Source organism: Misgurnus anguillicaudatus, chromosome 3, assembly GCF_027580225.2.
Source record: "Misgurnus anguillicaudatus chromosome 3, ASM2758022v2, whole genome shotgun sequence".
Classification (NCBI taxonomy): Eukaryota; Metazoa; Chordata; class Actinopteri; order Cypriniformes; family Cobitidae; genus Misgurnus; species Misgurnus anguillicaudatus.
Window position 1 is genome coordinate 36,854,271 of NC_073339.2, and position 72,089 is coordinate 36,926,359.

Here is a 72,089-nt window from a genome sequence, read left to right on the forward strand (position 1 = left end):
CAACATGGTCTATGTGCTGATACTAGAGAGTGTACAGGAAAACTGCCGACACAGTATGCGTCTCAAATGCACCACAAACGGACCACATAAACAAGCTAACTAACTAACACCGTCACACATTTCATGTCTGTTTCAGTCTCATACATTATGTGCTGAAGTTGAGTGGAAACATTTGCGGTTAAGATTATCTATATGACGGAGACCCTTCCTCCAAAAAGATTTTTTTTACACAATGCTTGATTGTATCAATTGTTTTTGTTATTTTGGTCCATCTACTGTAACATTAATCTGACATGTAAAAATGCGTACATCTCTTAAAAAAATTCCCAGACCTTTATTTAAGAGAAATGTAAATACATATCTATAAACCACTTCACACAGGAAACCCAAACATCCTGTTATTTTCAGACCATCACTGTGGTTTAACAAAAGGCCTGAGACACATACAAAACAACATTATTTGTTCCTAAGAATTTTATTCTCATTCTTGACCATATTTTATCTTTGTATTTAGATAGGGCCAGATGCCACGTCCCACCACACTAAAAAGCAGTAAAAGCCAATGAACATCAAAGAGAGCCGAAAGTGCAATATATTGGAACAGAATTATGTAGAGATAAAGTTGACCACATAAGTGAATTTTTGCGTTGGATATACTTTAAATTGCAATGATTTTTCAAATGTAGACATAAAATAATTTGTCAAAATGTTACAGTGATAACAACACCTGGATTTTTCAGAAAGTTCATCAGTATCCTCCAGTGGCGGTTCTACACAGAGGCCTAGGGAGGCCTGTGCCTATGTAGACATGTCCCTGGCCCCCCGTGCTGACTACATTAAAAAAGTATGAATTTATTATGATTTTATATGCAAGCGTCAAAAGCAGAACTAATGCGATGCAATTACGCGAACAAATTAGAGCGGCGCAACCAATCACTGTAGCCGCCTGCGGCTGCTGCTCGGTGAGTGTCTCCATTCAGTCGCTATCTCCCGAGGTTGTGAATCAGTATATCGTGTATGCAGGTTTGGGCACTGGTAAGGACTCTAGCTCACTTCACATGGCTGTTGCTCAATTCCAAGAACGCAAAGAACGGACTAACATTCTCATGGAGATCGGTCTTGGGCAACCTTGAAGGAACGAACTCAGAAGGTCGCAAGAGCACAGAACGCACTTGTGAGAATTGAGATGTGCGATCTTCCTGTTGGTCACCTGACCTCCGCCATTGTTTTGCCGCAATGACTTCTGGGGTGTAAAGTGATTTCAGTGTGCAAGTTTGGACTCGATGTATCCTCGATTTTAAGAACACTTATGCGTCCTCTGTACTTGCGTTCCTCGAGATTCGGAATTGAACTTCGATGGTTAATGATGATGTAGAGCGAGAACACAAGGACGCAAGATCGCTGAAGAACGCATATTTAGAAACAGCCACTGTTCACTTATTATCCTGTGACGTGGCTGCTTTAGCACATTGTGATCACATACATTTGGTGAATAGAGCAATGAAAAACAACATAATGTTTTTATGTGGAGCGGCTGTTTATCTTGCGCCGTTTGGATTTCGGCCTCCATCTGTGTGTGCGCGAGCGCGTTTAAGTGCACTCAGTAGTGCATACAGGCAGAGACGCGTTTCAAAAAGCAAACGAACATAAAATCTTTCTGTTCTTGACAGGGCACATACAAACTATATGATCTTCACAGTATTATTTTTCTAATAAAAACATTTGTTTATGTGTATATATAGATTACAGTCAGAAACCAGTCTGTGCTTATTTGGTCTTAAAGAGACAGTAACCTCAATTAACCTACTTAAGTCTGTGTCATTAATGTTAATCAAACAACACAAGACAAAGAGAAAATCACTTCTGTAGCTCTAAAAAATAATTATTATATTTAATTTATACATAAAGACTGTGTGTTATGATTCATTTAATTCGATTTCCGAAAAAATAATCAGATTCGTGCCTCAAAAACTGTAATGTGATCTGAACCGTGAGTATTGTGACCCGTCACACCACTAGTAAAGTTAGTACACAGTCATAGCCATAAATGCAATGGTACTAATATTTGGAATAATTTATTTTGGTGTTTCGGTTTTCGGACTTGGTTTCCTCCTTTTCGGTTTCAGCCAAAACTTTTAATTTCTGTGCATCCTTCATAAAAACCTTCCTGCGCTTAATCAAATTCAATTGATCCAGCTTTGTTGTGCCAATTCAAATACTTAAGTGTGTACTCAACTGTCAACATTAGATGGGCTTCCATATAGGAAATGACACGTTGTTGTACCCAATACTGTAATTTTTTATGGCTCTACCTCTTTTGCACCTGCACTCACTCTTAATCAAAATAAACATCAAAATAAATGTTTATATGATTTTAAAGTAAAATAAACTTTATAATAAACTTTGTAATCTTTAAATATTGTTTGTTGCCCTTTTTTAATGTGCCCCTCTGGTTAAACACTGGCCCCTCATTGGCCCCCCTGGTAAAATTTGTCTAGAACCGCCACTGGTATCCTCATTAGACTGTGTCTGTTCTGACCGGAGCATAAATACTGAAGTCTGAACTCTGCTGTTGTTTCTTCTTCAGTTGTTTCTGTCTTCTGGTTGTCACATCCAAGGAAGCATAACACACCTCTTCACCCTCTTCACACAAATCACCCTGAAAAATACACAGACTTTTAGACACATATTATCATTCTAAATCAACTCTGTTAAGTGTTTTGTTTATAAAATAAGGTTTTTGCGAACTTTCATTAACAAATCAGTGCCTTCTGTGTCTGTAATGTTCAGTGAGGTAGGAAAACATGAGCCTGTTTGTGTTGTTCATACCTCAAAAGTATTTCTACTTTTTATCTTTTCCTTGTGATCAGTTCCATCATCTGCAATGAGTTGTTAAAATCAGAACACCAACTCTTTCGAAACATTTGGTTTATTCAAATACAAGCATGATATCAAATTTGCCAAAGGCTATTAGTCCACATAATAAAGTAAAAATGATAACAATGAAAGAAAAAGTATGAAAAACTACCTGTAGTTTTCCTCTGACAGAGGCAGTAGACACAGATGAAGCAGAGGAGAAAACACACAACACAAACACTGACCAGCAGCATCCAGCAGAGGAAACAGTCTGATACAGGAGGAGGAGGAGAGACGGTGGTGAAGGGTCCAGAAGACACTTCTTCAAAACAAAAACCAAACATCATGATAAAATAAATAAATATTGTCTACAATATTTTTTCCCTGAGAAAGGTAAACTTTACAAGACTAGCACATGCAAAATTACAAGTAAGATTTACCAAGAATATCAGAAAATCCATCAAAATTGCTTTCTTACCAGCAAGAGAAAGACGTGTTGTTTGGTTTCCATAATAGTACACATCAGATGGGTATATCCGTTTTTCATCTTCATTTACCTTTCTCTTATGTTCAGCACAGCAATACAGTCCCTGATCAGAGACTGTAATGTTAGTAATATGTAGATCAAAAGAGTTAATGTTGGGGTTTTTAGGAAAACTGAAACGTTGGGAAGCATCTTTGTAAAAATTTGTATAATCAATTATGAGAGGGGATTGATGTTCATGAGAGCAGTTTCTTATCCATACAATGTAACCATGAGTTAAAGGACGGTCACAGTGAAGAGTGATGTTGTCTCCTGGTCTGACCTTCATCTCAACTTCTGCTCCATAGATTATTGTCTGACCGAATAATAAAACATCTACAAAAGCAGATAAATAAAAGGTAAAAAGTGAACTTTTGTCATAGGAAAACAAAAACCTTATTTCTGTTAAGACAATAGCTTTCTTACAATATAAAAATAAATAACAAAATAAAAAATATAAATGGTCTTACATATAAGTGCGCTAACAGTAACTCTTGATGTCTCCATCTCAGTGAGTGAATGTGAATAACTGACTCTGGTGATGCAGATATCAGCTCTCATCTGATTGGTTCACGCCAATGGAAAATTAAATTGAGTTTAACATTTGAAGTGTGAGAGGTTTATCAGCCAATCAGCATTGTCCGTTCTGTTTTGCAGTGTTTTGCTTTTTATTGGTTCACAAAATTGGACATCACTTAGTCTTAAAACCTTTGACCAGCAGACACACGAAAGACAAAATGTAACTTTTGTTTATGACTGATATATTTAACATCTCAGAAAAATGTACAAAAGCTGTCACTGAACCCTTTCAAAAAGTTCATGTTTGTATCTAAAGGGTGCATATTAGTACCTCAAAAGTACATATTGGTGCCTCACAGCTAAATATCTATACCTAAATGGTACATATCCATATAATTTTTTAAGGTAACCATCCCAGTGTCAGCTTTTTCTGACAGTGTACCAATACAAATTTTTATGAAACTGCAAAGCTGCACTGCAACAAAATCTAAGCATGCAAAACAGGAAACCCACAAGCCTTTCATTCAGACCACTTACAAAGCTCAACACATTTAGTGTTGTATTACGTCATTATTTTCTCACCTCATATTTCTTAGTCGATCAGAGGCCACCAAGAACAAATGTTTCCATTAGCATTTGTGGGTTTGGTTGTAAGTTTGAGACAATGTATTACACTAGGGTAGTGTTAAATTCTTAAAATAGTTTTGCGGTTATATTCTTTTGTTCTTTTATTTCTTTGACTCTTTGTTTATTGTATATATTTTATATTAAATTAAATTTGCGTATATAGTAATATAATTAGATTAAGGCTCTTTGTTTGAAACATGTAAAAATTATAATAAACATGATATTATAGCACAACTAGTTGACATTAACATTTTTTCAAGGGTTAAAAGAACCTCAACACCCATTTACAACTAACATCAGTAGGCCTACACATCATAGTCAAACCTATTACTAGGTCTATTACTCAGACTAAACAAACATGCTCTATACAGATTATGATTAAGATCTGATATCATATTTAATATTATTTAGAATAGTACTTTATATTGTATACTCTGTCAACATAGAAGGCATAGAAAGAGAGTTTGTAAACCATAACAGTATATTTTAACATTGCTGAAGTGAAGGCCAATAAATCATAAAGTGATCAACAATAATTGTGGACAGAAGTGTGCAAGTGTGTAAGTTTGTGCGTGTGATTCTACGATAAATCAGCAACAGCAGGTCATATACCCCTATACCATACACCTAGCACTACTGAGACTAAAAATCCCTTCATTTAAACAGTTGTGATGTGGGGCACAGCAGAGCAGATTTTTGGTGTAGTTTCATCTCAGGGAAGCTCAGAATATAAGAGCAGAGACAAAAATGCGACTTGCGGTTGCCGAGTTTCTATGAGGCTGTGTTAGTTTGTGGCTGTACAAAAGTGCTTAACTCTGATGTTTAATGGCTTTTGTTGTCAAATTTGGCAATTATGAAAGTAGGCTAATTTACTACATTTCTATACACCCCTTACAATGTACCTGAATACACAAGCAGCTGCTTAAAGGCGCTCTAAGCGAATCCATGTGACGTCACTTTTTGTTGATGTTTGAATTGTTTTCAAACAAACGGAGCATAGCTAACTCCTCCCCCTCCCTTCTGTGCTTTTATGAACGCGTTCAAACCCCACCCCAAAGTCCTTCTTGTCGTTTATTGGCTGGAACATTTTGTTATGGTTTCTGGTGCTAGGTTTGGCCACTTTGTTTTTATTGCAATTTGTGGAGCCTGGGCTCTCTACAGAGATCCCGTTTTTTTTTTATTTGATCAGCGGACAGGCAGCTAGCAGATAGGATAAATGCTGTATGTAACAAAAAAACGTTATGGTCTAAAACGCGTGAATTTGCTTAGAGCACCTTTAACCTTTTGGTTAACAAGACGTGCTATGTAGAAATCCTCATATATTTACAAATTTAGGGTAATGTATTTCAGCTATATAATCATTTAAATGTACATGTTCATTTATATTTTAAATGTATATATTCAGTGTGCTTAGGTGTCATTCAGGAAGTTAACCACTTAAAATTTGTGTGCTTGTATTTAACATTGGGGACTGTCCAGTGTACTGAATTTATACTGATCCAGGATCCTACACACAAAAGTTTCCAGTAGAGGTCGCCAAAATTCTTTTAAGTGTCACCAAGCCTATGTGATTTTAGGTGTTAACAGATTATGATTTTACTCATCTATGCCAAAAGATAAATAACTGTAGGTAAATAAGCAGAAGAGGCCTTAAGTCTTATAATTGTCTGTGTCCACATTTGTGTAAACTTGCAAAATAATATTTTTTTAATAGTACATTAGCTAAAACATATTTTACTTAAAAATTGCAGGAAAAGTTTCTGGTAAATATTTAATGGACTTTACTTTGGCGTGGTAAAAGTGATAAATATTTCTTAATGTTTTCTTTTTTTCTTTTTTTATATTAGCCTTACTTAAGAATCAAATTGCTTTCCTTAAACCTTGTGTTTATTTCTGCTCTAAAGTATACAACAATGTGTACTGTATGAGAAATGTGTTGCTCTGAGTCTGGGTGTAAACCTATTGCTTATAACCACAAAATCTTTCATTGCATTTGTGTCCACTAAACAAGCACTTGGTAACAGCTAGTGCACAAGAAAAAACACAGGTTGTGGTTTCCTGTTTCAAGATGTCTAAATTGTCTCTTAGAGCCACAACTTGTTCGATGTTACAGGCAGGGCCGGCCCAGGCTTTGTTGGTGCCCTAGGCAAGTTTTGAAATAAATTGAAAACTGTATTTGAATATTACGCTGTAAATATTAATGTACACTGTAAATTCTAATGTAAAGACTAATTGTAATACACTGTAAATTCTTTAATTCTATAAGCCTATTTCAAATTAATACATAAACATCAATTACCTGTATATGTTTCTGTTGCTACCTGACTTATACGCCATATAATTATAAGTTTTAATTATTTTTTTTTTGTTTATATATATATATATATATATATATATATATATATATATATATATATATATATATATATATATATATATGAAAAGGATCCTAATATGCTTAGTGTGAACTGACAAATGCCACATTAATATTGTCTAAAATGACACGTTGTCAACTCTTAAGTTTATAATGTCACATTTGTTGTAACCAAATATTGCATTAGCCAAACGCATCAAATCATGGATCGGTGCCAATGATTAGATATATGTACACTTTTCGAAAGGGGCGCCCTTCAGTCATTGTGTGCCCTAGGTAACCGCCTATCTAGCCTATGCTTTGGGTCGGGTAGGTAGATGTATGCCCTAGAGGTCGAGTTGCTCTAGGACAACTCGGAGGTATCGTACACCGAAAGTGCACATTAAATAGCGCTAGCTTAGTCAGATAGTGTCTACTTCAAAATGCAAAATATACGTTAGTAGCCAATGTTAATTGTTAATGATTTGAGACGAATATGATGTTATTTAAAGTGGCGCTCACATAGTTGTGATCAACGTCGTGATCAACTTTACTTCCGTGTTGTGTTGTTTTTCAAATTGAAACGGAATATCACACAAGGAATATTGTGCCCGTGGCTTGTGTTTTCCACTGTGAACTGATAGGATATAGAAAAGTAAACATTTCATAAGGGACTCGCAGCAGATTGATTTCTGATTGACCTCATCAGAGAATGATCGCCACAAGACAGCAGATTTTTATTATAGTTTATGAGGGCACATTAATAAAAAATAAAATAATGACACGGATCAATTGTTTATAATAAACACTGCAATATTCCATTAAAAAATAAGAATTGTTTTTATTTCATTGGGACTTTAAAACTGCAACAAAAGTCGTCTGTCCAAGGTAAAGACACAAATTCTAATAACAACAGTTTGTTAATTTAATACACACACACCAGCACTCAGTCAATACAGATAAGAGATTTCAGATACAGGTAAGTGTCATACAAAAGTCACACTTTTGTAAGAGAGTCACATTATTATTATTAGCTTATTTGTGTTTTTTAATCTCTGTTAATCTCCACTATTACATGAACAATAATGACAAAGTAAAAACAAACGGTGCTATATAGCACCAAAAGTGGTTCTTTGCTCGTAATCATAGAAGAACCGTTTTTAGTGCCATATAGCACCGGTGAAGCACCAGTGAAGCACCAGTGAAGCACCAGTGAAGCACCTGTGTAGAACCATATAGTGCTATGTAGAACCATATTTGGTGCTATAGTGGTTCTATATGGCCCCTATATGGTTCTACACAGGTGCTTCACTGGTGCTTCACCGGTGCTATATGGCACTAAAAACGGTTCTTCTATGATTACGATCCAAAGCAACAGTTTGGGTTCTACTATATAGCACCGTTTGTTTTTTTAAAGTGATATACAACTTGATGTTATCTGGCATTTAGGTTCTGAATGACACTGAACTGTGGTGGGCACCATGTCTATTATGTGTATGCTTATCCTAAAACATCTAAGCATATTGAGAATAAAAATACAACACACATCACCCTGTTTTTCAGAAAGTTTATTCAAACAGCTTAGTCTTCATCTCGTCAAATATTAATTCTAATTTTATTAAAATATAATGTATAACCTGAAAATAGCTTTGGATAACCTTAAGACTCAAATGGACTTTTATGGAAATACTCTGCAAGTAATGACTTTTTTAAACTCCCAAAATAAATTGATACATGCAGTTCTTTAATGATATTTGTGGTCATTTACAAAATATGCAAATAAGCTGTGTACTGTATATAGCTTGTGTATTCGGTAGTGTATATACAGTATTTGTACCTACATGCGGTTAATATAATTGATTGAACAACTGAGATAGCTGAGTACAAATATGTGCAGTAAGCAGTTTCTACTGGCCCAAGCTGAGTTTACACGAACTGATCAGAGAGATTCACATCTTTTCATAGTGATGTACAGATGGCAGGAGTCTATAAGTGATTTCAGAATGATGGCAGAACTTTCCAGTCTTACTCATCTCACATTGATGTTTCTCTGTCTGATCCATCTGAAGTAAATAAAAGATGTTTTACTGATAAATAACATTTGTTTAACCATACCTGACATTTTTGACATGATAAAGTTTTAGGGTTAACGGTTATGATTGAAATACCTTCATAATATTTACTGTGAGCATCGTTGCACTCTCATAACCTAAAACAACCACAAAGTGTGAAAATACGGTGCAGTGAGAAAATGTAAAATGCAAATCTGAAACAGAAACTTAAAGCACAAGTTTGCTTTGTGTTAAATGTGTTACTCTTTTATGTCTACATACATTTAAAACATTTAAAATGTGCATGATAAATTCTGTGTGCAGTCTCTGGTATACATTCTGCTCTTTAACAAAGACAAATAATCATAGTAAAAATGAAGCCAACAAAAGAAAGAGTAAATATATACCTGTAGTTTTCTTCTGACAGAGGCAGTAGACACAGATGAAGCAGAAGAGAAAACACACAACACAAACACTGACCAGCAGCATCCAGGGGAGGAAACAGTCTGATACAGGAGGAGGGATGGTGGTGAAGGGTCCAGAAGATACTTGTTCAAAACAAAGACAAACCTCATTATAAATATTAATAAAAAATATTTTATTTTGTCAAACAACATTTCTTTTTTTGAGAAATGTACAGTAAACTTTACAAGAATAACACAAGCAAAATTACAAGTAAAAATGACAAAGAACATCAGAAAATCTGTCAAAAGTGCAATCTTACCAGCGAGAGAAAGACGTGTTGTTTGGTTTCCATAATAGTACACATCAGATGAGTATGAAGTGCCACCATTTATCTTTGTCTCGTGTTCAGCACAGTAGTACAGTCCCAGATCATAGACTGTAATGTTAGTAATATGTAGATCTAAACAATTAATGTTGGGGTTTTTAGGAAGGGTAAAACGTTGAAAGGTATCTTTGAAAATCATGTTATAATCTATTATGAGAGAGGGTTGATGTTCATGAGAGCAGTTTCTTATCCATGCAGTATAGTAACCATGAATTATAGGGCAGTCACAGTGAAGAGTGATGTTGTCTCCTGGTCTGACCTTCATCTCAACTTCTTCTCCATAAATTATTGTCTGGCTGAACAATAAAACATCTACAAAAGAAAGTTAAAAGTGACCTTTTGTCATACCAATAAAAAAAATTATTTATTTACCTCATATTTATAATTTTGTTAAACAATAGCTTTCCTATAATATAAATAATAAATTTAAAAAGTGTCTTACATATAAGTGCGCTAAGAGTAACTCTTGATCTCTCCATCTCAGCGAGTGAGTGTGAATAACTGACTCTGATGATGCAGATATCAGCTCTCATCTGATTGGTTCAAGCCGATGGAAAATTGAGTTGGACATTTGAAGTGTGAGAGGTTTATCAGCCAATCACCAGTGTCCTTCTGAACACGGTCGTTCTGTTTGGCTGTGTTCTGCTATTTTTTGGTTTACAGGAAACCCACAAACATTTTATTCAGACCACTTACAAAGCTCTTCACATTTAGTGTTGTATCACGTCATCAAATTCTCACCACATATCTTAGCATCAAGAAAAAAGAATTTCACTAACCACTGTGGGTTAAGGTGTGTAGATTGTGTTTGTATTTCACTATAGGCAGTGTAAAATGCTCAAAAAAAAAAGGTTGCTCTGTTGTTTATTTTATTCAGTTTTTCTTCATGTTATATAATGCATTGAAATGTATTTAAGCAATATAATTACATTAAGGCTAGTCTTTGTTTGGAATATGTCATTTATTTATATCTTTTGAATTTCATAACTAGCAGATAATAACTTTACCAAGAGTTTAAAGAATTCACATCAACATCCATTCACTTCAGCATCAGATTTGTTTGAAATTTACATCTGTACCCAGCATACTCATGTGATGAAATTCACTAACATAAACTGTATGTGGCATAGTTAGAGAGTTTTGTAAGCAGTTACAGTATGTTTTGTGAATCAGTGCTTTTCAAATGACATGAGACAACCATAAGGAGGCAGTGTGTGCAACCTTGTAGGTGTGTGTGGGTTTGTGTGTGGATTGAGCACCATGAAAAGCGAGATGGGTCTGTCTGCGGACCGCAAGAGAGGGGCGTGCCGTTAAGGGGCGTAACTTTTAGCAGGGGGCGTAACTTTAAGTTGTCCAAGTTACACAGAACCACGCGAGACGTCAGGACGAGATGTTGTCATTCTGTCTTCTCTTCTGCCCGCATAGAGATACGGCGGCTAAAGGCGTTATTAAAGTTGCTCATCCAAGCGCCCTCATGTTTGTTCGTACTAATTTTAATGGACGGGAAGCCGACTGACGAACATCCTTTTCCCGAGAAATGGTTCGGCTACGACACATGTTGAGAAGTCACGCCAGGGGCTGAATTAAGGTCGACCGTTTCAGGTAAGCTCGCTAACGTTAGCTATGTGTTGTTAGCCTAATGTTAGATTTGTGAAGTCCGTTCTATGATGACACTTATGATCAGTAACGAGTAGTTAACAAAATCCAACAAATCTTGCATGAGTTTCATTGCTCACCTATATATTTTCCTGTTTACGATAGTAACGTTAGATATTACTACATTAGAATCTTACAGTTATTCCTGTAAGTTGTCGACATTTCAAATGACAGTTAATTAATTAATGACCTACTAAACGTCATAATAACACTGGAGTTAAAGGATGTGTGTACTACTGTCTCGTTTTTAATATATCTCTCTCAAACCCTATTCTGTTTAAGTATGGGTGCCATTGTATATTCTCATAATGTAAGCTTATTTTAAGTACAAATGTAAAATATGTTTGTTTATGGTTATTATTTTCACAGCTGCATTGATGTGAAGTGATGCAGTGGACAACTTGTGAGGGTGATACCATCCACATGCACCTTAACTGTGATGCAGAAATACCCATCTGTCTACACTTCAAAATCACAACTCAACCTTAAACATCCCATATCTGTTATGGTAAAACAATGTGGCGGTTTTCCAGACAGGGCTTATACTGTTCCCGGGCTAAAATGCATGTTTGAGCTACTGTAATTAAGAAAACACCTTGTACTGACACATCTCAACATATATCATTGCCATTGTTTTGTTTCAAGATGCACACCAGTCTTGTTTTGTAAGGTTTGTTTGTAAAAACTAAAATGTCCTAATATAAGTGCCCAGTCCTGGTTTAATCTAAACCATTGGTGACCAAACCTGTGTCTTGAGATCTACTGTCCTGCAGAGTTCAGCTCCAACCCCAATCAAACACACCTGAACCTGCCAATCAAGCATTTCAGGGCAACCTTAAAATTATAGTCAGGTGTGTTTAAAGCTGGGTTGGAGCTGAAATATGCAGGAGGGTAGATCTCCAGGAACAGGGTTGGTCACCCCTGATCTAAACAAAGGGTTTCCAAACTGTGTCCTGCAAAGTTTAGCTCTAACCCTAATCAAACACACCTGAAGCAGCCAATTAAGGTCTTACTAAGCATACTAGAAACTTACTGGCAGGTGCTCTGATGCAAGTAAGAGCTAAACTCTGCAGGACACCGGCCCTCCAGGACTGAGTTTGGGTACCCCTGACTAAGCCCTGCCTGGGAAACTGCACCAATGTGTTGAGCTGGCACCATTGGACATTACTGCTGCTGAGAAACAACCACTTTCTCAGCTCTACACAGGGTTGACATTGGATGCATTATTATTATAAAATGCATTCATGTGCACTTTACCAATACTGTACATACATCAACAGCTTCCAGCTATACACTTGAGATCAGCTCCTGATGCCTCTCATAATGCTGTGTTATAATTTATTGCAGGGTGATCTTGCTGAAAGGATATTTTTATAAACCTTTACAATGTCACCAGATGTTACATGTTGTGGATAGTTATTTTTATAAACCTTTACAATGTCACCAGATGTTACCTGTTGAGAATAATTATTTTATAAACCTTTACAATCTCACCAGTTGTTACATGTTGTGGATAGTTATTTTTATAAACCTTTACAATGTCACCAGATGTTACATGTTGTGAATGGTTATTTTTATAAACCTTTACAATGTCACCAGATGTTACATGTCGTGCATAGTTATTTTTATAAACCTTTACAATGTCACCAGATGTTACCTGTTGTGAAAAGTTATTTTTATAAACCGTTACAATGTCACCAGATGTTACCTGTTGTGAATAGTTATTTTTATACACCTTTACAATGTTACCTGTTGTGAATGGTTATTTTTATACACCTTTACAATGTTACCTGTTGTGAATAGTTATTTTTATAAACCTTTACAATATCCCCAGGGCCCGGTTTTTCAAAAGTAATCCACTAGGATTTTGGATAACGGATTGGATCAAATCTTGAAAATGGGTTTTTCAAAAGAAAAAACGGATAACATAATCGGATTAGATCACGTAATCCAATCTTGGTTTTGATCCGGATCAAACCTTTAGTTTGGGTTTTTCAAAACTTTTTTGTAGGATTTGGATCACTTTGATCCAAAAATGTGGATTAAACTGATCCCATCAGAAGGGTGGATTTAGCGTGGATTTCATGCCCAAAATGTAATGAAAACTTAAAAAATGTATCAAATGATACTATATTTGGATCATGCAGTATCTTACAAGATATTCTATTTATTCATAAGGTTTTAATTTTATTTGATCATCAGTCATGCTACAGTAATTAGGTAGGCTTTAACGTATTCAGCCTTTCAGTATAGACCTACAGCAAAGTAGAAAGAGTTTGGCATCATAAAATAATCCCCCAAACAGCTGTCAAAATTGACCAAAAACAATACATTTTATTCTGTCACTGATTGATATATATATATATCAATAAATTTTATTCTGTCACTAATTGATATATATATAAATAAAATTCAGTGTTTGTGTTGTAGGTCTCAGATGAGCAGACTGGAAGAGGATGGGATGTTTTTTTTTTTTTAAATGTGTGTGTTTTCATTTTAAATAAAAATAAACTTATATTGACCCCACATTGGCTATTCTACTTATTGCTCTTTAAATATCTATAGTTCTACATTGTGATTTCCTATCCTGATTGAGCACTGGTTATCCAGATTTGGTGATCCTGAAAAGTTCCTATCCGGATCAGATTGATCCAATCCGATGTTGCTTTGAAAAACTGTCTCAACAGTAAACTGGATTACGTGATCACGGATCGCAAAAAAAAGGATTACTAAATCCAGATAAATTTTATCCGGATTAAACCTTTTGAAAAACCGGGCCCTGATGTTATCTGTTAGCCATTTCTTATAAAACCACGTGAGCTCTGTAGATTCCTCTTAAAACTTAAAAAGAATTAAGTCTGCAAGTTTGCAAATGAATTTCATCTTGGTTTAATATTAAACTGTCTAAGGTGCACATTTACCTAAAAAAAGACAAAATCACCCTCACTGTGTAACAGTTCACGATTTAAATATTGGTATGCCTCGGTACTTTAATAATTTTAGGTTGGTAAATATGTCCATATATGCCGTATGTGGCCATATTGTCTACCCACGTTAACAATGACGATGGATGAGACAATATAAGACCATCTGAGCGTCTTATGAAGCTTCCTCCGTGCCCTCAATTTAAAACATTTACGGCAGTAACGTTATTTGTGAAAAAGTGAAAAAGGCATTATGTCCCCCTTATGTTGTAATTGTCTGTGACAAGCAAGCACTATTATAGTTATGTTACAGTCGAGCTTAACTATGATGCCTTATTACTCTCAAAGTCAAATTTGACAGGGAATGATGACAGTTCTTGATATCTTACATTGCATTTCTGCTCATTTCTTAAAGTTTACTTGAATACACAAACAGCTGTTTACCAAATCTGTTGGTTAGTATGATGGTTTGTTCATAAATCCACATATATTTACAAATAACTGTAAGAAAAGGAAGTACAACTACATTTATTCTGTATCTCTCAGAAATGATACACTGACTACAAATGTTTGCTTGTATTTAATATTGGGCGCTGTCCAATGTGCTGAATTTCTACTGATCCTCTACTACACAACAGTTTCCACCAGGGGTCGCCAAAACTCTATAGGGGTCACCAAGTGTTCTTGATTTAGGCATTTATTGATTATAATTTCACTCTTCAGACGAAAAATTACTTCATGAAGAATCACAAAAAGCATTATGTCTGCCTTCGTACTTGTACAAATTTGTGTAATCTTGCAAAAGAATACATTTTTCTCTTATTATATATATATATTATTAAGATATGGTTTTCTTTTTAGATTTGCAATATGATCATCTATTAAGCCATTTAAAATAGATTTTATTGCACTTTTGTAAATCGGCAACTTTAAACAATACATTGTCTTATTAGTCTTCAAAAAAGCTTTTATAGTTTGGTTGCATTTAAAAGCAAGATTCTTCTGTATTACTGTTAGATTATTCAACAATCATTGAAATCATTGCTTCACGCTCAGGTCTGCTGAGATGAAGTGACTCAGATTGAAAGATCCTACTGACCTCTGTCTCTATCAGTCTTTTCTTGCCTCTTTCTCCATGGATGTATCCTCTGCTAAAACTCACTACTACCACTCAAATATCAACAGCTCACCTGACTCTCATGCTCTCTTTAAAACCTTCTCTGCTCTTCTTTGTGCGCCTGCCCCCCACCTTCATCTAACTTAACACTAACAGCTGATCTACTGGATCTATCTACCGCTTTTGACACTATCAGTCACCACATCCTCCTGTCAACCTTCAGGGCTATGGGTGTTTCTGGAAGGGTGCTATATGGTTCAAGTCTTGCCTCCCAGGCAGATAATTTTTTTTGTGTTAAAAATGTCAAGCTTACTGAAAACAAAAGAACAGATCAATTGAGATTTTGGGGGTCAATAAAATATATTTTTTGTACCAGTGAGACACCATAGACACATGTAGCTATAAAATATTTTGTTTGGCTGTTCAAGAATAGTTTGCCATATAGTTTTGTGCGGTTTGGTACGTATTACGTAATCAACGGGATATCATTATTGTGCAATTCCCTGCCGTTTAATTTCATCAAAACACAAAAAACTAAAACATACAAATGCATTTTTATTATAAATTGATCCGTTTGCGAGGCAATACCATACCTGGTAAGTAACCTCGACGAAGTGCGATCCAGAAGATATGTGCTCTTGGCACCTAAAAAACATGGAAATAATTCCTAATTGATGTCAAAATTAGTGTATGCTGACAAGTCTGAACATCATTTATTAATTCTGTCGCTTTTATAAACTTTATTAACATGCATCTAAAATTGGAGAAAATGTATACACCATAGCGCCTCTAGTGGAAGTTTTACCCGAAAAGTACAGGGAAATGTACTTTCAGGTACGTATTTCAGGTTTTTCAAAAATGTAGGTAGAGTAACGTATTTTCCAATGAGCCTGGGTTGATATCTTCTTTTGTATTCATCTTTTGTCCAAGAACATAGTCTATGTGCTGAGAGTGTAGCGGAAAACTGCCGACACAATATGTGTCTCAAATGCACCACAAACTGACCACATAAACAAGCACTAACACATTCACACATTTCATGTCTGTTTTAGTCTCATACAGTATGTGCTGAAGTTAAGTGGAAACATTTGTGGTTAAGATTATGATGGAGACTGAAAGACCATTCCACCAAAAAAAAAAAAAAAGTTTCTGAAGAAAAACACACTTCATTTTGAGGATGTACACTTTTATCTGTACTAAAGAACCAAATGCACGAGTTTTAACAATTGTTATTGTTATTTGGTCCATCTGTAACGTAAATCTACTTATATTTGAGCTATACTAAGCAGGCCCAAAATGCTTACATCTCTTAAAATGCCCTGTCCTTTATTTAAGAGAAATGTAAATACATAACTTTAAACCACTACACAGGAAACCCAAACATCCTGTTATTTTTATGCCATCATTGTGCTTGGTTAGCTTTAACAAAAGGCCTGAGACACATACAAAACAACATTATGTAATTATAATCATTTTATTCTCATTCTTGACCACATTTTATCTATGTATTAAGAGAGGGCCAGATGCTCTGGCGCACCACACCAAATATTCAGTGAAACAAATTAAAACATCAAAGAGAGCAAAAAATGCTAAATATTTAGCAGAATTATCTAGAGACATGCAGCTGGACCAAAAAAGTAACTTTTTGAGTTGGACATTCTTTAAATGGCAATGCTTTTTAAATGTATACATACATAATTAGTGAAAAAGTTACAATGATAACGGCACCTGAACTTTTGTAACCATCAGAAAGTTCATCAGAATCCTCATCAGAAGTTTTGTACCGTGTCTGTTCTGACCGGAGCATAAATACTGAAGTCTGAACTCTGCTGTTGTTTCTTCTTGGGTCGTTTCTGTCTTCTGGTTTTTACATCCAAGGAAGCATAACACACCTCTTCACCATCACCCTGAAATATACACAGAATTACATTAGAAACATATTCTCATTCTGAATCAATTCTGTTAAGTGTTTTGTTTATATAATAAGACATTTTTTTAAATTATGCATAACATATTTGGCAACTTTCACTAGCAAGTCAGTGCCTTTGGTGTCTGTAATCTTCAATGAGGTAGGAAAACATGAGCCTGTTTGTGATGTTCATACCTCAGAAGTGTTTCTACTTTTCATTTTTTCCTTGTGATCAGTTCCACTATCTGAAATGAATAGTTAAAATAAGAAAAACACCTCTTTCATAAAAATTGGTTTATGCAAAAAACATGACTAGCAAAAGCTATTATTCCACATAATAAATTAAAAAAAGATAACAAGGAAAAAAGTATAAATAGTACCTGTAGTTTTCCTCTGACAGAAGCCATACACACAGATGAAGCAGAGAAGAAAACACACAACACAAACACTGACCAGCAGCATCCAGCAGTGGAAACAGTCTGATACAGGAGGAGGAGAGACGGTGGTGAAGGATCCAGAAGACACTTCTTCAAAATGAAAAATAAAGATAAACATCTAAATAAAACAAAGAATTATTTGTATTGTAAACATTTTTTTTCTCTGAGAAAGGTAAACTTTACAAGAATGACACATGCCAATTTACAAGTAAAATTTACAAAGAACATTAGAAAATCTGTTAAAAGTGCTTTCTTACCAGCAAGAGAAAGACGTGTTGTTTGGTTTCCATAATAGTACACATCAGATGAGTATATAATGCCCTTTTCATCTTTATTTACCGTTTTCTCATATTCAGCACAATAGTAGATTCCCAGATCAGAGACTGTGATGTTAGTAATATGTAGATCAAATGAATGAATGTTGGGGTTTTTAAGAAAACTGAAACGTTGGGAAGCATCTTTGTAAAAATTTGTATAAGCTATTATGAGAGAGGGTTGATGTTCATGAGAGCAGTTTCTTATCCAGACAATGATGTAACCATGAGTAAAAGGACGGTCGCAGTGAAGAGTGATGTTGTCTCCTGGTCTGACCTTCATCTCAACTTCTTCTCCATAGATTATTGTCTGACTGAACAATAAAACATCTAAAGCAGATAAAAAGGTAAAAGTGCAATTTTGTCACCAATACAAAACATTTTTTTTTTTACTTTATATTTCTATTTCTGTTAACACAATAGCTTTCTAACAATATTAAAATAAATCACAGATGAAAAATATATATAATTTGTCTTACATATAAGTGGAGCAACTCTTGATGTCTCCATCTCAGCGAGTGAGTGTGAATAACTGACTCTGATGATGCAGATATCAGCTCTCATCTGATTGGTTCACGCCAATGGAAAATTAAACTGAGTTGGACATTTAAAGTGTGAGACGTTTATCAGCCAATCAGCAGTGTCCTTATGAACAGTTTCGTACTGTTTGGCTGTGTTCTGCTTTTTATTGGTTCATAAAAGTGGACTTCACTCTTAAAACCAGCAGATAGACATGAATGACAAAATTAGACTTTTCTTTATGAATGATATGTTTAACATATTTGATTCTAACATGTGTATAAGAATAAAAATGTCAAAAAAATTATTCCTATTTAAAAAGAAACTGGTCCGTTAAGTCAAAGTTAATCTCGGGGACTATAATGAATAAGTCTTTTTGTTTTGTTATGTCTCTCAGAAAAAGGTACAAAAGCTGTCACTGTACCCTTTTAAAAAGTACACCTTTGTTTCTAAAGGGTGCATATTAGTACCTCAAAAGTGCATCTACGTACACCTAAATGGTACATATCCGTATCTTTAAAAAGGGTACTGTCCCAGTGATTGCTTTTAGTAGACATTTTTTCTGACAGTGTACTAATACAAATTTATATGAAACTACAAAGCTGCGCTGCAACAAAATCTAAGCATTCAAAACAGGAAACCCACAAACATTTTATTTAGACCACTTACGAATCTCAACACATTTAGTGTTGTATCACCTCATCAATTTCTCACCTCATATCTCTTAGTCGATCAGAGGCCACCAATGTTTCCATTAGCCTTTGTGGGTTTAGGTGTTTGTTTGAGTGTATGTATTTTACTGGGGCAGTTTAAAATGCTTAAAATAGTTATGCGGTTTATTTTATTCTTTTATTTAGTTGACTCTTTGTTCATTTTATATATTATTTTACATTATAATGTTTATATAGTAATATAGGCAGATCTTTGTTTGAAACATGTCATAAAGAATTAAAATAAACATAATATTATAGCACAACTATAGTTCACATGAACATTTTTCCAGGTGTAAAAAAAATTCACATCAATACCATTCACAGATGATATCTGTACACATCATACTCAACCTCAGTCTAATACTGAGAATTACTGACTTAACTACAGACTAAACAAATATACATCATGTAAGGATCTGAGATCAGTGGCAATATTTAATATTATTTGGAAGAGTACTTTATATTGTATATACTATATTTTTTCGCCTCTGTGACTGTCACTTGGCATTGACCACTGTGATGAAATTCTGTCAATGCTACAGTATGTAGAAATTTAAGATAATGTATTTCAGCTATATAAGCTAAAAGTCATTTGAATGTACATTTTCAAATATATATTTAAATGCGCTAATGTATCATTCAGGAAGTATAACCACTTACTACAAATGTGTGCTTGTATTTTACATTGGCGGCTGTCCAGGATGCTAATTTTCTACTGATCCTCTAAACAAGAGTTTCCAACAGGGGTCGCCAAACTCTCTTAGGTGTCATTAAGCCTTCTTGATTTTAGGTGTTAACAGATGCCAAATGATAAATAACTGTAAGTAAATAAGCAAAAAACAAGAGGCATTAAGTGCTGCTTATCTTGTAATTGTCTGTGTACACATTTGTCAGAAGCTGTGCAAACTTGCAAAAAATTAAACTTTCTGTACTTTGGCATGCTAATAGTAATGCATATTTTATATTAGCATTAAGTACTTAAGAATCAAATTTCATTTGTTAAACCTTGTGTTTACTTCTGTCCTAAAGTAAACAACAATGTGTACTGTATGAGAAATGTGTTGCTTTGAGTCTGGGTGTAAACCTATTGCTTATAACCACAAAATCTTCCATTGCATTTTTGTCCACTAAACAAGCATTCTCTAACACCTACTTGTGCAAAACAAACACAAGGTTGTGGTTTCCTATTTCAAGATGTCTAAATTGTCTCTCAAGAATTACAAACTTGTCCGATCTTACCGGCAGGGCCGGCCCAGGCTTTGATGGTGCCCTAGGCACATTTTGAAATAAACTGTAAAACTATTACTGTATTTCAGTATTATGCTTTAAATACTAATGTACACTGTAAATTCTAATGTAAAGAATAATTCTAATACACTGTAAATTCTTTAATTCTGTTAACGTATTTAAAAAAATTAATAAACATCAATGAGTGACATTATGCTTACCTGTATATTTCTCTGTTTGATGCTACCTGCCTTTTACACCTTATTTACACCACAAGTATCTATTTTTATTCATTTAGTGTAATTGACCAATGCCAAGCTTATATTAGTCCAAAATGACATGACATGTTCCTAGGCACCCGCCAATCTTGTCTATGCCACAGGCTGGCCTGGGATACTGATAGATGTATGCCCTAAAAGGTTTACATTGTTTGTGTTATAAATAGTACCAGCTAAAGGTCGCGTTAACCAAACATTTTCAGTCTACGACAGATTATTTTTAGTAGTGACAGAAATATCTGAAACTAATCTGTCATATCTATATCTTTTTAAAAGGGTACCGTCCCACTGTCAGTTTTGTACCTTTTTCTGACAGCGCACCACTATAGATTTGTATGAAACCGCAAAGTAGCGTTGCAACAAAATCTAAACATGCAAACAGGAAACCCACAAGCCTTTCATTCAGACCACTTACAAAGCTTGTCACATTGACTCTTATCAAGTCTTCAAACTCTCACCCCACATCTTAAATTATCATTGGGCACCAAGAATAAATGTTTCCATTAGCCTTTGTGTGGCTTTGGGTGTTGACTTGAGTGTATGTATGTGTCTTCTTGTTAAACATCAGTACACAAATTATTGAGCATATTAAGGCCTCCCTCTTTTATTAGAACTACAACTAAAAAACGTATATTTTTAAATACATTTTTTAAGGTTACGGGTCAGGTTCAGATTAAAGGAATGGGATAGAATATACAGTTTGTACAAAATAAGAGTCATTATGTGAATGGAAAGTCACCATAAAACAGTGTGTGTGTGTGTCTGTGTGTGTGTGTGTGTGTGTGTGTGTGTGTGTGTGTGTGTGTGTGTGTGTGTGTGTGTGTGTGTGTGTGTGTGTGTGCGTGTGTGCGTGTGTGCGTGTGTGCGTGTGTGCGTGCGTGCGTGCGTGCGTGCGTGCGTGCGTGCGTGCGTGTGTGTGTGTGTGTGTGCGTGCGTGCGTGTGTGTGTGTCTGTGTGTGTGTGTGTCTGTGTGTGTGTGTGTGTGTGTGTGTGTGTGCGTGCGTGTGTGCGTGTGTGTGTGTGTGTGCGTGTCAGGCACGGATTAACGCACGGGCCTACTGGGCACTTGCCCAGGGCACTTGGCCACCAGGGGGCCCTGTCAAATTTACTGTGTCTATTCTTTTCAAATAAATATTTTAATTTTATTTTCAGTACAATTGTGTTAAATATTGAGGGTAATGTGATTTTTTTTTTTGCAGTTGCAAAGTATTAACTAGTAAATAAATCAAATAAATAATTTAAATGTATTGCTGCGCTGTTGATAGGGACATCTAGAGGCGAGTAAGAAGCATTGCGTAATATAAAAGTCACGTGTAGAAGACGGTTACTCAAAAACTAAAACAAAAATTAGTTTAAACCACAACCAAGTGGTTCAATGATAAGAAAGCATAAAAAGGACAGCTTTTCCTCACCCTGCCAGTCAGCAACTGTGAAGGAGAACGTTCATTTTCTCCAATTGCAAGCAAGAGTAAAAACTAACTAAGAAGCAAAATGTGTCAAGGACGTCTAAATTCACTGCCTTTAATGGCCATTGAATGCGATCTTGTGAGGGAACTGGATTTTGATGATGTTGTGGAAGTGTTTTCTTTGAGGAAATCGAGAAAGATACCCCTCAGCTAAAGTTGAAAAATATTCAACTTTGGTAAAAGCTCCGCTCATCAATGTCAGTTCTAAAGCGGCCGACCAATCACAGTGGAGGAGGGGGCTGGACAAGTATCACAGCAACCAACCATCTCACAGCTGACGTATCAGAGCTACCAAAGCGCTTAGCTGAAGAAAGCTGGCAATCGGCTTTGTCCAGGCATTTTCAGACGCGTTTAAAAGTTTTGGTGTACACAACCCCTAAAAGTTTTGGTGTGTCCAGTCCCACAAAGCTTTTATGCCCGCGACCGGCGCATGTTTTTAATCGATTGCAATGGAAACTCGTCGCTTTTCAAATAAGCAAGCAGCTAGCGGGTTTTTCCGAGCTGAAAACCGGCGCTCTCGTGTTTTTTTCGCGCTGAGCGCCGAGAGGTCAAAATATTCAACTTTGAGTGAAAGGCTCTGCTCGTCAATGTCTGTTCTCACACGGCCGTCCAATTACAGTGGAGGAGGGGCGGGACATTACCACAGCAACCAACCTGCTCACAGCTGAAGAAGTATCACAGCTACCAAGCGCTCAGCTGAAGAAACAGCTGGCATTCGGCATCCTCAAGGCGTTTTCAGCCGCGTTTAAAAGTTTTGGTGTGTCCAGCACCTAAATGCTTGTGGTGGAGAACGACAGTTACACATGAAATGTAATGAAATGTCTACTAAATGTAGAAATGTTAAATATTTATGGAATTTTCTCCTGTGATATGATTTGGAGAGGTCAGAATCTTTTTGATGTTGTACAGTATGTTGTATGTTGACAGATACTGGTGAGATATAAAAAAAATTGTGGTGTGAAAGTACAGAATATTGTGTGCATTCTCTCCCCGCGTATTAGTGCCATTGTTAATCCTGTAAAATGGGACATACAGGCAGAGGCGAACCAACACTTGAGCCCTGTGCATACAAGTGCAACGCTGTTGCCCAAAAAATTAGTAAAGGGGGCCTTTGAGACATCAGTGCCCAGGGCACATCATCGCCATAATCCGTCCCTGGTGCGTGTGTGTGCGTTCGTGATCTCACAGCAGATCGTCAGCTCCGTGCTTTCCAAATGCACTTAAACGCCCATAAGTGGCAGAAGATGATACTGTTGAGCGCTTTCTAAAATGCACTGCGCAAGCGCAAAACATAATTGAATCTTAATGACACATTTTAGCATACTTTTCATTAGTACACTACTAACCTAATCCTAATATAAGCATTAACAATAAACATAACTCTTCTGAGACTAAAACTCTCCTCTTCACTTCACCCTTCACTGCCCATCCATTCAAATGAACTTCACAAGGTATCACTGCGTCTTAAAAATTAAATGTTGTTTAATAGGATCTATCGTCCAAGAAATCACAGATTTTTAGTATTTTACTTTAGGCGCTGTCCAATGTGCTGAATTGTTTACAGATCCTCTTCACAAGAGTTTCCAACAGGGGTCGCCAAAACACAACAAAACTGATCAAAGTTTTTTGAAATGGTTTATATATATATATATATTTTTTTTTTTGTTAAAAATGAATCTTCTGCTGAAGTAAATGAGCTTGGCTGTAGTGACAGTGTCAGTTAATATAATACACTTAATTTAAAGTTCACTTAAAATCAGAAAAAAATTGGCCACAATATCATTGTTGCTAGTAAAGAGGATCATTTCATTTCAAAACAGAACAAATAAATATCCATGGATGTCATGAACAGTTCTCCCAAGTCGTGATTTTTTATTTCTTTTGCTCTGTTTTGTGATGCTGGCTTTCTGATAATTTTCCATTTTCACTAATTTCTTAACAAAAAATTTGTTTTATGTGTATTAAGTTGATTGAGAATATACCCTTTGGGCAATTTTAAAGATTACGTAGAATTTGTGATAAACAAATTCACATCTCACACACATACAATGTATGTAACATGTAAAGCAGCTAGCACATCCAGAAAGGAAATCTTCTCCAGCTGACTGACATTGACATTGTCTGTGTTTGACTACTTTGTTGTTAAACTGAAAGAATGTCTGAATCCACTCATATGGAAATATAAATTAACACAGCAGGGTTGAAAAAACATCACTGCATTTCCAAATGAAGGTCAAGTGTTTATTTTCTTATATTTTTGGTATACATGTATGTGTAGATTTAAACTGAATATGATATTAATTAATCTCATTGTTCATATACTGTAGTGTGAAGGCCACAAACCATTTTAATTTGTGATATTTTAATAGCATCTTAGCTCTATTAAAGATAAAAGTCTCGAGTGGATTTCAGGTATAGCACAATGAAATATATGTGCTATCATTTGTTCTCTTGGCTATGGGGTGCTTGTAGATACTGTATTTTAAGCACTATTAAAGATATGAAAGACTTTTTATGTGTTACAGTATGTGCAATATTGTGAAAATATTATTATTGAATAGATAAAAAATGCATGAATTGTAAATTCTTGTGACTCACATAACTAATTGTATTTTTGATGCGTTTTACTGTTATTGTAATAACAACACTGTTATATAAAAGGAATACTAAAAAGTAACGGTACATTCACACGGGGCGAAAGCGTTAACACTTGATGGAAGGCGCATGTCTGAAGCATGGCCAAAAGGTAAAAAAATATTTGTTTCTGTTTTTCGACGATGTGAACAAAGATGGGCCAAGTTGAGGAGTGATTTAGCTGAAACTGCAACAAAGTCGTTGTTTATTTACTCTACTGCTGGTCTTCTCAAAACAAGTTGCTGTTTCTTTTTCGTTTGTGGGTTAATCTGGCCAAACTGCTTCTTCATCCTTACACCGTCGCAGCTATACGCACAATATAATAAGCCCTTTAAACTCCACATTTTCAAAACAGTTAACGCACATGCCTAAACAGTGGCACTCGTGGTCAAAATGACACATTCTGTTTGCAAAAGGCTGTGCCAAAACATTTGAAATATGCAACAAAAGCTAAATTTGCCTTCAAACAACACAACTTGCACACAAGTATATGAGCTCTTTCAGTCAAGCATTACAAAGTGGACAACAAAATACAAAATACTCAGTGCGAATCAGTGCACCATTGCCTGTCCGTGTAGCCTATTGCCAGTGCCATTTGTTGTATTTCTATATAGGCTGTGTCAAAGTTGCCTTTTTACAAAGAATTGTATCCAGAATAGGAAATGCTTTGATGCATTTTTTAATTGTTTTTATGACAATCATTTTTTTTCAATACTGTAAATATTACAAAGAATACATCTAAACCAAAACACAGTAAAATCTATTGGAGTAGCTATAAGACAGCCACTATTGATACCCAGTCTCTTCTGTCTTGACGATGGGCCACATGGCCTCATCCACATCACATTTATTAATTGAGATTAATATCCTCTCTTGCAATGCCCCTTAGGGAAAAATCTTCATTCATGCCTTATCCGACCTTGACATTACTCTGCATCTTTTTCTTGGGCAGCAGCAGTCATTGCAAGGGCATTTGCTCATAAGGATGGTGATCATAAACCTTCCACCTTCAAGCACTAAAGAACTCCTTTATCGGATTCAAAAATGGGGAATATGCTGGGAGGAACAGCATTATCATATGAGGGTGTACCCCATAGCATTTATTGACAAGGCAAGAGTGGTGGAAACCTTAGACCTCCTCCATCCATGTTGGCAAAGAACACCACAGACGTGGCATCTTTTTTTATAAGGCCTGCCGTGCAGACTGATTGCTATTTGAAGACTTATGTGAAGGAGTGTCAAACATGTGCTTCAGTGAGTTCATACTGATCTAGGTAGTTTCTTATAGATGGTTTCTGTTTGGTTATCATAGCTAAAACAATGGAGTTTGGACTGCTGAATAACATCCGTGTTAACTGTTTTGCAAAAGGGTGGGGAAAATGTGTCAATCCAATGAGAAAGAGTTAACACATGTGCAAGACGTGTCTTCTGCTCTGCTGTGATAGTGATGATGAAAACTGTCTGGATCCTAGTTTCTTTAACCAGGTCAAAGCAATGAAGAAAAACTGTAAGTTCACTTAAAAATTAAAATTCTGTCATTGTTTACTCACCTTCATGTTGTTCGAAACATGAATGAGTTTTTTTATTCTGTTGAATAGAAAATGATGATAAATGATGGTAAACAAGCACACAGAAGTCAGTGAGTATCATCAACTGTGGTCTTACCATCATTTATCAAAATATCTATCTTTTAATCTTTTGTTCAACAACATGGCATGTGCTGATACTATCACACTCTAAAAAAAGGATGTGTTGTCCTTATCTAGACACAAGATGTGTTATTGTAACACATTTGTTTTAAAAGTGGAAAGAGTGTACGGGAAAACTGCCGACACAGTATGCGTCTCAAATGTACCACAAACTGACCACATAAACAAGCACTAACACCTTCACACATTTCATGTCCGTTTCAGTCTCATACAGTTTGTGCTGAAGTTGAGTGGAAACTTTTGTGGTTAAGATATAATGACGACTGAAAGACCTTTCTACCAAAAAACTGTCTCTGATGAGCATTTCAAGACGATTTTTATTTAAGATGAAAACTTTTGTACACATCTGTACTAAAGAAACAAATGCATGAGTTTTATCAATTGTTTTTGTTATTTGGTCCATCTACTGTAACATTAATCTAACATTGAGCTATACTAAGCAGGCCCAGAATGCTCACATCTCTTAAAAAACGCCCAGTCCTTTATTTAAGAGAAATGTAAATACATAACTATAAACCACAACACACAGGAAACCCAAACATCCTGTTATTTTCAGGCCATCATTGTGCATGATTAGCTTTAACAAAAGGCCTGAGACACATACAAAACAACATTATAATTGTATTTTCATTCTTGACCATATTTTATCTCTGTATTGAGAGATGGCCGGAAGCCACGGCCCACCATGCTTAACATTCAGTGAAAGACAATGAACATCAAAGAAAGCCGAAAGTGCAATATATTGGTGCAGAATTACCGGTATGTAAAGACACAGTGGACCAAATAGGTGATGTTTCACTATTCTTTAAATTGCAATGCTTTTTCAGATGTAGACATAAAAAAATAGTGAAAAAGTTACAATGATAACGGCACCTGAACTTTTGTAACCATCAGTAAGTTCATCTTAATCCTCATCAGAAGTTTTGTACTGTGTCTGTTCTGACTGGAGTATAAATACTGACGTCAGGACTCTGCTGTTGTTTCTTCTTGGGTCGTTTCTGTCTTCTGGTTTTTACATCCAAGGAAGCATAACACACCTCTTCACCATCAATACCCTGAAATATACACCAAATTATTTTAGAAACAAATTATCATTCTGAATCAATTCTGTTAAGTGTTTCTACAATTAGACATTTTTGTACTATGCATAACATTCTTGGCAACTTCCACTAGCAAGTCAGAGCCTTCCTTGCCTGTATTATTCAATGAGGTAGGAAAACATGAGCAGGATTGTGATGTTCATACCTCAGAAGTGTTTCTACTTTTGATCTTTTCCTTGTGATCATTTCCACCATCTGAAATGATTTGTTAAAATGAGAACACCACTTCTTTCAAAACAATTAGTTAATGCAAATATGAACATGACTTGCAAATTTGCCGAAAGTCAAAATGATATCAAGGAATGTATGAATAGATACCTGTAGTTTTCCTCTGACAGAGGCAGTAGACACAGATGAAGCAGAGCAGAAAACACACAACACAAACACTGACCAGCAGCATCCAGCAGAGAAAACAGTTTGATACAGGAGGAGGAGGAGAGACGGTGGTGAAGGGTCTAGAAGACACTTGATAAAAAAAAAGACAAACATCTTGCTTACCAAATGTTGTAAACAAATGTTTTTCTATGACAAAGGTAAACTTAACAAGTATAATATATGCAAATAATAATAATAATAATTAAAAATGACAAATAACATCAGAAAATCTGCCAAAGGTGCTTTCTTACCAGCAAGAGAAAGTTGCGTTGTTCTGTTTCCGTAATAGTACACATCAGATGAGTATATAATGCCTTTATCATTTACCTTTTTCTCATATTCAGCACAGTAGTAAAGTCCCAGATCAGAGACTGTAATGTTAGTAATATGTAGATCAAAAGAATTAATGTTGGGGTTTTTAAGAAAGCTATAACGTTGGAAGGTATCTTCATACATTATTGTATGATCTATTATGAGAGAGGGTTGATGTTCATGAGAGCAGTTTCTTATCCATACAATGTAACTACGATTTACAGGACGGTCGCATTGAAGAGTGATGTTGTCTCCTGGTCTGACCTTCATCTCGACGACTTCTCCAGAGATTATTGTCTGACTGAACAATAAAACATCTACAAAAGCAGGAAGAATATAAATGATCTTTTGTCATACCAATTCAAAACTAGTTTTATATATATTTCTTTAAGACAATAGCTTTCTTTCAACATTAAAATAAATTATTTGAAAAGCAGTTGAAAAAATATAAATGGTCTTACATATAAGTGCGCAAACAGTAACTCTTGATGTCTCCATCTCAGCGAGTGAATGTGAATAACTGACTCTGATGATGCAGATATCAGCTCACATCTGATTGGTTCACGTCAATGGAAAACTAAACTGCGTTGAACATTTGAAGTGTGAGAGGTTTATAAGCCAATCAGCAGTGTCCTTATGAACAGTTTCGTTCTGTTTGGCTGCGTTTCTGCGTTTTTATTGGTTCATAAAACTAGACATCACTTAGTCTTAAAACCTGCAGACACACGAAAGACAACATTTAACTTTTGATATGTTTAACATCACTGTATATTTTGATTTGATGTGTACAAGCATAAAAATGTCAAAAGGCCTGTCACATGTTTTCTTCCAGTTTAAAAAGAAATTGGTCCGCTAAGTCAACGTTAATCTGGAGTACCAAAATGAATGAGTTTCTTTGTTTTGTTTTGTTATGTCATTTACTATTAGAAAAAGGTACAAAAGCTGTCACTGTAACCTTTCAAAAAGTACACCTCTGTATCTAAAAGGTGAGAATAAGGCCCTGAAAAGTACATATTGGTGCCTCTTACAGTGCACCAATAGAAATTTGTGTGAGACTGCAGAGCGGTGCTGCAACAAAATCTTAGCATGTCAAAACAGGAAACCCACAAATATTTCATTGAGACCACTTAGAGCTCAACACTTTGCTTTGGTGTTGTGTCACATCATCAATTTCTTACCTCATATCTCTTAGTCAATCAAAGGCCACCAAGAATACATTTTTCCATTAGCCTTTTTGGGTTTGGGTGTTAGTTTGAGTGTATGTATTTCTCTGGGGCAGTTTAAAATGCTTAAAATAGGTTCATTGTTTATATTATATTATATTTAAGCAATATCGCTCGAGTAGGAGTGTGATATAGCTCTATATCATCACGGCTGTGATTAAGCCAGAGGCACGAGGCCGTACGCCGAGTGCCGGAGGCAATCACAGCCGTGATGATATAGAGCTATATCACACGACTCCGAGAGCGATATTGCTTTTATACAACAGTTCGACGGCACACGTTTGAAAAACGAAAACTAGAAAACAACAACGGAGTTATTTTAAAAGCCTCTTTGTTTGAGAACTACTTCTTCCGCCACGGATTTGAGAGCGGCCAGAATGACAGGAAACACTTTCGGCTGCTTTGAAGCTCATAACAACTCAATGGACGGAAAAGCCGTTTCTTTATATTACCGTTTCTTGGTCACAAAGTGTAGTTTTAAGATTAGTTCAGTCGAGAATGTATATGTATTATATTTAAATCTGCAGTCGATTAGTAAAGATAGCGCCTGCTTGAACGTTTGCTTAGTGAGATTCGGTACGAATGAGAACCAAAGCATGAGCGGACGTCAGTGTTCACTCGACCCGCTGACCACTGCCCTCTCTGGGCTACATCTCTGACAGGGATTCCCTGGCTCTCATGTTGGCCTTGTTTGTTTATGATCGTCAAAATGAGATCAAATCAGCAGTATTTGGTGTCATGATCAAACTATTACTTGTTTTTTATTCATATTTAGTGTCTTTTGTGTTGTTATTGTTTTGGCGCGAGGTAAAAGTTAATAAAACTATACTTGTATAACGTTACTATTGCTTTCTCATGTATTCTTAACGCGATACGAGCACTCGATTATTATTATTAAACTTTGTTCTTGTCAGTACTATATAAAACGTTTTTTTATAAGCAGAGAGATGTTTTTGCATGCTGCTTATATACCAGTGGCGATATCTCATAACATGTTTTAATAGTCACGTCCCGATATAGTAAATGATCAATGTCCACATTTAAAAGCTGCGGTGCTTACCTGCAGTTCCACGGTGTTTTCGCGTTCTGATAAGAGATATAGCTCCAGAAAAAAATGAGTGTTTATATTCCTCTTTCCAAGGGTTAATCGTCCACACGATGTGACAAGACATTTCTCCCATTAACTTTAACGTAACATCCAAGAGCGCTGATCTTTGACGGAATAATAACTTCCGATTGGGGATTCACAGACTGATTTATGAGCTAGTAAAATAATGAGTCACACGGAGAGTGATTCAAAACAGGGCGTCTGCTTCTTCTTCTTCTTCTTCTTTTCGTTTAATGGCTGCTCACTCCTTGGGAGTATTACTGCCACCTACTGTATACCTTGCGCATATGTGTAATGGATCAGGGCGTCTGTTTTTTTCCATTCAGAGATGAGCCTGCTTAGGACCTCCATTTACTGGGTGGCGGAATGATACGAAAGGTGAAGCGGTTACAGTGCCGTTATCAGCACAATATCGCATAGCTCTTAGCCAATCAGATTCGAGAACCAGAAAGAACTGTTGTATAATATATTATATTATATTATATTATAATATATTATATTATATTATATTATATTATATTATATTATATTGTATCGTATCATATCATATCATATCATATCATATCATATCATATCATATCATATCATATCATATCATATCATATCATATCATATCATATCATATCATATCATATCATATTATACTTAGATTAAGGCAGGTCTTTGTTTGAAACATGTCGTAAAATGATTATAAACATGATATTTTTGCACAACTAGTACACATTAACATTTCAGGAGTAAAAAGAATTTACATCAACACCCATCCACAGGGGCAAACTTACCCTTTAGGTGCGGAATCCTTGGCCTGAAGGGGCACTGTCCTGCAGACTTTTGTTTCAACCCTAATTAACACACCTGAAAAATCGAATCAAAGTCTTCATGATTACTTGGAAATGAAATGCGGGTGTGTTTGATTAGGGTTGGGACTTAATTCTGCAGGACAGTGGCCATCCAGAACCCATGGTTCCCCATCCCTGCTTTAGGCAAAGGTTGGCAATTGCCCTGCGCCTCGAGCTACCAAAGGGCCCCAAAACGCAGGGATGTACTTGGTGAGCTGCCACTTTTTGCCCCTGGTAATCATCATGATTCCCAGAAGCCTATCTAAATTTTGTTTATTTGTGTAGTCTACTTAATCATTATTATATTAATAAATCATTTTTAGCATATTTCCATAAAAAGTTTTAACGTTATTATTACATCTGCACGAATTCACCCCCCAATTATAGTTTAGTGGATCATTCCATGCATTTCCGCCTATGCGCGTGTAGCACAACACTGAGGGGCAGTTTCCCAGACATGACTGTTAAGACTAGTCCCAGACTAAGTCAAATGTTTGTTTTGTCTTGATTGAAAACAACTTGCAGTGACATACTGTATCTTAAGTGCCAGTTTTGTGTCTCAATATGCACACCAGTATAAATTATGCTTTTAAGAATAACTTAAATATCCTAATTTAACCAAGGCCTAGTCCTGGTTTAAGCTAATCCATGTCCGGGAAACCACTCCTGTTAGTTTAAGCAAGCACAGCTGCCGCAAGTGAGTGTGTACATTAACAACGTCAAAGAACAAGATGTGTACATTAACTAATGACATCTGTAGTTAATTTATATAAGTTTACATGATGTAATGAAGGAACAATACATGATCCTTTACCATCCACTGTATTAAAGTGTTCTTGTCCACTTGATCTCCAGTGATAGAGTTCTTAACACCCATGAATGCATTCTCTAAAAACCATATTATGTTTTCTCTCATCATATTATATTCATTTGAATACAAAGTATTTTTAATTTAAAATATATTTATTTGTGATAACAAGCAAAATTAACAACAATTAGATAGTTTAGCTCATAGCTAAAGTGTAAGCGACACTAAGCTAACGTTTAAAATGTGTACTATATAATGTATACAATGTTAACAAACGAGCTGCCAAACCTCCCTTCGTGATTCATGATCGCCGTCTCTCCCTGTCTTTATGAAACCAAAACATTTGTTATTTTTGATGAGGTATTTGTTCCAGAGTTCATTTTAGCCACTAGTCAGACCATTAAACAAACAGACACCGAAAGTTAAGTTCAGACCAGATGCATAACTGTGACAATGCACGTGCATCCGATAAAACCGTCTACACCCATATTTTTTATACAATGTGGTACTGCAGTAAGGTAAGTATAAAATCCAATCATAGTATTCAAACATTGTGTGTGTGTGTGTGTGTGTGTGTGTGTGTGCGTGCTTGTGTGTGCAGAGGCGGCCAAGCCACTAACGACACTTGCAATTGCAAAGGGCTCCGTGGCCACCAGAGGGCCCCCTAGAGTCACTGCTGGCTAGTGGTTGAAAAAAATCATACATCAAAAGTAACATAAAATAAATTAAAAGAAATTGACCTACAGCGCTCTTTATCAGGCATCATGCTAAGCACAGTTGTTATTTATTTTGTTCTTTATTATGGCGAGTTCCCCGCTAATCTTGACGCTGACTGACCCTATGATGTCACTCATCACCTGATCATTGTCTGTCAGACTAGAGCCTTGTTCGACAGCCAGATGACATCAAAGTATCGCGAGAGCTTGCCGAAAATGAATTCTTGATTAATTCTCGCGGTACTTTGACGTCATCCGCTGTCGATTCTTGCGGCGCCGCAACAAAGGTGAACTGTTCATTACTGGAAAAGGCTACTTAGTAAGTGTTGGGATGTAATCCAAGTCTAGTGGTAATATAAATTAGTTTTTGTGTGAAATATAAACAGCTCACAGTACAAATAATTCAACACCAATACAAAAGTTTAAAGCCTTTAATTAAAAGGAATTAAAGGAATTCATAATTCATTAAAAATATGAATGTCATAAGTCAAGAACAAGTTGAAAAACACATCTCGCGCTGATCACCGGTGATCGGTTCTGTGCAGATTTTGCTAATCTCAAACAAGCCTATTAACTTTATGCTATTCACTTAAGGGATAGTATATAGTGAGGCGGTTGTTATAGCGAATAGCTTGTTTGTGGTGTTTTAGATATTATTGTTAATTTTGTTTATTTTAAAATTTTCAACATTTAAGCATTCTATTTCATTTAAATTATATATAGGCTGTTGTTTGTGCCTCTTAAACTCTGGTGTCAATTAAAAATGTTTCTTTGATGGTGAGTGAAATTCACTTTATCAGTCTTTTTATTCAGCAAGTTCATCAGTGTGTGTTCGACATCAAACATGGAACTCAAATCAAGAACTCAAGGGGGCAGTTTCCCTGACAGGAATTAAACTAGTCCTAAAGTCCTGTCCAAACTGCTAGCACTGACATACCTTAAAATACACCAACCAGTGCCCTTTGTTTTGCCTCAAAAATCCTGGCTTAAAATAATCCCTGTCCGGGACCACCCCAAGGTCTTTTATTGTCATTCTGTAGGCTACATGTTGCCACATAAGAACGAAATGCGTACTCAGGACCAGCAGCATAAAAAAGATCATTAACATACAGTATACATAGAATAATTAAAACATAATTTAATAGACACATTTTAAAAAATAATAACATAGTAGACACAATATGTACATTAGTTATAAGGTAGTCATTGCTTTTCTTTAGGCCTTACTTAAAATGGTCAAAGTGGCCCCTGACCAAATTTTGCTTAGGGCCCCCAAAGGTCTAGAGCCGGCTCTGTGTGTGTGTGTCCTCAACCTTATGGGGTGCTGAAACTTGGATAACCTACCGTTAAACTGGCTATACAGTTTACTGTGCATGCTCATACATGAGCAAACATAACTCTAATGTTATCCTAATAACCTTGCAATTATATTCATATACATATAACTCTACTTTTGAATATAAGCATATAACGTAAACAAACCTTACCCTAATGCGACTAAAATTCCCTTCATTTAAATGGATTGTGATTCGGCACAGCAGGGCAGATTTTTGTTGTAGTTTCATCTCAGTCCACTAGAGTGCAGACCAGAAGTTTAGAGCAGAGACAAAATATTTCTGATGCTATGATAGTGTATGGCTGTACAAAAGTGCTTAACTCTCATGTTTAATGGCTTTTGTTGTCAAATTTGACAGACAGCTATGAAAGTAGGCTAATTCACTGCATTTCGGTCCACCCCTTAAAATGTAAGCTACCTGAATACACTTACAATTATGTTGTTGGTTAGCAAGATTGATACAGTATGTAGAAATCCTCAGAAATGTAAGATAATTTATTTTTAGGTATATAAGCAAAAATCATTTGAATGTACATTTTAAATATATTTTATGTGTGCTAATGTATCATTCAGGAAGTATAACTCCTTACTACAAATGTGCGCTTGTATTTAACATTGAGGGCTGATTTTATACTGATCCTACACACAAGAGTTTCCAACAGGGGTCGCCAAAACTCTCTTAGGTGTAACCAAGCCTTCTTGATTTTAGGTGGTAACAGATTATGATTATACTCATCTACGCCAAAAGATAAATAACTATAAGCAAAAAAAAAGTGTTGCTTATCTTGTAATTGCCTGTGTACACATTTGAAAGATGCTGTGCAAACTTGCAAAAGATTAAACTTTTTCCAAAATAGTGCATTGGCCAAAATGTTTTACTTATAAATGCAGGAAAAGTTTCTGGTAAATATTAATTGGACTGTACTTTGGCGTGCTAATAATAATAAATATTTCTTAATAATTTATCTTTTTTATATTAGAATTACTTACTTAAGAAACAAATTTCATTTGTTAAACCTTATGTCGACTTCTGCTCTAAAGTATACAACAATGTGTACTGTATGAGAAATGTGTTGCTTTGAGTCTGGGTGTAAACCTATTGCTTATAACCACAAAATCTTCCATTGCATTTGTGTCCACTAAATAAGCATTAGCTACTAGTGCACAAGAACAAACAAAGGTTGTGGTTTCCTGTTTCAAGATGAATTATCTCTCAAAACTACAACTTGTCTGATGTAACAGGCTTTGATGGTGCCCTAGGCGAGTTTTAAAATAAATTGTAAAACTGTACTACTGTATTTGAATATTACACTGTAAATACGAATGAACATTGTAAATTCTAATGTAAAATCTAATTGTTATATACTGGTAATTCTTTCATTCTGTTAGCGTATTTCAAAATAGTACATAAACATCAATGACTGACATTACTCTTACCTGTATATTTCTCTGATTAATGCTGCCTGCCCTTTATACCTTGAAAACTATAAGTTTCTATTTTCATTGATTGAAAAAGAGAGTAAAAAAAAGTTGAGAGTGTTTACTTTGACAAATAAGCGAGGGCCATTCAGTCATTTTGCGCCCTAGGCACCCACCTATGTCACGGGCCAGCCCGGGTTACAGGTAGATGTATGCCTTAAAAGGTTTACGTTGTCTGTATTAGACATAAATAGTGTCAGGCAGAGGTTGCGTTACCCGAAAATGCTCAGTCTATGAGGAATTATTGGTAGTGACAGAAAAATCAAAAAACTATTTGTAATTTTGACACATTACACTTGCAACTTTTAAATGTAATTTCCAGCCCTGTCCAATTGATGGCAAGTGCGTATTTGACTAAATGCACTGTGAACTGATAGGATTTAGAAAAATAAGCATTTTATTTAGAAATGGATCTCGCAGCAGACTAACAGTTGGAGGGGGGGGGGGTAAGCGGATGCTCCAGTTCAAGCCGTCTAGTTGATCTCATCAGAGAATGATCGACAGAAGAGGGCAGTTGTATTTTTCAGATTTGTTTTATAGTTTAGGAATTGTCAGTTTTGATTTATAGAGACTTTAAAACTGCAACAAGAAGTCATCTGTCCAAGGTTATGACCCAAAATCCAATGAAATCAGAGATAGAGGCCAGTGTCATACAGAATGTCAAACTTTTGTACACTTGCTTAAAAAATGGATGCAAAAATGATGCACTATATTTTTAAGTAAATCCAGCCTTTATTTTTTTCAGTGTAAGAGAGTCAGACTCTTATTAGCTTATATGTGGTTTTGTGTGTTGGTTAGAATACATGCAAATGCAAGAATGACAGCTTGCTCAGTGCGGTTTCTGCTGCACTTCAACCCAGTTGTTGTTTTGTTTAAACTGTTAATCTCCACTATTACATGAACAATAACGACAAAGTTTATGTGCTATACAACTTGATGTTATTTGGTATTTAGGTTCTGAATGTCACTGATATATGGGCATAATGGTCATTGTGTGTGTGCTTATCCTAAAACACCTTTAAAAAATAAAACAAACATCATCCTGGTCTTCAGAAAGTTTATTCAAACAGCTTTGTCTTCATCTCGTCAAATATTATTTCTAATATTATTAAAATAAAATTTATAACCTTTAGTTTTAAATTTCTACCTAAATGTGGTTCATGTATAATTAATCAAGTTCATAATTGAGATAGCTGAATACAAATCAAGTGCAGTTAGCAGTTTCTGCTTGCGAAAGCTGAGTTTGCATAAACTGAACAGAGAGATTCACATCTTTTCACGGTGATGGCAGGAGTCTATAAGTGACTTCAGAATGATGGCAGAACTTTCCAGTCTTACTCATCTCACATTGATGTTTTTCTGTTGGATCCATCTGAAGTAAGTAACAGATACATTTGTTTAACCATACTTGACATTTTGACATGATATAGTTGTAAGGTTAATGGTAATGATAGAATTACCTTCATAACATTTACTGTGAGCATCTTTTCACTCTCAAGACCTAAAACAACCACAAAGTGTGAAAATACGGTGCAGTGAGAAAATCTACAATGTAAATCTGAAACAGAAACTTTTACGTTTGCTTTGTGTAAAATAAATATGTGTATATGTAAGATAAACTTAAATATATTATTTAATCTATCACAATTAATTTTATGTTCACCTTTATATGTTTTATTATACTGTATGTCTACATATTGTAGCATTGGAAAGGTGCATGAAATAAACTATCCTCCAACTCATACAATTGCTTTGATCTTTTGTCCATTCCCCCAAATACGACCAAAAGATGCGTTTACTAAATTAGCGCCTCTACCGGTAGCAAGTGAAACTTAATATATTAGGGTATGAAATTATATATATTGAGGTATAATTTTGCAATGATGGTATGTACTGGGATATGATTTTCAATTTAAACCGCCAGGATTAATCAATTTTTATTACACTGTGCAGGCATTTAGGGAAAATAACCTATCGATTTATTTATTATCTGATATAAAACACAGCATACAAAATAGTCACCACTTTTTAAAAAAAGTACTTAAAATATTCCAAGTGCACCGAGGTAAAACAATCGATTTTATGAAGAAAAGACGCAAAAGTCATCACAATCCACTGTAAATATCAGTATCCGTTCAAAAATTACGGAACACCGGAGGTAGAAATATTTGTTAAGACGATGCATGTACAGACGATATAACGTTTGTACACATTATTGTGCCTAAAGACGTAATTTTGTGTACAGATGTCGAAACATTGGTCTATGCAAATATGAACATGACTAAATTTGTCAAAGGCTATTAGTCCACATAATAAAGTAAAAATGATGGCAAAGAAACAAATTGTATAAATAAGTACCTGTAGTTTTCCTCTGACAGAACCAGAACACACCGATGAAGCAGAGAAGAAAACACACAACACAAACACTGACCAGCAGCGTCCAGCACAGAAAACAGTCTGATACAGGAGGAGGAGGAGAGACGGTGGTGAAGGGTCCAGAAGACACTGTTTCTAAAAAAAAAAAAAAAAGGCAACCATCATGATAAAATATATAATTTTTTTGTCTACAATATTTTTCCCTGAGAAAGGTAAACTTTACACACATGCAAAATTACAAGTAAAAATTACAAATAACATCAGGAAATCTGTCAAAAGTGCTTTCCTACCAGCAAGAGAAAGACGTGTTTTTTGGTTTCCATGATGGTACACATAAGATGAGTATATCATGCCATTTTCATCTTTATTTACCTTTTTCTCGATTTCGGCACAGTAATACAGTCCCAGATCAGAGACTGTAATGTTACTAATATGTAGATCAAAAGAGTTAATGTTGGGGTTTTTAGGAAAGCTAAAACGTTTAAATGATTCTTTGTAAATCATCATATAATCTATTATGAGAGAGGGTTGATGTTCATGAGAGCAGTTCCTTATCCAGACAATGTAACTAAGATTTACAGGACGGTCACAGTGAAGTGTGATGTTGTCTCCTGGTCTGACCTTCATCTCAATTTCTACTCCATAAATTATTGTCTGACTGAACAGTAAAACATCTACAAAGGCAGATAAAAAAGGTAAAAGTGCAATTTTGTCATACCAATACACAACATTTTTTCTTAAATCATATTTATATTTCTGTTAAGACAATAGCTTTCTTACAATATTAAAATAAATCACAGATGAAAAAATATATAATTTGTCTTACATATAATTGTGGTAACTCTTGATGTCTTCATCTCAGCGAGTGAGTGTGAATAACTGACTCTGGTGATGCAGATATCAGCTCTCATCTGATTGGTTCATGCAAATGGAAAATTAAACTGAGTTGGACATTTGAAGTGTGAGAGGTTTATCAGCCAATCAGCAGTGTCCTTATGAATAGTTTAATTCTGTTTGGCTGTGTTCTGCTTTTTATTGGTTCATAAAATTGGACATCACTCAGTCAAAAAACCAGTAGACTGATATGTTTAACATCACTGTATATTTCATTCCAAAATGTGTATATGCATAAAAATGTCAAAATGTTGTCACATGTTTTGTTCCTGTTTAAAAAGATATTGGTCTGTTAAATCAAAGTTAATCTGAAGGATCATAATTAATGAGTCTCTTTGTTTTGTTATGTCATACACTCTCAAAAAACGTGCAAAAGTTGTCACTGTATCCTTTCAAGAAGTACACCTTTGTATCTTAAGGGTACATACACTGTAAAAAATACTTTGCTGCCTTAAAATTTTTTGTTGAATCAACTCGGATTTACAAGTCATTTCAACTTTCTATTATTTATCTTGACTAGAAATGAGTTGTTATAACTACAGGTGAGTTGTTATAACTTATAAAATTAAGTTGACTTTTCTCAACTATATTTTATAAGTTGTGACAACTCATCTCTGTTGACATGACTTGTAAATCTGAGTTGATTTAACAAAAAATTTAAGGCAGCAAAGTATTTTTTACAGTGTAATAGTAGCAGTATTGGTGCCTCAGAGGTACATATCTATACCTAAATGGGACATATCCGTATTTTTTAAAGGGTTCCGTCCCAGTGTCAGCTTTTGTATCAATACAAATTTGTATGAAACAGCAAAGCTGCCTGCAACAAAAATCTAAGCATGCAAAACAGGAAACCAACAAACATTTCATACTGACCACTATGAAGCTCTACACATTTTGTATTGCACACGTCATTAATTTCTCACCTCATCTTAGTCGATCAGAAGTCACCAAGAACAAATGTTTCCATTAGCCTTTGTGGGTTTGGGTGTTAATTTGAGTGTTTGTATTTCACAGGGGCAGTATAAAATGCTTAAAATAGTTCTGCAGTTTATTTTACTTTTTAGTTTTTTTATTTATTTGACTCTTTGCTCAATTTTTATCCCGAACCCACAGTACTCCCCCCTCTTTAGTTGGGATAGATGTACTAGTGAGGCAATGGGGTGGAGAAAGGATGTCTCTTGGATGTCTCCTTTATTTAAAACACCAGATTCAACTTATCAGCCTCCTTCCAATGGTAAACATGTCTCCCTAACAAGCTGATGAGTTAAATCAGATGTGTAAAATAAGGAGACATCTTAAACTTTTTGGGAGGGGGTGCTCGAGGACCAGTAATGGGAAGCAATGTACTAAAGAATTAGAATAAACATGATATTATAGCACAACTACATGAACATTTTCCTAAGAGTAAAAAAAATAATTTACCTTTAAGACCCATTCACCTTCTGACTGTACACATCATACTCAAGCCTCAGTCTATTAATGAAAACTACTGATTTAACTATAGAATAAACAAACATACAAATACAATTTTAGGATTTAAGTCTGAGACCATTGACAATGTTTAATGTTATTTGGAAGAGTACTTTATAATGTTTACTATATTTTGTTTGGCCGATTGTCACTTGGCATTGACCACTGTGAGGAAGTTCTAGCTGTCAACTTGTTGCATAGACAAAGTTGTGGAAACTATTACGTGTGGGTGCGTGCCTGCGTGTGTGCGTGCATGCCTTTGTGAACAGGTAAAATTCTTTGAACTGCCCCCTAGTGGCCGAAACTGGAACAACTTTTTAACTACCAGCAGTTCAGATTTTGGCTGTAGTTTGGCTCCAGTCCACTGGAGGGAAGTTCGGAGATTTAGATGACAGAGACACCATATGTGACTTACTGTTGCATAGTTCCTTGAAGATTATGTTGGTGGCCGAGAAATAGAGCTTAAATCTCATGTATTATTGTTCTCATAGGCAAATTTGACAGGACATTTTAAAAGCATTTGAAACCCTTCTTTGCATTTTTTGCCCACCCCTTTAAATATACCTAATTGCACAAAAAATAGCTTATGATTAACAGAATATGGTTTGTCCAGAAATGTCCAGATATTTGCAGTTTAAGGAAATGTCTGTTAGCTTTGTAAGCTAAAATCAGCAGTATTTACATTATAAAATGTATGTAAAATACTGTATATGCAGCATGGTAATACATCATTCAGGAAGTATAACCACACATACACTGTATCTGTCAGAAATTACACACATATGTTACAAATATGTGCTTTAACGTTGGGTGCTGTCCAATGTACTACTAAATACAGATCCTATACTCAAGAATTTCTAACAGGGCTTGACAAAAGTCTCTTTATATTTTTACGTTGAATATGATTTTACTCATAGCCAATACAATATTTAAGAAGAAGTGAAAGAGGCGTTATTTCTGTCATAACTTGTAATTTTTTACCCCATTTGTCTGAAGCTTTGTAAACTTTTTCGAAACAGTATTTGGCTTGATAATAATAGAAAATATAGCTTTTTCTTTTTTAATAAGCATGTATTAAAAAATTATACATTTGTTTAACTTTGGTGTTGTCTTCTGTCTTGAAGGATACAAAAATGTGTACTGTATAAGAACTGTGTTGCTTTGAGTCTGAGTGCAAACATATTGCCTTTAACCAGAAAATCTTCCACTAGACTACACCTAGTGCAAAGGTAGAGCTTAACTCTCATGTCTTATTGCTCTCATAGTCAAAGTTGACAGGTAATGATGACAGTTCTTGAGACCCTACATTGCATTTCTGCCCACCTCTAAAAGTTCACTTGAATACACAAACAGCTGTTTAACAAATCTGTTGGTTAGTAGAAGGGTTTGTTCAGAAATCCACATATATTTACAAATTACTGTAAGAAAGGGAAGTACAAACACATACTGTATCTGTCAGAAATGATACACAGACTATAAATGTTTACTTGTGTTCAACAATGTAACATTGGGCGCTGTCCAATGTGCTGAATTTCTACTGATCCCCTACACAACAGTTTCCAACAGGGGGCGCCAAAACTCTAAAGGGTCGGGTCACCACATATTCTTGAGGCATATGATTATAATTTCAGTGTTTGTAGGCAGAAGAAAAAATACTTTATGAAGAATCACAATGAGCATTGTATCTGCCTTCGTAATTGTACAAATTTGTGTGTAATCTTGCAAAATTATTATTATTATTATTTTTTAATAATTATAGATTCAAATATATTATCCAAATAATATTACCCAGAAAAAACACTTTACTTGAGCGTAAAAACATTTTGCAATATATTGAAGTTTATGCAAAATTTACTTTTTAATTAGCTATTTCTATTTGAAGGGTTATGGAAGCACATTTAGTGACACTCACAAGCTGTCAAATGCGGCTTAGCTGGACTGTGCTATATGCAAAACGCTATTGGCCATTTAATATTTAATTAAACATTTCATATTGGTTAATTAGTATAATGTTTATAAAGCAGTGTGGCTGTTAAAAATAATTTGTATATTATAAAGATTTTACAAAAGCAAAGTCCCACTTAGGCCTCTATAAAACTGTCCACATTGACTATTTTGACCACTGAAATAAGATTATTAGTTCATAAACTAAAGGTACCACCCAGGTAAAAGCCTGGGACTATTGTGTGACCTTGTTTACTGACAGTGTATAGGCAAGCTTCACACAGCATGCATTTAAACCAACTCCACCACAAACTGGTCGTGACCCAGTAAGCAAACACTTAAACCTACATGCACAAAGACGTTGCCTATTTCTGTTTCGTATGCGTTGAACTTCAGTGGAAACCTTTGTGGTTAAGTTTGTCAGTTACCGAGAATGAAAGACCCTTCCTCAATAAACAGAGCTAGTGAGGTTAAGCAAAAAAAAAAAAAAAAAAAAAAACACACATTTGAAGAAGATACTTAACCTGTTATATAAATAATTACATATATAATTTGTTTTATTGATTGTTTTTTAAGTAGTTTATATATTAATCAGAATCCAAAAACAGACAAGCAAAAGCAATAAATGTAAAAAAAGATTTGTTGTGGAACAAACAAGCAGCTAACCAGAATGCTTACTTCTCTCATCCTGTTGGTGCTTATTGTAAAAAAAAATATTCAGATACAAATTCTAGTCCACTATTTAAAATAAATATTAATACATTACTATACATTATACCACATGCATGTTAAATGCTTTATTCTATTTGGTTGAGAAATGTTTTTCAGGGGTTGATGATTTTTCTGTAAAACACACAACCTGTAAATGTCTTAAAATAACCACCCGAGCAATGTTTGTGGTACCCGTGGTATAAGCGGAATAACTGACTCCGGCCCATTGAATTATTTGAAAATAATGCACACCCGTGGTGTAACTCCGCTTCGTCCTGTGCCGCATTACCACCTTGGATGTGCATTATTTTCGAATAATTCAACGACCTGTCATCATATATTCCTTACCTATTTTACACAGGACACCAACTATGACATCTTGTTATTCTGGTCTTCTTAATCCAACAAAAGGCATGCGACGCATACAAAACAACACACTGACAAAAAAACTAATTTAATTTTTATTCTTGTCCAATATCTCTGTTAAGTCACAGACACACACATTTACAGACAGACTAGAGAAGGTCAGATGCCATAGCCCACCACATAAAAAATTTAGTTAAAGCCTATGAACATTAAATAGAGACAACACTGTAATTACTGTCTGCTCACCTCTGTACAGACACTGATAATCAAACATGGGAATTTATTAGTTTTTTCAGTGCAATGTTTCAAATTTAACGGCACTTGGATCTTTTCTAACCATCAGAAAGTTCATCAGAATCCTCATCAGAAGTTTTGTACCGTGTCTGTTCTGACCGGAGCATAAATACTGAAGTCTGAACTCTGCTGTTGTTTCTTCTTGGGTCGTTTCTGTCTTCTGGTTTTTACATCCAAGGAAGCATAACACACCTCTTCATCATCATCCTGAAATACAAATATTTTTTACATTTTGAATCAGTTACATAAAGTATATAAAATATGCACTAAAATTATATAAGGTGTATGTACTATAGATTAAATATGAATTAAATAAGCATCAGAAAAACATAAACATGAGTGTGTTTGTATTGTTTATACCTCAAAAGTATTTCTACTTTTTATTTTTTCTATGTGATTTGTTCCAGCATCTGAAATATGTTAGAAACCAAGAAAACCAATTTGTTTAATACATTTTTAAACTGTTAATGCAAAAAAAGTTAAATGATCTGCATAGTCATGCTGATCCAACATTCTGCTCAATGACAAAGGCATTTATTCTACATACTGAACAGTTTAAAAAATAAATGATGGCAAGGAAAGAAAGCAGTATGATTAGATACCTGTAGTTTTCTTCTGACAGACGCAGTAGACACAGATGAAGCAGAGGAGTAAACACACAACACAAACACTGACCAGCAGCGTCCAGCAGAAAAAACAGTCTGATACAGGAGGAGGAGAGACGGTGCTGCTGGACGGTCCAGAACATGATGTTACTGGATCAATAAAACAAATACAAACATAGTGATAAATATTAATAAACAACTATATTTTCATTCTTTTATTATTTACTTATACAGGAAAGTAGTTTTTACATGTAAAATTTGCATGAGTTGTAGGAGCTGAGTGGGAAGCAATGAAGTTGTAACACATCAATTGTCCTTGCAGTTTGCTGTTTATTCTTCATCCATTTGAAGATTTCAATATTTGCTCCTGCACTGACCCCCTTGCTTCCATAGCTACACACAGGTGTTTTAACCTTACATAATTAATGACACCCCTATTCCCATGGTCACATGACATGCACTTAACATAGCTCTTACATGGTTAATAAAGAGTAAAACTTCAAAGAATAGCCTATACTAAAAACTTTCGAAAATGTTTTCTTACCAGCAAGAGAAAGACGAGTTGTTTGGTTTCCATAATAGTACACTTCCGATGTGCCAATATCATTTAGCCCTCTCTTGAATTCAGCACAGTAGTAGAGTCCCAGATCAGAGACTGTAATGTTAGTAATATGTAGATCTATAGAATTAATTTTGGAGTTTTGAAGAAAGCTAAAATTTGGAATGGGTTCACTGGACATTATCCTTTGATCTATTATGAGAGAGGGATGATTTTCATGAGAGCAGTTTTTTATCCACACAATGTGGGTACCACGAGTTAAAGGAAGGTCACAGTAGACAGTGATGTTGTCTCCTGGTCTGACCTTTATCTCGACTTCTACTCCCAAGATTATTGTCTGACGGAAAAGGAAAACATCTACAAGAGCAAAAAAATACCATACAAAATTAATAATATTTTTGTTTAGACAATAGCGGCTTAAAATAACAGATATTGAAATATAATATGTCTTACATATAAGCGCAGTAACTCTTGACCTCTCCATCTCAGCGAGTGAGTGTGAACTGACTGATGCGGGTGGTGCAGATTTCAGGTCTCATTTGATTGGTTCATGGCAATGGAAAATAAAGTTGGACAACTGAAGAGTGAGAGATGTGTCAACCAATCACCAGTGTTTCGCTCTGGTTTGGCTTTTTTGTGCTTCTTCTTGGTTCACTTTTGATATGTTGCTAAGCCTTTAAACCAGCAGACACACATGTAGGGCTGGTATATTATCTAAAGACAAAAACATTGTGTATGACCTACATGTACCATTTACCATAACTGTTTGTAAACATAAATGTATGTTATGTTGTGCTTTGCATGTCACGTACATTTATAAGATCTGCCATGAGTGTTACTGTTGAAAAAAACTCGCAAAGCTGCGAGGCAACAAAATCTAAACATGTCAAAACAGGAAACCCACAAGTCTTTCATTCAGACCACTTAAGAGTCGGCATGTCTTCAAACCCCCACCCCTGTTAAATAATCATTGGTTATCAACACTGTGTGTGTGCGTGCGTGCGTGCGTGCGTGTGTGCGGAGCGCTCTCACAGTATTAGCAACAGCAGGTCAAATCAGGTCCTTGCTTTCCAAAAAATTTTTTAACCGCCCCCAGTGGCCGAAGCTGATATTGTTGAACGGCCTTCCTAAAATACACTGGGCAAGCACAAAACATGCAACTGAAAAATATTAATGACACATTGCTGCAAGACTATCATTAATATACTAACCTTATATTAAAATAAGCATTTAAAATAAACTTAACTCTACTTAGACTAAAACGGTCATCTTTCCTTGCAAGGCCTTTGCTTTAAAGACCCTTCACTGCCCACTAACCACATCTGATGGACGTGCACATATTGCGTCCTTCGGTCCAAGACCAAATCTGGACGTCTACACGACGTGCAAACGTCCGCTATTTGGACATCTAACCATAACCCCACTATGTTAATATGCAGTTCAACATTTGAACATCTGACTAGGTAACTTTTTTAGACGTCTAAGACATGCAGAAAATTGACATTATTAATGAATGTAAAATATATTTTTAAAAACAAATATCAACATTATTGTTATCAACATGGCAAATGAATAGGTTATTTGTGATGAAACATTATTTGTTATGTAAGAGCCATTTTGCCATTCTTTAAACATTGTCATGTAGAGGTGTCCAGTAGGTGTCACTCTTGTCTAATTATTCATTAATATACAGTAGATAGGAACTTTCCTTCAGGTAACAGTTGATGCTGGAGGGAAGGTGCACACAGTTTTTTGACAGTACGCAAGGCAATACTATTACAAACAAGCAAGAACTGTGAACATTTGTACTGGTGTATAAAATAAAATCAACAATGCTGAGCATTCAACTTGTGAGTGGACATTGAGTTAATAACAGGGTGCGCATACTTGAAAGCCAAGGTCCAGCAAACCTCAGCTGCTTCAAGCATAGACTTACTGCTTTGTCCTTACAAATATATACAGAGGTCTTTGCCTTCACCACAAGTGTGGCTAATAATTGCCCATGATTTTAATCATTGCAATATTTGCTAAATATGTCAGGAGAAAGTTAAGTCGAGATCACAAGGAAACTACGTTTGTTATTTCGAGATCATAAGAAAGTTAAGTCGAGATTACGAGAAAACAAGGAAGCAAAAATAATAATAACATTATATGGCCTCTTTTAGGTTCTTTATTATAGGATGGTTCATCCAGAAAAATACATTACAAACTGCTGTATAAAATGTATTTAGCTATATCAGCTAACTAATTTAGCTAACTAACAGCAATACTTACCAAAAAAAGCAATAACCTTTTCAGACCCTTTGCCTCCAGCAGCTGTTTGCATCTCGTGGTAAAGCAGTAAAGTTACTGAAGTTAATAAAGCAATAAACCCTTCGCGTCGTGCCTAACAACGCCCCTTAGCTGTTATAAAATGCACTGGTAACCCAACGCTTCGAGGGGTTTATTGCGTTTATAAAAGGGTTACTTCATATGCATAACGTTAGCGGGATTTTATAAAATAAAACACAAATAAGTTGTAATTATATTAGTACAAATATTACTCTTCCGCCAAACAAAGTAGTTCAAGTGTGACTGAAACAGAGCGCAGTTCCCAACCAACACAGACGCAGCAAAGATACAATGAAAATATGATTTAAGACTGTGGTGTTTATTTTATAAATCACCATTCATCTAATTTATCCATTAACATTTATATCATGATTTGTGCAACTGTTGAAGTGATGATCAAATATGGGTGGAAGGAAGCATGCTTAACTCTTTCCCCGTCAGCGTTTTTTTTTTAAGTTGCCACCCAGTTTTAGTTTAATATCTTGCAGAAAAATTATCTTCTATAAATAAACATAAAATATCAAATGGAAGAACAGACCATCCGCTTTCAAACAAAAACAAACAAAAAAACTTTCATCCTACCTTCATTTGTTCTTCTATCACCTCTCAAATTTTTTAGCTAAAAGCGGAGATAATTCCATTTTTGTGAAGAACTTTAGTACGGTAAGAGATCAGATTCAGAGCCATGAACAGTACTACACGATGTTTTCAGTGAATGCGTCAGTGTTTATGTTGGGTAGGATTGCCACCCAGTGGATAATAGCGGACGTATGAACTTCAGTTATAAAATCCTCAGACAACGTTTTCTCTTTATTGACGAAATGACTCAACATTATTTATTGACATTTATCTGGATATCGCCATTAAAGTTTTGTGGCTCCTGTGCAAGTTTTAATTTAGCAGAAAAGTTTGACATTCTCTCCCTGTTTACAGACGGGAGATGAGAGCACGTAAACGCGCCGATGACGTATGGTGTCTGCGTGAACAAGCTGCGCGGTGGCATTCAAATTACGCTTACGTATGAGGAACAAACAAGGCAACGTCCTTTCGGACTGAGATCTTTGATTGGTTGAATATTTTTTGGTCCTACGCCTTTCACAGATGACATACATTTCTAAAAATACATTTAAACAACGCATAGTGATTGCTATCAGGATGTGAGGAGACTTTTAACCAGCATAAAAAAATGTTTCTGGATCAAATGAGATACCCTGCCTTTAAGCGCTGTCCAATGTGCTGAATTTCTACAAATCCACTACACAAGAGTTTCCAACAGGGGTCGCCAAAACTCTCCTAAATATAAGCTTTTTTTCAGTTTATTAAAGCGGTTTGTATTTTCTGCCACCAATGAATCTTCATCTGGTGAAATGGGCTTTAGTCACAGTGCCAGTAAATATAATACACTTAACTTAAAGTTCACTTAGAATCAGTTAAAAAATGTGCCACAATGTCATTTTTGTCAATAAAGAGGTTCAGAATAAGCCATTTCAAAACAGCACACATTAACATCCATGGTTCCTACCTTTCGGACCTAATAATTTTTCATTTTCACTAAATTCTTTGTTTATTACACATGCTAGTTGCAAAACTAATATGATAACTGTCCTTTAATGAACAAAACATGAAGCAATAAAGCTAGATCTGTGTGCTAGTGATGTTATGGCTGATCCTGAGGCTTCGAAGCCTGTATCAAGAATGGACACATACAAAAAGTATAAAAGCTCTTCAGAGCTTTTTTGGCCTACTGGTTGAAATACAATTCTCCACACAAGTTGATTGAGATACACTTTTGGCAATTTCAAAGCTTAGGTACAAATTCACATCACACACACATACAATATACTCTAACATGGACAGCAGCTGGCACAACCAGCAAGAAAATCATCTTTTTTTCTACATGACTGACATTGACATTGCCTGTGTTTGACTACTTTGTTGTTAAACTAAAGGAATGTCTGAATTCACTCATGTGATAATAGAAATAATACGGCCTCTGCATCCAGCTGCAATTCTTACGCCATCCTTGACGATACCATCAGTGGGTATCGTCAACTATGTGCTTACCGACATTCATCAAAATATCTTGTTTTTATTCAACAGAATAAATCAACTTAAACAGGTTTAGAACAAGTAGATTATGACAGAAATTTAAATGTTGGATGAACTATCCCTTTAAATGGTCTGAAACATTGATTAAACATATTATATGACAAATATCTTTATTAGTTCCTAATCTTTGTGAATTACTTTGGATTAAAGCGTCTGCTAAATGTTGCATGCATCAAACAGCAAGTAAAAGTATGAATGCGCATGGATGAAATGCACCACAAACTGACCACATAAGCAATCATTTACACCTTCACACACAACTTCATGTCTATTTTTGTTTCGTATGTGCTGAACTTGAGTGGAAACATTTGTGGTTAAAATTGTGACTGAGAATGGAAGACTTTTTCTCCAAAAAATTGATACTGAAAAGTAACACATTTGAAGAAGATTTTTAAAGATTTACATTAAATCACTTTTATCTAACTTTTAAAATACGTTATTTTAACATAATATATAATGTGGCTATACTCAGTGGGCCCAGAATGCATCTCTTAAAACACATTGTACTTTATTTAAAGCAACACTATGTAGTTTCCATGTAAAAATGACTTACAGCTCCCCCATGTGGTTGAAAAGCACAACAGTGCCTGGTATCAGACTACACATCCTCATCCCATGGCGTCAATATTTGACGCACTTGACCATTTTTTGACGAACTGGGGACTTCAATACTATTATGTCCGTTGCATTCTCTTTCCTATTTTCTTACCATTTTCGCGTCGGTTTAGGGTTAGATTACGCAAAATTAAACAGTGTACGCGAAATTAAACAGTTGTCACCTGGCGTTGGGGTTAGAGTTAGGTACGACAGTTGTCACCTGGCGTTGGGGTTAGAGTTAGGTTTGGGTAGGGATGTCATTATGTAAATCTAACCCTAAACCGTCGCGAAAATGGTAAGAAAATAGGAAAGAGAATGCAACGGACGTAATAGTATTGAAGTCCCCAATTCGTCAAAAAATGACGCGAAAGGTATACCCTTCGCGTAACATATTGACGCATGGTCAAGTGTCGTCAAATATTGACGCCATGGGGGTGAGGATGGGTTGTATCAGACACTCTTCTGTAGGCAGGGGGAGGGGCGGGGCTGTGTTTCCTACCCTCCACCGCCACTTTCAGAGTGTGCTTGTAGCAGCTAGGAGGCTGCTCAGGTTGCAGCAACAGAACAATTTGTCCAGTTAAAAGTTGTTCTATCACTGAAATCATTTTAGAGACATTATTTAAAGGTACAAAAACTACATAGTGTTGCCCTAAGAGAAATATAAATACATTACTATGAACCACTGCAAACACTCACTCATAATATCCTGTTATTTTCAGGCCATCACTGTGATTAAGCTTTAACCAAAAGCCTGAGTCACATACAGTACAAAAAAATTATTTCTAAAAATGTTATTCTCATTCTTGCCCATATTTTATCTCTGTTAAATCACATGTAAACATACTGTATCCACCAACAGACAATAAAGATAGGGCCAGATGCCACGACTCACCACACAAACATTCAGTTAAAGACAATGAACATCAAAATATTGTAGTAGAATTATGTAAAGAAATTTTGAGATAAACAACTTTTTGCGTTGAACTTGGACATCCTTCAAATTGCAACACTTCTTCCAATGTAGACATAAAGTAATTAGTCAAAATGTTACAATGATAACATGAATCTTTTCTAACCATCAGAAATCAGAATCCTCATCAGAAGTTTTGTACTGTGTCTGTTTTGACCGGAGCATAAATACTGAAGTCTGAACTCTGCTGTTGTTTCTTCTTGGGTCGTTTCGGTCTTCTGGCTTTTATGTCCAAGGACGCATAACACACCTCATCACCATCATCACCCTGAAATATACACAGAATTATATTAGAAACAAATTATTATTCTGGACAAATTCTGTTAAGTGTTTTGTTTATATATTAAGATATTTGTTTTATAATTATTAAAACATTATGCATAATATTTTTGACAACTTTCACTAACCAATGTTCATACCTCTGAATTGTTTCTACTTTCTATCTTTTCCTTGTGATCAGTTCCACCATCTGAAATGAGTTGTTAAAATGTGAACACAAATTCCTTCAAATCAATTGGATCAAGCAAATATATGACTCGCAAATTTGCCAAAGGCTATTAGACCACATAATAGAGTAAATGTGATGGTGAAGAAAGTAAACATATCAAAAAGTACCTGTAGTTTTCCTCATACAGAGGCAGTAGACACAGATGAAGCAGAGGAGAAAACACACAACACAAACACTGACCAACAGCGTCCAACAGATAAAACAGTCTGATACAGGAGGAGGAGGAGAGACGGTGGTAAAGGGTCCAGAAGACACTTCTTCAAAACAAAAAAACAAAGGCAAATTCGTGATAAATATTAATAAAGAATTGTTTTGTTTTGTCTACTCTGAGAGAGTTTCTTTTAAAAATGTTATTTTTGCCAAAACAACACAAAATTACAGGTTAAAATAAAAACAACATATGAAAATCTATTAAACTGCTTTCTTACCAGCCAGAGAAAGACGTGTTGTTTGGTTTCCACAATAATTCAAAGATGAGTATGAAGTGTCATCATTTATCTTTTTCTTATATTCAGCACAGTAATAAAGTCCCAGATCGGAGACTGTAATGTTAGTAATATGTAGATCAAAAGAACTAATGTTGGGACGAAAGCTAAATCGTGGGATTGTTTCTTCTTGAATCATCATATAGTCAATTATGAAAGAGGGTTGATGTTCATGAGAGCAGTTTCTTATCCAGACAATGTTGAAATGAATTACAGAACAGTAACAGTGAAGAGTGATGTTGTCTCCTGGTCTGACCTTCATCTCGATTTCTACTCCATAGATTATTGTCTGACTGAACAATAAAACATCTACAAAAGCAAGGAAAAATTGGAGGTGAAAAGTGAACTTTTATCATATCAATGCAAAAAATATTATTTAATTATGTTGAGACAATAGCTTCTTTACATGATTAAAATAAATAATAACAGATAAAAACATATAATTTGTCTTACAAATAAGTGCAGTAACTCTTGATCTTTCCATCTCAGCGAGTGAATGTGAATAACTGACTCTGGTGATGCAGATATCAGCTCTCATCTGATTGGTTCAAGCCAATGGAAAATTAAACTGAGTTGGACATTTGAAGTGTGAGAAGTTTATCAGCCAATCACTAATGTTCTTATGAACAGTTTCATTCTGTTTGGCTGTGTCTCTGCTTTTTATTGGTTCATAAAAGTGCACAAACTTTTGTTTATAACTGATATGTTTAACATCACTGTATACAGAAAATATGTGGCATGTCTTTTGACTTTTTTAGGCTTATAGTTGCTTACATTTTTATGCTTATATATTGGTGCTCTTAAAAAAGATATTTTTTAAAGAGCACCAATTATCCGATTCACGATATTACATTTCCTTTGGTGTGTAAGTGTGTATTAGCATCTTAAAGGTGGGGTGCATGATTTTTGAAAAACAGTTTGGAAAAAGGAGTCAGGCGGAGTACCAAATCACTTGTATCACAATCAGCAGTAAGGGTAGTGTCTACTAACCGACATTGTTGCCTGGGTTGCGCATGTGTGGGATCTATCAAAAGAAGGTCCAGATTTTATTGGGGTAGGGGCGTGTTTGTTAAGGTGATTTTAAATGTCAAAATTGGCTTTCAGAGATCATGCACCCCATCTTTAAAGATATGCAAAAGGTACAAACCTCAAAGTAAACGATGACTCAAATTATCATCTCCACTTTACTTCTCTTTTTTTGGACTACAACGAACACACAGATTAGGCAACAGTTTACTTCCTGGGCCTGTTGATGTAGACAAGACTGACAATATCATAATTCCTGACCGAATCTTTCAAGCATGGTGGGAGTGTCACATTTCCGGGTGACGTCAGATGTATTCAGGCCAATCATGTATAGATTAGCTGTTTTAGCAATAAAGATGTAAAATAAATCTTTGGTGTCCTCAGAGTATGCATGTGAAGTTCTAGCTCAAAATACCCCACATATAATTTACTATAACATGTTAAAATTGCCACTTTGTAGGTGTGAGCAAAAATGTGCCGTTTTGGGTGTGTCCTTTAAAATGCAAATGCAAAATCTCTGCACTAAATGACAGTGCTGTGGTTGGATAGTGCAGATATTTCCCCTTCTGACATCACAAGGGGAGTTAAATTTATTCACATGCTTGCAGAGAATGGTTTACCAAAACTAGGTTACAGGTAACTACATAACCATATCTTACCAGGGGGGTACCATACCATCCCAGCTAGCAAAAAGTCGTCTATTGGACGTTGAGTAGACGTAAACCTTCAACGTCTAATTTTGGTCCACTGAAGGTTGAAAATGAAAATTGAAAAGACGGCAAATTTGTCCAACTTTTCAATGTTGAAAACAGGTCGATCTTCAACGTCTAATTATGGTCCAGTGAATGTTGAAAATGAAAATTGAAAAGACGTCAAATTTGTCCAACTTTTCAACGTTGAAAACAGGTCGATCTTCAACGTCTAATTATGGTCCAGTGAAGGTTGAAAATGAAAATTGAAAAGACGTCAAATTTGTCCAACTTTTCAACGTTGAAAACAGATCGATCTTCAACGTCTAATTTTGGTCCATATTCATCCATCTTTTCAATGTTGAAAACAGGACCAAATTAACATTTATAAACTGAAACAAAGCTTTAAAGGGTTATAATAACTTTAATAAAACAGCACATTTTAAATAGTTCAAACAGTCAAGTAACCAACAGATTTCACAGTCTGCAATAAACAGGTCGGTCCAGTAACCAACACAAAGTGCAATAAACATATATCAACACAGATTTCAGAGCGCAGTAAACACAGGTCAGTCCAATGCAATGAGCCAGAGGTTTTCAAAGCTGTCCTGGAGGACTACTAGTACTGCACAATTTGCATGTCTCCCTCATTAGACACACCTGGTTTAAATGTTCAGCTCATTAGTAGAGACTGCAAGACTTGAACTGGGTGTGTAAGGTAACTGAATGAGGTGTGTCACAAAAGGGAAACATGCAAAATGTGCAGTACTAGTGGTCCTCCAGGACAGCTTTGAAAATCCCTGCTATGAGGAGTCCAGAATCTGGCGGTTGGTTGGGCTTCTCTCTGTGATGATGGGTGGAAGATTCGCGTCACATTCACACGCCTCTTCGCTTCTTCTTCTTTAAGTTTTATGGCGGTTGGCCACTACCTTTAATGGTGCATTACCGCCACCTGGTGGGGTGGGGTAATTATATCATGAATCCTCATTGCACCTCAATCGCAGTTTCATATTTTTTATAACTTTGACGTAATATGTAAAACTCTTTACATTTACTTAAGATAATTGTAGAAATGAGTGAAGAGTCCATGATAAATCCAAACCAGCCGTATTTATTACATAAACATCTGTAGTATTCAATTTACAGCTTACACAGCCACAGGCAACAAACCGAAACTAAACATTTCAACCCGGCAGGGGAATATAAAACAGCGCCAAACGGACTCATGCGCACTTCCACTAGTACGGTGTCTCTCAGTGTCCATAGAGTACGCAAGCGCAATCATTAACAAGAATGATCTACAATAATAATAAACATGGTTTGGTAATTTGTATTCTCCGTTGTTTTAGCATGTATAACAGATTATCTAGCTGTCTTAGATTATGAGTTGAAAACGTGGTCAGTTGAAAACACGTAGTCAAACAGTCCAGCCAAAACTAATTAGTTGAAATCACGTCTTAACCAGTCCAAGGCGGACCGACTTATTTTCAACCATATTTCAACGTTGAAAGACCGTAATTGTTTAGTGGTAGATTATGAGTTGAAAACATGGTCAGTTGAAAACACGTAGTCAAACAGTCCAGCCAAAACTACTTAGTTGAAATCACGTCGTAAACCAGTCCAAGGCGGACCGACTTATTTTCAACCATATTTCAACGTTGAAAGACCGTAATTTTTTACTGGTAGATTATGAGTTGAAAACGTGGTCAGTTGAAAACACGTAGTCAAACAGTCCAGCCAAAACTACTTAGTTGAAATCACGTCATAAACCAGTCCAAGGCGGACCGACTTATTTTCAACCATATTTCAACGTTGAAAGACCGTAATTGTTTAGTGGTAGATTATGAGTTGAAAACATGGTCAGTTGAAAACACGTAGTCAAACAGTCCAGCCAAAACTACTTAGTTGAAATCACGTCGTAAACCAGTCCAAGGCGGACCGACTTATTTTCAACCATATTTCAACGTTGAAAGACCGTAATTGTTTACTGGGCAGTAACAGCTTCTGTACCTTTTTTCTGTGTTAATACAAATTTGTGTGAAGCTGTGAAGCTGTGAAGCTGCGCTGCAACAAAATCTAAGCATGCAAAACAGGAAACCCACAAATATTTCATTCATACCACTTACAAAGCTCAACACATTTAAATAGTCGATCAGAGGCCACCAAAATTTTTTTTTTTCCATTAGCCTTTGTTGGTTTGGTTGTTGGTTGAGTGTATGTATTTCACTGGGGCAGTTTAAAATGCTTAAAATAGTTTTGCGGTTTATTTTATTCTTTTGTTTTTATTTATTTCTTTGACTCTTTGTTTTTTATATATTATATTAATGTTTATAGTAATATAATTAGATTAAGGCAGGTCTTTGTTTGAAACTTGTCATTTATACTAAACAATTTTAATAAATGCTTTTATAACACAATAGTGCCATTTTCCTGGAGTAAAAATAATTCACATCAACACCCATTTACAACTGAGATCTGTACACATCATACTCAAACCTCAGTCTGTTACTAAGAACTACTGTATTAAGACAGAATAAACAAATATACAAGATCCATACAGATTAAGATCTTAGATCAGGGGCAATATTAAATATTATTTGGAGGAGTACCTCATATTGTACACTGATTGTCAATTGGCATACTGTGATGAAATTCTACTTGTCAACATAGACGTGTGGCATAGACAGAGAGATTTGTAATTTATTTGTTTGTCTGAAAAAAACATAATTATGTACACCACATATGGCTTGAGAATGTTTTTCGCTTGATTATACCTTTAACAGATTATGATTTTCCTCATATATGCCAAAAGATAAATAAATGTAGGGAATTAAAGAAAAAAATAAGTGCCATTATGTCTGGCTTATCTCGTAATTGTCTGCGTCCACATTTGTGTAAACTTGCAAAGAGTAACTTTTTCATTCATTACATGAGAAACAAAAAGCATTTGTTAACGCTGATGTTTACTTCTGTCCTAAAGCATAATGTGAGCTGTATGAGAAATGTGTTGTTTTGAGTCTGGGTGTAAAGGTATGGCTTATAACCACAATATTTTCCATTGCATTTGTGTGCAGGCATCATTTAACACCTATTAGTGCACAGGAACAAACAAAAGGTTGTGGTTTCCTGTTTTAAGATGTCCAAATTGTCTCTCAAAATTACAAACTTGTCTAATGTTTTTAGGTAGATTTAAGCCCTAAAATGTTTACATTCTTTACTTGATTATATTATGCATATCATTCTTACGTTTTAATAACTTTAATTAGTAAAGACCATCTGTTTAACACGTATTTGTAAGTGAAACCCCTGCATTGCACATTTTAGCTAATATGTCACTTCATGCAACATTTTAATAATTAAGATTAAGATAATGATCTTTTCACATTTACTGCTGCAAGACATTATCTGGTCTGAACTCACACTTCATATGTTATTGCTGGTCATAAGACACAAATCTTTCCATTAGCTTATATGTGGTTTTGTGTGTTGGTTAGAATGTGTGCAAATGCTCACTGCGGTTTATCATTCACTTTAACCCAAATGTTGTTTTGTTTAAACCTTCAATCTCCATAATTAAATGAACTATAATGACAAAGTTTATGTGCTATACCCCCACGCCAACAGTGGCCATGAAAAAATACACAACACAAACACTAACCAGCAGCGTCCTGTGAAAAAAACAGTCTGATACATGAGGAGGAGGACAGACGGTGCTGCTGGAGTCTCCAAAACATGAAGTTACTGGATCAAATAACAAATGCAAACATAAACAACTATATTTTCATTGTTTTATTATTTCCTTACAGAGAAAATGTAGTTTACAAGAATTATGTGCATAATAAAGCGTAAAACAACAAAGAATATATACTAAAACCTGTTGCAAATGTTTTTTCACCAGACGTGTTGTTTCAGTTTCCATAATAGTACATATCCAATATGCCATTTTCATTATCATTTACCTTTCTCCCATTTTCAGCACAGTAGTAGAGTCCCAGATCAGAGACTGTAATGTTACTTATGGGTTATGTATGGGTTTTAGTTTTTTTTTAAGTTATAAAACATCTGGTATGTTTTTTTGTACATTAACTGGTGATCAATTATGAGAGTGGGATGATATGCATGAAAACAGTTTCTTTTCCATACAATGTGGGTACCATAATTTTTTTCCCCAATATGTTTATTGTCATTTTCTCATTTTATAACCACAGAACAAGTACACATGCTTACACCTTTTCACATATACATCTTCAATTAATGCTTATTAAAGGTAAAGAAAATAATATGAATAAAAAATAAAATAAAATAAATAAAGTAAAATATAGCTGCAAGCAGCAATACCGGGGTCAAGCCGAAAAGGGCACAGAAGGATGTAAAATTGAGTTTGGATAAGTAGATTAAAGAACCTAGGTAAACCTAATGATAACGGATAAAAAAACGGCAATGTAACCAACAAAAATAATCTATGTTCTTGTCTACTGTGATCGTCCTTCTGTTATTGACAATCATGGAACATTAGAGCCCTGAAGGACATGTGAGTGGTGTTTGCAGTGCTAAAACGTAGGTCACATCATGTTACAGCAAGTTAAATGAGTCAAAAGAGACCACCCCCGTGTCTCTACGATGTTCTGATGCAGAGATATAGCTCTTGCAAAAAAAACGGTTGATAAGGTATTATCATTGGTTGCTAGGGATTGAATTGGCAACCACCAATGATTATACTCCAAGCCATGGAGGAATAGGAATAATCCATGAACACTTATGGTTTTAGATGTGTTGTTGCAGTAGTTATACTGTAGGCAAAAATAGCCATTTTCTATATCAAAACCACTAGGTGTCACTATGACAAAACTGTGCATGCAACCTTAAGTCATGACTGCGTTACATCTAGCTAGTTTCATGACTATACACTTTAGTTTAGCTATAAAATAGTTGTATGACCATAGGGCTTGCTTGATATGAAAGATTTTGTTCAATTTTAGGGCCACCTAGTGGTGCAGGCATACAATTTTTGTGTGTGGCCTCAGACTGTGCTCATACATCAGTGTATCAAATCTGGTGAAAAAATCTCTTTTCGTTGCAAAGTTATAACCATTTGTGTGTAAAAACTACAAAATTTAAAGGTCATTTTTCGTTTTTTGCATTTTTCGGGCATTTCTGATGAAAATTTTAATATAATAGAACTTTTTGTTAGAACTTTTTGTTCAGAAGGTAATGTAATGTTCTTCCTATGGTGTTTTCGAGTCGATCGGAATTACGCTCGCGAAGATATTCACGCGTGTTTTTTAAGTGCTGTTTTGCTGTGCAGGGCTAACCGTAAGGCAAAATCTGGCATGTTTGGTAACGTTGGACTTTTTGCCTTGAGTGTCTCTAGATGCTGCATACTGATCTTCGTGGCAATCGGGCAAAAGCTCTAGGACGAGTTTGCATAAGTAGGTTTTACGAATAATTCAAAATGGCGGAAACTTTTTCATGACGGAAAATGACGTCATAGGGTCCAATCAAATCAGAGGAAGCAAGAATTTTGTTTATAGGACTTATGGATCAGAAGTTATAAGCAAAAACATAAGTGCAACTTTGGACTGTTGGTGGCGCTAGCGGGTTAGAGATTAAGACTCCAAATTTGCTGTGGAGACTTTTTGTCCTCTATCAGTGTGCAAAATTTCATAACTTTCCTATGTACGCTGCTATGGGCTGCCATAGACCGCAATTGTGGAGGAAGAATAAAAAAAAAAGAAAAAGAAAAAGAAAACTAACAGATACAATAGGGGTCTTCGCCCATTCTGGGCTTGATGACCCCTAAAAAGAAAACTAACAGATACAATAGGGGTCTTCGCCCATTCTGGGCTTGACCCCTATAGAGTCTACAGTCCCAGTTTACATGATATTTATGTATCATCAGTTAAAGGTGAAGAGTGATGTTGTCTCCTGGTCTAACCTTCATCTACTCTGTAGATATATATTTAAAAATAAAACTAATTAGACTTACATTTTTAGATAGTAGCTGCTTAAAATATTACAATAAATAATAACACATGAAGAAGTATATTTTTTCTTACATAAAAGTGCAGTATTTCCTGATCTCTTCATCTCAGCGAGTGAGTGTGAATAACTGTGTATAACTCTGGTGATGCAGATATCAGCTCTCATCTGATTGGTTCATGCCAATGCAAATGAGCTGAACATTTAAGTGAAAGGTGCAACAACCAATCACCAGTGTCCTTATCAACAGTTTTTCTCTTTGAACTCTTTGTGCTTTGGGGTCAGTACATTATTTAAAGACAAAAAATTTTTGTTTACGACTTATACCATTTATCCTCATTGTATGTTTAATGCAAGCATGTTAACATGTTTATTAAAAAAAAAGTATTTTTTGTTTCACATGTAACCCGCTAAAGCCAGATCTGTTTCTTACTGTTTGATAAGAAACTGGTCCATTAAATATAAGTTCATGTGGAGGACCATAATTCATGATGTTCTTTATTTTGTTATAGTGTTTTAAATTGCAAGCTGCGAAGCAACAAAGCTAAACATGTCAAAACAGGAAACCCACAAGCCTTTCAGACCACTTACAAACTTCACACATTTTTCTCTTTTATAACGTCATGAAACTCACCTCACATCTCCTATTGGACACCAAGAAAAATGTTTCCATTTGTGGTTTGGGGTGTTGGTTTCAGTGTATGTATTTACCTAGGCCAACGTAAAAACTTTATTTTGTCTTTGTGTTAAAATTCCCATTTCGAAACTGCAGAACTTTAAAGGGGACAGAGAATGAAAAACCATTTTACCTTGTCTTTGTTGAATAAAGGTAGTCTACCCACATTCACAAACATACAAAAAGTGCTAAACATGTTAAACATCTCAGTCTCATAGAAATTCCTCTTTTAGAAATGTCAGCCAGAAAACAGCCCAATCTGAAAAACTGGTGCTTATGACATCACAGGCATCTAACTGTCAATCCACTTTAAAATAATTGGCTACAAGTCAGCCAATCAGTAATGAGATTGCAAGTTAAGCCAGTAGGGGGAGCCGAATAGGTGCAAAACCACTTGTTTAAAATCCCCCACCCTAATAGAGCTATCTGAGAGAGGTTTTTAGGAAGCTTCTAAGGCATTACAGATCCAAACAAAAAAATGTTTGTCTACATGTCACATCACAGAACAAGGATAAATACTCCGTTCAACCATTCTATGTCACCTTTAAATATCAGAAATTGTAAAGTGTGTGTGTTCTGCTACCCAGTGGAAAAAGCTGAAATTGTTGAATGGCCTGTTGAACTGAAAGGCACTGAGCATGTCAGGAAGGCTTCTTAAAATAAGTCCACAGTTAAAATAAGCATATAAAATAAACCTGACACTACTAAGACTAATACTCTATTCTTTTACTTCCTGTTGCTCTAGAGACCCATCACTCACTATCCCATCAAATGTACTTTGAGAAGTACGTCATCTTAAGAAAATAAATGTTGGTTAATAGGATGATTGGTCCAAAAAAAATATTTTACAAACTGATGTAAGAAAATATAATCAACTACATCAGCTAACCATCATTTGAATGTAGTACATGTTAAAATATCTATGTTAATTGTATGTCTGCAAGGTCCTAATGTTTCTTTAAATACGTCCTGAACATTTAGGAAGAACAACCGTAGGCTCTATACTGCTGAAATGAGATACAGATTACAAATGTGTGTTTGTATTTAACATTGAGCGCTGTCCAATGTGCTGAATTTCTACAGATCCTCTACTCAAGAGTTTCCAACAGGGGTCGCCAAAACTCTCTTAAATAATATAAGATCATTTGGGGTTGATTCAGGCTCTCTGATGGCAGACAAGTACTCTTATGTGTACACAGGGTGAACATAGTGTAAATTGCCAGTTGTAAAACACAACACAACTGATTAAAGTTTATTAACGTGTTTTTATTTGCTGTCATCAATGCATCTTCATCTGGTGGAAAACATGACATGGGCTTTAGTCACAATGCCCTGCCTCCATACTCCCATTTCTTGAAGGGCACCAATTTTTTGATTCATGATTTTACATTTCCTTTGATGTGTTAGTGTGTATTAGTACATATTTACAATATGCATACAGTACAAATCCCAAATTATATGATGACACAAGTTATTGTTTTCAACTTAAATCTTTTTTGGACTTCAACAAACACAAGGATTGTTGGCAACAGTTTACCTCACGGGCCGTTTGACGTAGACATGACATTGTTTGACGTTTCTATGATCACAAATGCAGACATGGTTTTAATGTTTTAGTAATCCTTACCTTAGCAATCTGTTACATCCTACATGGAAGTATGGAAGTTTCCCTGTAAACTGAATGGCCTAAAAATCAGTAAATCGTACTTTTTCATAGACTTTTTCATTATTGACTGGCAACAGGTTCTTGTGATAGTTGGGGTTAGGCCCTTACGAAAATTAACCATGGTTTTACTACAGTTAAAACCAAAAAACCATGGTTACTGTAGTAAAACCATAGTTTTGCTCATAGTAATCAATAGACCAAAAAAACATGGTTACTACACTTTTACCACAATAAAACCATGGTTAATTTTCGTAAGGGGTGACTGGGGTAGGTTAGGGGAGTATAATATACGATATATTATATATAATATAAGATACATCCTGAATATTTAGGAAGGACAACTGTATGTACTGCTGAAATTAGATGCAGATTACAAACGTCTGCTTGTATTTAACATTGAGCGCCGTCCAATGTGCTGAATTTCTACAGATCCTCTACACAAGAGTTTCCAACAGAGGTCGCCAAAACTCTCATTATGGAACCAGCAGACACACACAAAACACAAAATGTAACTTTTGTTTATCACTGATATGTTTGACTAACCTGGGTTTGCCCATGCTGCCTTGCGTGCAAATTTATTCACGCTGCAAGTCTAGCATGGAAACTATGGATCAATTTTTTCCCTGAAATAGGGAACCAATCACAGAACGGGGAGGAGACAGCACAACGATGACGACGTCTATGCGACACACCGAAGCAGTTTTGTTTATCCAACACAGCAGCAGATGCGAAGTTACTTTTCGATGCAGCCTTAGATAGTGTTCTAAGTAGTTTTGAATGCAAGTTTATTTAAAAAAGAGCAACTTTTTCATATCCAAGAAATATTCATTATAACCCCATTTATGCAAACAACTTTCATAATCATTCATCATTTGAAAACTTTAAATCAATCACAACTCTTGCCTACACCACATTTTTTAAAACAATAATCACATCTTGTCCACCATTACCTTTTATCTTATTTCTCCATGTTAAATAAATAGAGAGTTTAGCTTGCCCATTAAGCAGCTGACTTTTCATCCTTTGAGTCATGCTATATTTAGGACCAAGAATAAAAGTTTCAGAAGAAAATGTCTCCCCAAAATTAACAAAAAAGAAAACTCAAAAAAAAAAAAAAAAATCTTTTAACCTCAGACAATCCAGAAAGCAGTGAAAAACTGTCTCTCTCATTTTACAGAAAGGGCACTCGCTTGATAGGGTTAATGACATTCACAAAGACATTAACAGCAACTGCACCATATAAAACTCTTCAATGAATATCACCTGTACGTTTCTCTATTGGTGGTTTGTATAAAATGCTCCAGACAGGCTTAACTTCATCATTTAACCCCAAGTCCTTTAAGAGTGTTTTAAAACTTGTACAAAGCATCTGTAAAGACTTTTACATTCAGCCTCTTGTAAGCATAGCTCTTCAAGATCAGTTCTAAAAAAGGACCAGACAAACCTTTAAGATCAGGGGTTAACAAAATACTTGGAAAGGGATCCATGTAATACTCATTCAATAAAATATGTTCTTCATCAGATACTCTTTGTTTTAAAAAACCAATCACTCTTTCAACCTGCTGTACAGACCGCATCCCTAAATGTGAACACAATGAGCATTACTTAAACAGGGACCAGCAACATTCAACATATCATGCAGCTTCAATGTTTTGGTAGAAAAAAGATACTGAAACAAACCAGGTGTAGCTTCACAAGTCACATCAAACCGTGCTCTGTGAACAGGGGGCTCCTCTAAGAGTCAGTATAATGAAAAGGTCCTCGCAGTCCTATGTTTTACAAATAAGTACCAGACTTTAAAAAGTCCCTTATAAAAGGGTGTTAATCCACTGCACTGCAACTTGCCTGTGTCCATTAGAAATAGGGCAGAGTCCAAGCCAAGTCCACCAGCCTGATTAAAAATGACATCAGCCACCCTTCTCCAGTCTAGGTCCTCAGGTCCTGTAAGGTATCTCTGCACAAAAACAAGTCAAAAGGCTGCTAAAGAAAGAGAGAGAGAGAGAGAGAGAGAGAGAGAGAGAGAGAGAGAATCAGCAACAGCAGATAAGTTGTTGTTCGCTGGACCCTGTTTACTAAAGTTATAAAGCTTGGAAGAGCCAGGACATTTTTTTAAATAACTTGTGTTCGTCCGAAACATAATTATGTGTATCGATGATAGATTAAGGGTAAGAAAATCATGGGGTCATTTTTTATTTTTTGCTGGAGTATCCCTTTAATAGATTATGATTTTCCTCATCTATGCCAAAAGATAAACAACATTTGGTAATTATAGAAACAATCCTTATGTCTGGCTTATCTTGTAATTATCTGTGTACACATGTCAGACGCTGTGTAAACTCGCAAATTATAAAAAAAATCTAAATTGTACATCCTTAATAAATGCAGGAAAAGTTTCTTGTAAATATTAAAGAGACTGTTTTTGGCATGTTAATAAATAATTAATATTTATTAATAAATCTTTTTGTCTTTTTTATAGTAGCATTTATTACATATGAAACAAAAAGCATTTGTTAACTCTGATGTTCACTCCTGTGAAAAAAGTATAAAAGAATGTGAGCCGTATGAGAAATGTGTTGCTTTGAGTCTGGGTGTGAATCTATTGCTTATAACCACAAAATCGTCCATAACATTTGTGTGCATTAAACATGCATCAGTTAACACCTATTAGTACAAAAGAACAAACACAAGGTTGTGGTTTCCTGTTCAAAGATGTCCAAATTGTCTCTCAAAACTAAAAACTTGTCTAATGTTCACGTAGATTTATGCCCTAAAAGGTTTACATTGTCTGTTTAGACATAAATAATGCCAGGTCCGTGTCAGGTCAATTATGAAAACTTTTAAATTAGTTATTTAAGTTGATTATATTATGCACCTCGTCATTCTTACATTTTGGTAACTTCAACTTGTGAAGACCATCTGATAAACACTTAAACCCCTCCAGTGCACATTTTAGGTGTTTCGATAGTCTGACACACACAGATTTGATGTCATGCAATATTTTTAACAAGATAAAGTTAAATCAAAATAAATGCTTGGCATTCACCGCTGCATGACATTATCTGATCTAAACTCATGCTTAATTTCTTACTACTGGACATCAGACACAAATCTTTCCATTGGCTTATAGGTGGTTTGTGTGTTGGTTAGCAGAAAATGCAAGAAGAGCAGCTTGCTCAGTGCGGTTTATGCTTCACTTCAACCCAATTGTTGTTTTGTTTAAACCATCAATCTTCACTATTAATTGAACAATAATGACAAAGTTTGTGTGCTATACAACTTGATGTTATCTGGCATTTAGGTTCTGAGAGACACTGATAGTGGGCACCATGTCCATTGTGTGTGTGCTTATTAAACATTTTCTGAATAAAAATACAACACATCCTGTTCTTTAGAAATTTTTTTTAAACAGCTTTGTTTTCATCTCATCAAATATCATTCTAATATTATTAAACTAAAACGTATAACCTGAGAATAGCTTTGGATGACCTAGAGAGTAAAATTTACTTTTATGGAAATACTCTGCAAGTTGTGACTTTTTTAAACTTACAAAATAAATCGACACAGTTCTTCAATGATATGTGTGGTCATTTACAAAATGTAAATAAGTTGTGTACTGTATATAGCTTGTGTGTTCTGTAGTTTATACATTTGTACCTAAATGCGGTTAATGTATTATTGATTGAAGATCTTAACTGAGATGAGCTGAGTACAAATATGTGCAGTAAGCAGTTTCTACTGGCAAAAGCTGAGTTTACATAAACTGATCAGAGAGATTCACATCTTTTCATAGCGATTTACAGATGGCAGGAGTCTATAAGTGACTTCAGAATGATGGCAGAACTTTCCAGTCTTACTCATCTCACATTGATGTTTCTCTGTCGAATCCATCTGAAGTAAATAACAGATGTTTTACTGATAAATAACATTTGGTTTAACAATATTCTACATTCTTTAAATTTGTGACATGATAAAGTTTTAAGGTTAATGGTACTGATAGAAATACCTTCATAACATTTACTGTGAGCATCTTTGCACTCTCATAACCTAAAACAACCACAAAGTGTGAAAATATGTTCCAGTGAGAAAATCAACAATGCAAATCTGAAACAGAAACTTTAAGTTTGCTTTGTGTAAAATGTCAGTATGATTAACATAAATGTATTATTTAATCTAGTACAGTTAATGTTATGTTCACCTTTATATGTTATTACTCATTTATGTCTACATACATGTAACATTTTAAATTCTGTGTGCAGTCTCTCCTGGTATACATTTTGCTCATTAACAAGACAAATAATCATACTGTAGTAAAATAAAAGCAACAAAGAAACAAGTACATACCTGTAGTTTTCATTTGACAGAGGCAGTAGACACAGATGAAGCAGAGGAGAAAACACACAACACAAACACTGACCAGCAGCGTCCTGTGGAGAAAACAGTCTGATACAGGAGGAGGAGGAGAGACAGTGGTGAAGGGTCCAGAAGACACTTGTTTAAAAAAAAGACAAACATCATTAAAATGTTAATAACATTTTTTTGTTTTTGTTGTTTCCCTGAGAAAAATAAAATAACACATACAAAATTACAAGTTAAAATGAAAAACAACATAGGAAAATCTATCAAAACTGCTTTCTTACCAGCCAGAGAAAGACGAGTTGTTTGGTTTCCACAATAATTGTATGAAGTGTCATCATTTATCTTTTTTTCATATTCAGCACAGTAGTAAAGTCCCAGATCAGAGACTTTAATGTTAGTAATATGTAGATCAAAAGAATTATTGTTGGGAGGAAAGCTAAATCGTGGGATTTTCTCTTCAGAAATCATCATATAATCAATTATGAGAGAGGGTTGATGTTCATGAGAGCAGTTTCTTATCCATGCAACCTTGAAATGAGTTACAGAACAGTAACAGTGAAGTGTGATGTTGTCTCCTGGTCTGACCTTCATCTCGATTTCTACTCCATAGATTGTTGTCTGACTGAACAATAAAACATCTATTAAAGAAAAAGAACGTAAAAGTGACATTTTGTCATACAATACTGATACGTTCTCTGAAAACAAGCATTAAGATCTTATATCAAAAATAATAGATACAAATTAAATTTGTCTTACATCTAAGTGCGCTAACAGTAAACCTTGATGTCTCCATCTCAGCGAGTGAGTGTGAATAACTGACTCTGGTGATGCAGATATCAGCTCTCATCTGATTGGTTCACCCCAATGGAAAATTAAACTGAGTTGGACATTAAGGTGTCAGAGGTTTATCAGCCAATCAGCAGTGTCCTTATGAAATTTCGTTCTGTTTGGCTGTGTTTTGCTTTCTATTGGTTCATCAAATTGGACATCATTCAGTCTTAAAACCTTTGACCAGCAGATACACACGAAAGACAAAATGTCTTTAATGCATCTTCTCTGTTTTGTTACACCCTCAGAAAAACTTACAAAAGCTGTCACTGTGGTGGTACCCTTTCAAAAAGTACATGTTTGGTGCATATTACTGTATCTCAAAAGTACACATTGGTGCATCTATCTGTACCTAAATGTCACATAACCGTATCTTTTTAAAGGGTACCATCCAGCTGCTGACCTTTTTTCTGACAGCGTACCAATACAACTTTGTGTGAAGCTGCAAAGCTGCGCTGCAACAAAATCTAAGCATGCAAAACAGGAATTCCACAAACATTTCATTCAGACCACTTACAAAGCACAACACATTCAAATAGCCGATCAGAGGCCACCAAAGACAAGAAAGAGATCACAGGCCAATTAATTGCCAGGTGATCAGCAACTGGGGACAGAACTGTGTGTGTGTGTGTGTGTGTGTGTGTGTGTGCGCGCGCGCGTGTGTGCGTGCGTACCTGGTATTCACGTTGTGGGACAAGATAGGAATGCCAGTATTTTGTGACCTTGTGACCTAACAGATTATGATTTTCCTCATCTATGCCAAAAGATAAATAACTATAGGGAATTAAGGAAAAGAACGAGAGGCATTATATCTGGCTATCTTATCTTATAATTGTTTGTGTCCACACTTGTGTAAACTTGTGTAAAATGGAATTCCAAAAAAAAAAAACATTCCAAACATCTCTTACTTAAAAAATGCAGGAAAGTTTCTGGTAAATATTAAACAATATTTTTTGATGTTTTAATAATAATACTAAATATTTCCTAATGTTTTTTGTCTTTTATATTAACATTCATTACATAAGAAACAAAAAGCATTTGTTAACTCTGATGTTCACTTCTGTCCTAAAGTATAAAAGAATGTGAGCTGTATGAGAAATGTGTTGCTTTGAGTCTAGGTGTGAACCTATTGCTTATAACCACAATATCGTCCACTGAATGTGTGTGCAATAAGCAGGCACCAGCTAACACCTATTAGTGCACAGGAACAAACAAAAGGTTGTGGTTTCCTGTTTTAAGATGTCCAAATTGTCTTTCAGAACTACAAACTTGTCTGATGTTACAGGTAGATTTATGCCCTAAGAGGTTTACATTTTCTGTTCGTCACTTGATTATATTATGAATCTGGTCATTCTTGCGTTTTAGTAACTTTAATTAGTGAAAGACATCTGTTAAGCCGTTTACTTGTAGGTTAACTAAAGTTAGCTAAAATGTCACACACATGTCATGCAACATTTTAATAATGTTAAATAAAGTTAAAAATCAAGATAAAATAAAAATGCTTCACATTTACTGCTACATGACATTATCTGGTCTGAACTCACACTTCGTTTGTTATTGCTGGTCATCAGACACAAATCTTTCCATTAGCTTATGTGGTTTTGTGTGTTGGTTAGAATGCATGATGCAAATGCAAGAAGGGCAGCTTGCTCACTGCGGTTTTTCCTTCACTTTAACTTTGTGGCATACTATTGTGCGTACTATTCACACCATTATTCTTTTTTTGCTTCATACATGTAGCAAATGAAAGGTGCATGATAAATTCTGTGTGCAGTCTCTCCTGGTATACATTCTGCTCATTGACAAGGATTTTCTATATCGAAAATCCACTTTAGACATTATGTTAACTCTCATTAATTTGCATCTACTGTACGTATGTTGTAACAAGTTTTGTCCAAGCATGAGATAAAACAGGATCTATGTGCAAATGTTGACTTTTATAAAAAAAACCATGAATATAAATCCAGACATGACTCTGAAATCCCAAACAAAGACATTGACCTTGAACAGGAACAAACTCACAGGAACTACATTCAAAAATCAACAAGAGACAATCGAAACATGAGGCCTATATACAGACAGTAAACCAATGAGAACATGACGACCAAGGGAACAAATGAAAACATGACACACCAGGAACATGAAAACAAGAGACAACATGGCAAGACATGATTTCAAAATAAAAGACATGAAAATAAAAACTAGAGCTTCAAAATAAAAGACATGAACAATGAACAAGACAAGAACACATAACAGAATGTACGGGGTTAGAGTTAGTAGAAAAACTTGACATGAACTTGATATTAAGTAAAAATGTGTACTAATGCTGTAATGACCAGCAGTTGCAAAGTCGTTGCAAAGTTACAGTTAGTAAAATGTGTAAAGTGGACTACTGAAAAAATGTGTTGTTACACTCTAAAAAATATTTAACCTAGGGCTGGGTAACTATATCAGAAGCATATTATCATTTACCTTTCTCCCGATTCAGCACAGAAACTGTAATGTTACTTATATGAAGGTCTATAGAATTAATGTTGGAGTTTTTAATATCAGAAATTGTAAAATGTCATGTCATTTTATATTCTGGATATATAGAATTATATACAATGACTTGGCACTGAGGATTGTGGTGAGATTTCACTATTTAACAAAATTCAAATGCACTTAGCATGTCAGGAAGGTCGCTTAAAATAAGTCCACAGTTAAAATAAGCATATAAACTAAACTTGACACCACTAAAATTAATACTCTATTCTTTCACTTCATGTGACACTCACTGTTCTGTTGCTTTCAATCACTATACCATCAAATGTATTTTGAGAAGTACATCATCTTAACAAATAAACATTGTTTATAGGATGATTGGTCCAGAAAAACAGATATTTACAAGCTGCTGTAAGAAAATATAATCAACTACATCAGCTAACCATCATTTGAATGTAGTACATGTTAAAATATATATTGCATTGTGCAAATGTCTCTTTAAGTACATCTTGAATATTTAGAAAGGTCAACCGTATATACTGCTGAAATGAGATACAGATAACAAACGTGTGCTTATTCAACAGTGAGCGCTGTCCAATGTGCTGAATTTCTACAGATCCTCTACACAAGAGTTTTCAACAGGGGTCGCCAAAACTCTCTTAAATAATATAAGATCATTTGGGGCTGATTCAGGCTCTCTGCTGGGAGACAACTTCTCTTCTGTGTACACAGGGTGAATTTGCAGTATAATGTAAATTGCCAGTTGTAAAACTCAACACAACTGATCAAAGTTTATTAAAGTTTATTAAAGTCAGCAATGCATCTTCATCTGGTGGAATACAGGACAGACACTAACTTGAAGTTCATTTAAAATCAGAAAAAAATAGGCCACAATGTCATTGTAGCCAATAAAGAGGTTCAAAATAAGCCATTTCAAAATCGCACACATAAACATCCATGGTTCCTACCATTTGCACCGAATCATTTTCCATTTTCATTAATTTCTTTCAAAATTATTTGCTTTATATGAATGGCAAATGCTAGTTGCAAAACTAATATGATAACTGTCCTGTAATTAAAGGTGCAGTGTGTAATTTTTAAAAGGATTTCTTAACAGAAATGCAAAATTATATACAAAACTATATTATCAAGGGTGTATAAAGACCTTTTATTAATGACCCGTTATGTTTTTATTACCTTAGAATGAGATGTTTTTATCTACGTGCAACGAGGGTCACCTTACGTGGAAGTCGCCATTTTGTGCCACCATGTTTCTACAGAGGCCCTTAACGGACAAACTTTTCTTGCTAAGTTGTCTCTGTCAATGACATGTTTTTCCGGTGCGGCTACTGTAGCTTCTCTATGTGTTTCAAAAGCGAAGGGTGAGCAGTGGACTAAGCTGTTGGTTGCAATTCGCAACCTCACCACTAGATGCCACTAAAATTTACACACTGCACCTTTAACAAAACATTTACATTTAGGCATTTAGCAGACGCTTTTATCCAAATCGACTTAAAAATATAAGGAACAATCAAGCAAATTTGTCATGCAATAATACAAGAACAAGACTGCACGTATCAGGTTACAGTAATTTTGTTTTATTTGCTATGTGGCCTTCACATAATATGCACAGAACCTTTTTACAACTATATTTTAAATAATTGTGAACATTGTAAAGATTAACAGTATAAAGATTTTAGCAAACCCACAGTGACTCCCTTACTAAAACGGTCAACACTAACTGTGATTACTGAAATGAGACTCTTTCAGACATGAAAACAACATGGACAAATAGAAATATCTCTACTTTATATCATACTTTAAGTTTTGTACTTGGCTATCCAGTTCCGTTACATAGCAAAAATGTAGATGCAACAGGTAGACAAAATATACTGAATTTTGACTCATGATGTTGTCGAAGGAATCGTTCTATTATAGTAGAACTCATCAGAAGTTTTGTACCGTGTCTGTTTTGACCGGAGCGTAAATACTGAAGTCTGAACTCTGCTGTTGTTTCTTCTTGGGTCGTTTCTGTCTTCTGGTTTTCACCTCCAAGGAAGCATAACACACCTCTTCACCATCATTAACCTGAAATATACACAGAATTATATTAGAAACAAATTATCATTTTGAATCAATTCTGTTAAGTGTTTTGTGTTAAGATATTTGTTAGATATTTATTTAAAAAGATGCATAAAATATTTGACAACTTTCACTAACAAGTCAGTGCCTTCAGTGCCTGTAATAT

At 35.3% G+C, this 72,089-nt stretch overlaps 1 protein-coding gene and 2 long non-coding RNA genes across 4 annotated transcripts; all 3 read right to left on the minus strand.

Moving 5' to 3' along the window:
- Positions 1 to 3,029: 3,029 nt before the first annotated feature.
- On the minus strand, positions 3,030 to 28,994 carry LOC129445493 (uncharacterized). The gene is made up of 3 exons (XR_012360554.1): positions 28,871 to 28,994; positions 28,349 to 28,726; positions 3,030 to 3,178 (listed from the first exon to the last, which is right to left on the minus strand). It is a non-coding gene; the product is annotated as an uncharacterized lncRNA (long non-coding RNA).
- LOC141353446 (uncharacterized) lies at positions 26,957 to 28,269 on the minus strand. The gene is made up of 3 exons (XR_012360545.1): positions 28,041 to 28,269; positions 27,868 to 27,917; positions 26,957 to 27,677 (listed from the first exon to the last, which is right to left on the minus strand). It is a non-coding gene; the product is annotated as an uncharacterized lncRNA (long non-coding RNA).
- Positions 28,995 to 43,761: 14,767 nt separating the features above from the next.
- On the minus strand, positions 43,762 to 46,619 carry LOC141353464 (uncharacterized). Of its 2 annotated transcripts, none has more exons than XM_073859996.1 (7): positions 46,384 to 46,619; positions 46,170 to 46,274; positions 45,591 to 45,851; positions 45,123 to 45,494; positions 44,576 to 44,728; positions 44,334 to 44,383; positions 43,762 to 44,180 (listed from the first exon to the last, which is right to left on the minus strand). In XM_073859996.1, the coding sequence occupies exons 3-7, from the start codon at positions 45,619 to 45,621 to the stop codon at positions 44,043 to 44,045; spliced, it is 744 nt and encodes a 247-aa protein (XP_073716097.1). In that variant the 5' UTR covers positions 45,622 to 45,851; positions 46,170 to 46,274; positions 46,384 to 46,619; the 3' UTR covers positions 43,762 to 44,042. The 2 variants fall into 2 exon arrangements, with proteins under 2 accessions (XP_073716097.1, XP_073716098.1); XM_073859997.1 differs by having other exon boundaries at positions 46,349 to 46,619.
- Positions 46,620 to 72,089: the final 25,470 nt, after the last annotated feature.

Excerpts from the sequence above, each read along its gene's own strand:
- LOC141353464 (XM_073859996.1), bottom strand. The coding sequence starts at position 45,621 with ATGGAGAGGTCAAGAGTTACTGCGCTTATAT. Across the intron at positions 44,729-45,122 it reads AACTCGTCTTTCTCTTGCTG|TAACATCATGTTCTGGACCG; the intron begins GTAAGAAAACAT and ends TTATTGATCCAG. Across the intron at positions 44,181-44,333 it reads AAAGTAGAAATACTTTTGAG|GATGATGATGAAGAGGTGTG; the intron begins GTATAAACAATA and ends TTTGTATTTCAG.